Source organism: Cryptomeria japonica, chromosome 1, assembly GCF_030272615.1.
Source record: "Cryptomeria japonica chromosome 1, Sugi_1.0, whole genome shotgun sequence".
NCBI classification, from domain to species: domain Eukaryota; kingdom Viridiplantae; phylum Streptophyta; class Pinopsida; order Cupressales; family Cupressaceae; genus Cryptomeria; species Cryptomeria japonica.
In genome coordinates, this window is record NC_081405.1 from 152,483,526 (window position 1) to 152,555,614 (window position 72,089).

Here is a 72,089-nt window from a genome sequence, read left to right on the forward strand (position 1 = left end):
GTGAGTATCATATGCTTGACCATGTGTATATGGGACCTCTAGTTTTTGAAATAAAGATGATGGCGATTTAGGTAGAAGATGTGGTCCTCTATTGCCTCCACTATTAGGCCTCCTATGATCCATGTTGAGGTGAGTTTGTTGCAAAGGTCGATTTTCCATTATTTGAGACATGCCAAAATCATGAGGTATCTTGGTTCCACTTTGTGCCATCATTTGTAAGAAATAGTATCTATCCCTCCTCATTATTTCCTCAACCAATTGATTGAAATGGGGATCCATAATGGAGTCTTCCACTTCTGCTAAATGTACTAAAAAGTTGTCCATATTGTCATTGTGTGTATCATTGTTGTTTGTAGTGTCCATGTTCTCAACATTTGGAATGTTTCTATAGGCATCCATGTCAGGTAATGCAGCATGATCAGAATTGAAAAAGACATCATTGTCATACTCATAGGCACTCATGTTTGTGGACTCTTGAGCCTCTTTAGCTTCTCTCCTAGATTTTTGGGAACGAGTTTCAACCATGAACTAGCTATTGACCAAGATGTGTGAGACTAGATGAAGATGGAAAGATATGAAAGACCAAGAGTTGGATGGAATGTAAATGAATCTGAGGTGTACTTGCAATGTCCAAAGTGTAAGACCAAGTATGTATGTAGTAGAGTAGGTGTGACTTCCAAAGAGATGATAGTTTCTCTTGATGAGGTAAGTTGACCTTGACTCTAAGTAAGACCAAATGAGACCCAAAGGTGATAGACCTTGATGAGGGACCACTTAGCAAAATGTTGTTGTATGTAGTATGTTGACAAAGCAAGATGAGGACAAGCAAGTGACCTTTTGAGTCAAGTTTAGACAAATGTGAATGCAATGTAAGGTGTAAAGAAATGATGAACTTTGTGAGACCCAAAGGTAGGTTGAATTCTAGATGTAAACCTGAAGAGATAACCTAGGCAGCTCAAGAATTTTGAAACTGATTGCTCTTGTTTGTTGGACTGTAAATTTTTCCAATTTGTGAAGTTGTTTTTGTGACCAAATTTGAATGTTTGACAATTTTTCATGACAAGAGGACACAATGTTGATGAGGACTCAATGTTTGCAAGTGTTTAGACTCAAAATGACTCCAAGAAAAGTGTGTTGTTTGATGTAAAATTGTTTTGCATACACTTGAAGACACAAAAGACACAATGTTTTGATGTTTGGTCTTGAATGTTTGAATGTTTAAAATAAGTCAAGCACAATTCTTATGGTTGGCCAAGACAATAGTTGTTGATTCCCACATGAGGCTACGCTATTCAGAGCAGATACTTAGATGCTTGACCCCACTGGATCCGGCCTTGGCACTCACTTCTCAGGGCATCCAAGCATCAGTCCCCACGAAAACTCCCCATGGCGAACTTTGTATCTCTACTAAGAATCGTATGTGTGTGGGCCACTACCAGAGGTCCGACCTCCTGTCCCAACAACTAGAAGGATTTTGGTTTCTAAAACAAAAAGTTTCTAGTAAGGGCATTCGCTGGTGTGGCCATACATGCGGCACTTTTAGCTCTGTAAATACAGAAGGCTCCCAGCCGATAGGGGTTACACCCTACAAATGATCAAATAAATTTGATCAAACGGGTTTATGGGGAGACATAGTGTCGGTATGAACTAATCAGCACATGTTATTTATAGTTTTCACCATGAATATAGTTGTTTATAGTGGTTCGAAAGAGGTGGGTGTTCCTTGCTACCACTTGGGTCATTCTCTCCTCACTAGCAGTCCTAATGACCACACGGGGAGATAGGCCCTCTAAAGATTAAACAAAAAGAGCCTATCGTCCAAGACACAAAGGACACTGGTTCAATTTTAGTGCACCAATTGAAATGTTTGATAATCTATAAAAACAAGGCACACAATAAAGATCAAAAGAAAATCCTTGTCAAGGTCCTGCAACAAAGATTTGTTAGTAGTTTGGATTGTTTCAAATGATCACCCCTTCCTGCAAGCACACAAGTTAGGTAAATTTTAGATCCAAAAGACTTTGTGAAATAGGGGCCTTGAACAATGTGTTTTGTTGACCAATTCAAATATCTAATTCATCATAAAAAAAGACCACTTGTAAAATTTCAAGAGATTTCCAGAAATGTAAGAAAATCCAAAACATTTGCTAATTTGCTCCAAAAATTAATTTTTTATGAAACATCATAAAAAATTCATATAAAATGAAAACTCTATCCAAAAAATTTGAAATTTTTATTGGAGAGTCCTGATGGTCTTCCAAACCTACAACAAAAAATTTCTGCAACAAATCCAAGCAGTTTGTGAGATATGAGTAAAATAATGCAAAACCCTAATTTTCAAAGATCCAATTTTTGAGGAATGATTTTGCATTAAATTTAAAATCACAAAGAATAGATCCTATGTATAATTCTCAGAGATATCCAAAAATGTAAGAAAACCCGAAAAATTTGCTAATTTGCTCTCAAAATTAATTTTTTATGAAAAATCATAAAAAGTTCATATAAAATGAAACCTTTATCCAAAAAAATTGAAATTTTTACTGAACACTTCTGATAATTTTTCTGACTTGTAAAAGAATTTTTATGCCAAAATTTGAAGCCGTTTGTGAGATCTGATCAAAATAATGAAAAACCCTAATTTTTAAAGATCCAATTTTTAGGGAACTATTTTGCATCAAAATTAAAATCACAAAGAACAGATCATGTGAATAATTATGAGAGATTTCCAAAAGTGTAAGAAAATCCGAAAAATTTGCTCATTTACTCTCAACATTAATTTTTTATGAAAATTCATAAAAAATTAAAATATGCTCCAATAGATCTGAATTTTTCTTTGAGAGCTCTTGATATTGTCTTCAACCTATAAAAAACATTTGGTGCAAAATTTCCAAGCCGTTTGTGAGATATGATCAAATCTGTCCAAGATCTTGATTTTGTGTCCAAAACCCTAGCTGCACAAGGTTATTCTCCAAATTGTTTTGCAAAACAACAATATAGGGTTAGAAAAATCTGCAAAAAACACAGATCTAACAAAAATCCATTTCCCACGGGGCGTGCCAAAATGTATATGGTGAAAATGGATAACAACAATATTGAAAGACTAAATGGATTGAACCACAAAACACTAGCCTAACAACAACAAAGATCCACCATAACATATGAAGATTACCTAAGACAATGCAAATCAAATGAAATCACAAAGATTATACCATCACATGTCCAATAGGGTTTTTATCTTCATTCTTCCTATCTCCATTGATCTTGCTTTATATATTTGCTCTTAGATTTTATGTGTGCATAAGAGCTCAAAAAAGAACAGAAATGTGGTTGCAAGTAGGATCGCATATGAAAGTTCAAAGGCGTAGTGTCGTCAATTGATCAAGTAGTCAATCAGTTAGTTCGGGTTGATAATGAAGGAAACATCCTTTTATATAGAAGACACTATATGAAATGGAGGGATAAGATTGAGAGGTGTAAAAGATAAATGGTTGGCTATGATTAGAGGGTAGGTAAAGAAAATAATAAAATAATAAGAGGGTAGGTAGTGTATGAATTAAGAGATGAATGACATGTGTCATGGGTAGAAAAGGCTAATGAATTAATTAAATAAATAAATATTTATTTAATTAATAGAAGAAGTGAGATTAATTAAATAAATAAAATATTTATTTAATTTAGGAAAAGGGATAATTTAAATAAATAAATGTATTTATTTAAATGAGAAATAAGGCTAGAAGAGGATAAATGAATTAATTAAATAAATAAAAATTTATTTAATTAATAGAAGAATTAGGATAAAATAATTAAATAAATAAAATATTTATTTAATTAGACATGACAATTTTAAGTGTTTACAACAACAACCCTTATTGCATAGACCGATAATAAGGATCTCAGGACTTTACTTACCATAGTGGAATCTTCTATTTTACCACCTGCACTCTTGATATCTCCAACAACTATTTTGATTCTTATTCCATACTATTGAATGGTCTCACCTTCAACCATCTACATATCTTCAAACTTCCCTCTAAGGCTTTCTTCCTTAGCCTGTTTTACATGCTCATCACTGCCATAGATACTTTCAAGAGTATCCCATACCTCTTTGGGATTTACCTTATCCTGAACATCAACAAACTCAATGTCAGATAAACTACTAATTAGGGCTTCCATGACTTGCCCATTCTCCTGCATCTCTCTCTTTTGGTCATCGGTAAGGGTACCGATAGGAGCAACATAGGCAGTCTCAACATAGCTCCAGCGTTGAGCACCCATGCTTCTAATGTATATCTTCATTCTGTCTTTCCATATACTGGAATTTTCTCTGTTAAACTTTGGACCTTCCCTCTTCATCATTAGACTGGGATCTTTACATCAAGCGGTTAAGCTTATAGCATAGAGGACCTGGAGGATGCTTTGATACCAATTGATAACTCAATGATGAACATATAGTACTAACTCGGTACTAAGAGGGGGGCGTGAATCAGTACAGACAAAAATACAGTCCTAAACTGGTTTGACAATAGACACTTCAAATGACTAGCAAACAGTGACACCGGTTTGAAACAGAGTGCAACTGGTAAAGCTAAGAATGACTGAGACAAGCATTAAACGGTTACTCACTTAGCTTTTCACTCAACTCAAGACTACACTACTATTTCACCCTTATGCATAAATAGGTAATCTATCATCAGATCATAATAATAGCTAGTTCAACATGTTTTATTGACAGGCATAAAACACAGAACCATCATATGCTTGACAGACAATAGCAAAGTATCACAAGATAAAAGCATCACACATGACACATATTTTTCACGTGGAAACCCAACTAGGAAAAACCACGATGGGGATGAATACCCACAAGCTATTTTTGAACTCTTTAGAAGTCCGCTCTGTTAGGAGCCTTGTTCGGTTAGAGACATTATAATAGGTTCTGCTAGGAACTGACTGTGTTAGAGATCACCTAGTTAAGGGATGGCTAGAATACCCGGTTAAGGGTTAAACCCCATTAAAGGTTACCTTGTTAGAGGATTTTAAGAACTCAATAGCTAAAGGATTTCAAACTCAATAGCTTTGAATTACCCTCTTAAAGGATTTACAGCAAGCTGGTTAAGGCTACCTTGTTAAGGGATTTTCCAGCTGTTGAGGTGGTTAGAGATCAATAGGTATTACAATGATCTGGTAACAACACTCAATGCCAATGCAGATTCACTTGAGCTCCTCTTCACCTTCTGCACTTACACTCTGCAGGTATCACTTCTCTCCTTTGGGTCTGGCAAGAATCACGTATCCCTTCTCTTAGATACACACACACAACAACAACCTCAGAAAGAGACACAACATCGACCTTATAGGAAAATAGATAGGTCAGTAGCATAAACCCTAAACCCTAAACCTGTTAGGTTAAGGAATTCATACGGTTCAATCCTGACCATTGAGCACACTGCATTAAATGCAGCATTTCTTGATCCAATCTCAAGACATCCTCCATCGTCCATTTCAAACGATTTTATGGTGGCTAATAACCCATCACACATTATCACCATTTTACAGACTTCTCACATTCTCGAGGTAGATAGGAACAATCTCCTTCACTCAAGATCCTTCACATGCACAAGGCTTATATGGCAACACGATTTATTCCTTGTTACCATGTTAACTCATCACACAAAGTCACCGGTTGAGCCACCCTAGCTTGAAGCACTTAAACCGAAAACCCTGAAGTTGAGACTACTGACTGGTAGTCATACAATAATTCCATATGTCGGTTTGCATAACTATATGCTGGTTCATCATGAACAAACACAATGCTTCACTTTGACACAAATGTCAGTTCACAGTGTTCTACCAGTTCTCTCATATGTCGGTTCTCACTTCTTCAACATATTGACATCAATGACAACATACAATGTCATTATGTCCTCATACCGGTTCACATAATGCCAATAATCTCCCCCTTTAGCATTGATGGCAATATACAAAGATATCTCTCCCCTTCACATCTTCTCCCCCAGTTTCTGCAGATATCTTCTCCACTTCACATCTTCTCCCCCTTTGACAACAATGCCAAAGTGGAGGCACAAGCTTCCCTATTCCATTATGTTGCTCCCCTTGAGGAGTAGCATCCTTCAACACATCAATCCAAAATAAATTTGACTATGCAATACCTGACTGATGTGGAGCATATGCTTTTAGTTTACCTCCTGAAGGGGCAACACCCCTAATTCACCTCTTAAGTACATAAATGTAGCCTTCGAGAGAGGCTTGGTGAATATGTCTGCTAACTGCTCCTGACTGGAAACATGTTCCAGTGCAATCTCTTTGTTCTGAACCTTTTCCCTTAAGAAATGATACTTAAGTTCAAAGTGCTTGGTTCTAGAATGTAAAACATGATTCTTGGAGATATTAATTGTACTAGTATTGTCACAAAATATACTTACCGGTTTAGATACAGGAACTTTGAAGCCATTTAATACATGCTTCATCCAAATTGTTTGAGTGTAGTTCATGAAAGCTGCAACATACTTTGCTTCCATTGTAGATTGAGAGATACAACTCTGCTTCTTACTCATTCATGAGACTAGTCTGATAGTTCTGATACTTAATATAAGTACAGATCCAATAGCCAAAAAGATGAGAGGGGGGGGGGGGGGGGGGTGAATCATACAAACTTAATCATCCATAAAAACATCAGATTCAACCTCGTTATCATATATATCAGTAATATAACCAAAACTGTTAAACATGCAAACTCAAAAGCATATGAACAATATAAACCTCATAACACCAGATTTAACGTGGAAACCCAAATAGGGAAAAATCACTGTGGGATTTCGGACCCACTAAGAAATATACTCTTCTAGAGTATGCTCGGTTAAAAGCAAATCCTATTAAAGATTACAAACACATTGCTAAATGTGATCTGATTAAGGCATTTCCCTCAGATCTGTTAGGATCTTCACTTTGTTAGAAGTGACCTTGTTAAAGGATTTCAAACACTCAATCAGAATGTCACCTTGCTAGAGGATTTACATATAAGACTGTTAAGTCCACTCAGTTAAGAGATTTTCTGTCACTTTCACAAAATAACAATAATAAAATCTATCTGCAACTTCACATCTAAAATGCTAAAGCAGATTCCTATTTGTTCAATACAATCTAGACATAGAACTAATCTTGTCTATCTGCTGGGCTTCTATACTCTGTTATTCTAACAGGTCTTCAAGCTTCTGTGCTCGGTAATCACTATGTAGCATCCCTGTGCATACACTTGCCCGCATACATTGTTTATCAACATTTTCCTATTTATAAACAATTAGGTAACCACTTAATCTCCTTGATCACATTTCCCATGATCAATCATAGCCATCAGATCTTCAATCTTGTCTAGGTTCAATGCATCTTTCGATCTGAAAACATTTTACCCTGCCTTGGAACTTGCATAATAGTCTTGGAACTTGTGCTAGGGTATTGCAGTTCAACCTGAGTTGTAGATCTTCATGCCGACTTTCCATTGCCTTAGATTCGTTAACAAACTTCTTCCATGACTTACCAATCATTTAATCCGCTCCAGCTCATCACCTTCCTTCATTAAATACCGCATGTAAACATTTAATGCATTCCGTTAGATCTCGGTAACAACTCGGTAACAACTCGGTGAATACTAAACTCCACTCGGTAGACATTCTGCCTTCATTAACCGATAGCGATAACCTTAGGGTTTACCGACTAGGTTCTTTGCTTGATAACATAGTATAGTAGTAACCTTTACAATTTACAACATATGTATGATGTTAAAACAATCTAAAACATCATGATCTCATCATTGTCTGACTCGGTAGTAGTTTCCCATTGAATACCTTATTCATCATATTCTTTCCTGTGTCTTTTACCGACATCTTTATAATCTTCATATCATACTTCTCAAGATATGGCAACATCATACTCAATTAGAAAATCAATTTCTTGACATCAGTGACAAAATAATAATATCAAGACGGTAAAACATCTTTAGTTAGTTATATCCATAATCATCAACAACCTTGTCAATATCCTTAAGAAATGCCAACAATCTTTCATTGTCTATTATAATGCAATATTGCCAACAATCTCCCCCTTTGGCATTGATGGCAAAACCAATTGATTTGACCTTAATATATTCAAATTGCTGTGATTCTGAAATGCTGAAATGCTCTCCCCCATACATTAGACTTCTCCTCATTCCTTTAGTCTACTTCCCAATCTGTAGTCTGCTCAGTTTTCTCTTAGTCTTCTCCCCTGATAGATCTTCTCTTAGTCTTCTCTTCTTTATAGTAGTCTTCTCCCCCTTTGTAGGTCTTCTCCCCCTTTGACAACAATGCCAAAAAGAACTTAAAACATAATTTCTTTCTGTAAGAAGTGATTTCCTGTTGTTGTGTATCAACTAAGTCTCGATCAGAGCATTTGTCTTCACTTCCTGTTCCTTGTAATATTTTTAGTATTAATTCCAATACACTTTTAGAAAACATCCTAAAGTGTATAACTCAACATCAACTCCCAAAAGATATTCATTAGAGTCATCGAATTGATGCTTTCACCAAACTATGTCAGTGAGTACAAGATAGGGGTAGGACTCCTAACTTGCTTCTGAGATATTCAAAAGTGTCCTTTGGTAGTGGCTTGGTGAAGATATCTGCTATTTGCTTCTTTGTGCTAACATATTCCAACACCACTTTCTTCTCTTGAGCTTCTTCTCTAAGATAATGATATTTGATAGATATGTGCTTTGTCTTAGAGTGCATAACAGGATTCTTTGAAATAGTAATGGCACTAGTATTGTCTCAGAATATAGTTACGGGCTCGATAACTTTCTCATTTATACCTTCCAACAGTTGTTTGATCCATGCAATGTTGGTACAATTCAATGCTGCAGCAACATATTTAGCTTCTGCTGTTGACTGTGAAACACATCCTTGTTTCTTGCTAAACCAACTCACTAGTCTTTCTCTTAAAAAGAAATCTCCTCCACTTGTGCTTCATCTGTCATCAATGTTGCCTGCCCAATCAACATTAGTATAAACTTTTAAATCAAAATCATTTCCTTTCTGATATACTAAGCCATAATCCTCTGTGCCTTTCAAGTATTTAAAAATTCTTTTGATTGTTGTCATGTGTGTTTCCTTAGGATCTGGAGAGAATCTTGCAACTATACCTATTGCATGTGCTATGTCTGGTCTGCTGTGAACAACATATTGTAGTTTTTCAATCATGGATCGGTAGAGTGTCTAATCAACAGATGTACATTCATCATTCTTAGATAATTTATAATTGGTAGTCATAGGAGTACTTACTGGTTTTGAATCATCCATTCCAAATTTCTTCAAGATTTCCTTTATGTACTTGGATTGAGTAATGAAAATCTCATTTTTCATTTGCAGTATCGGTAAACCTATAAAATACTTTATCTCACCAATTAATGACATCTCGAATTCTTTGCTCATTTCATTTCCAAAGTTCTTGCATAAAGAGTCATTTCCACAAAATATAATATCATCAACAAATATGGCCGAGACCAGTATTCCATTTTCATCATTCTTCATGTACATGTTGTTGTTCTCACTTGTCCTTATAAAACCATACCATGCTCTTGGTGCTTGTTTCAAACCATATAAAGCTTTATTCAATTTAAATACCTGATCTTTATTATTGTCTTCAACAAATCCTTCAGGTTGTTCAATGAGAACTTCTTCTTCTAATATTCCATTCAAAAATGCAGATTTGACATCCATTTGATATACCTTCAAGTTCTTGAAAGCAGCATAGGCCAACAATGTTCTTACTCCTTCAAGTCTAGCAACAAGTGCAAAGGTTTCACCATAATCAATTCCTTCTTCTTGAGCATAACCTTTGCAAACTAATCTTGCTTTGTTTCGAATGACTTCTCCTTTTTCATTTAGCTTGTTTATGAAAATCCACTTTGTACTGATTACATTGTTGTCCTTCGGTCTTGGGATTAGTGTCCATGAGTCATTCTTCTTGATTTGATCAATCTCTTCTGTCATAGCATTTACCCAATTTTCATTGTTAAATGCCTCTTTCACTATTTTTGGTTCAAATTCAGATATCAAACATGTGTTCTATCTCAATTTGTTCCTTTTCATCACTGGATCATCCTTATCTCCTATAATCTGACTTGGTGCATGATGTCTTCTGACATACTTGGCTAATATAGGCTCGGTAGGCTCTGTATGATCTTCTTCATCACTCGGTAACTGGATATTCTCTTCATTTTCTTCAATAGTCTTCTGGGTAGGACTTCTCGGTTGAACATAGACAAATTCATCAATCTTTTGGTTCCTTGGAATTTCCTTCATCATTTCTTTCTGCAAATTCATCAATTCTTACATTTGCACTTTCTACTATTTTGTTAGATGATTTGATCAGACATTTAAATGCTTTGCGTCTGGAAGAATAACCTAGAAATGTTCCTTCTTCACTTTTCTGATCAAACTTACCATTTCTATCATCTTTATGAACATAGCATCTACTTCCAAAGATTTTAAAATAACTAACATTAGGTTTCTTATCATACCATATTTCATATGGTGTCTTCAAAGTACCTTTCTTCAATTGAACTTGGTTCAAGGTGTAAACAGCTGTGCTTATTGCTTCTCTCCAAAATGTTTGTGGCACCTTCTTTTCAATCATCAGTGTTCTAGCACAATCCACAATAGATCTGTTTCTACTTTCAGCTATTCCATTATGCTGTGGAGTTCTCAGTGCAGAGACTTGTCTTTTAATACCATGATCATTGCAGAAGAAGTTGAATTCATCAGATGTGAACTCTCCTCCTCTATCTGATCTAAGACGTTTCAATTGTCTTCCTGTTTCATTTTCAACTCTTGCCTTGTACCATTTAAACATTTGAAAAGCTTCTGATTTTTCCTTTAAAAACATTACTAACATCATCCTTGAATAGTCATCCACAAATAATATGAAATACTTATCACCATAATAAATTTGAACTTTCATAGGACCACAAAGATCAGTGTGCACTAGATCTAAAATTCCCTTAGAAGTGTAAGACTTACTTGTAAAGCTTGATCTTGTCATCTTACCCATCTGGCATCCTCGACACATAGCATTCTCAGGTTTTTCAAGACTCGATAGACCTCTTACTCTATGATTCTTACTTATTTTGATCAAATTATCAAAATTTAAATGACAAAACCTTTTATGCCATAACCAGGTATCATCAATCTTTGCATGCAAATACTTATTCCGAGTTGAGTCAAGGTGAAATGTGTTACCTTTTGTTTGTGTCCCGGTAGCAGCTAACTTTCCATTCTTGTCATGAACTTTGACAATTCCTTTTTGAAATTCTATTCGGTAACCTGTGTTGTTTAGCTGTGCTACACTCAACAAATTGTATTTCAAACCTTCAATCCAATAAACATCATTGCATCTTGCATTATCAAGAAGTGTTATAGATCCTTTACCTCTTACTGGACATGGTGCATCATTACCAAATCTAACATAGCCTCCATCATAATCTTCTAACATAACAAATTTGTGTTTATCTCCTATCATATGATGTGAGCATCCACTATCTATAATCCAAGAATCATTAGTGTTTATGTGAGATATTAGGGCTTTTTCTTCATACCTTTCTTCATCCAAGCCATCCTTGATAGCCACATAAATTACTTCCTCTGTATCACTCTCATCTGATTTATTATCATTAGATTCCTCATCAGCTATTAAGCATGTCTTTCTATCTCTTCTTCTGAAGTCTCGGTGTCCTCTGTAATGGTTATCTTTTTGTCTATTATCTCGGTAATCTCTCTTTTCAGTAAAATCTTTGTCAGGACAGTTAGAAGCCATATGTCCTATCTTATCACAATTGAAACATTTCAAAGGTAGTTTTCCTTTATACTTACCTTTGCCTCTCGGTAACCTTTTGGCTAATAGTGCTTCAAACTCTTCTTGCTTTCTGATTTCTTCATACAGTTTGTGTACTTCTTCCATGTTCTTCCAAAATCTTTCACTTGCTCCACTGTGATCTCCTTTAGAGTACTTATACTTTCTTTCATTGTAATCATTAGATTCATCAAGATGAAAATAACTAAATGAAGATTCAACTTTATTTACCGAAGATCCACTGTTATCAAAATCACTTAACTCAAATGCATGTAGCTTACCAATAGTAGCATCCAAAGAAACTGGCATATTAGGTACAAACTCAATTCATTGATTGCAGAGACTCGAATTGCATAAGTTAGAGAAGGGTTGTTAACAACTTACTTGTTATATCCTTTTCTTCAATAGTTCCACCTGCTCCTTTGATTTGATTGACAATCTCCTTTAGTCTTGTACTGTACTGAGTTATGTTCTCACCTTCATTCATCTTCATAGATTCAAGTTGTCCTCTCAGACTGTCTACTTTTTCTCTTTGAACATGTTCATCTCCTCCATATACTGATATGAGCTTATCCCACATTGCCTTTGCATCATTGCAACCTTCTAGATCATTAAACTCTGAATTGGTCAATGCAAATGTTATTTCAATCATTGCTTGAATATGTTCTTGCTTCGCCTTTATCTCTTCCATAGTCAATGGATAGGTGCTTGGTGTAACAAAATCATTCTCCAGAAAGTATACAACATATTCTCCAACTCCTGATAGATGGAGCTTCATCCTTTTCTGCCGTGTAGAGAAACTTGACTTGTTTAGCTTCGGTGCATCCCTCTTATACATCTTTGGATCTTTAACTCAAGTTCCTTTAAACTTTCCTTCCGGATTCCAAAGCTTGGATACCAATTGATAGTTTTGATACTTAATATAAGTACATATCCAATAGCCAACAAGATGAGAGGGGGGGGGGGTGAATCATACAAACTTAATCATCCATAAAAATATCAGATTCAACCTCGGTAACATATATATCAGTAATATAACCAAAACTGTTAAACATGCAAACTCAAAAGCATATGAACAATATAAACCTCATAACACCAGATTTAACGTGGAAACCCAAATAGGGAAAAACCACTATGAGATTTCGGACCCACTAAGAAATATACTCTTCTAGAGTATGCTCGGTTAAAAGCAAATCCTGTTAAAGATTACAAACACATTGCTAGATGTGACCCGGTTAAGGGATTTCCCTCAGATCTGTTAGGATCTTCACTTTGTTAGAAGTGACCTTGTTAAAGGATTTCAAACACTCAATCAAAATGTCACCTTGCTACAGGATTTACATATAAGACTGTTAAGTCCACTCGGTTAAGAGATTTTCTGTCACTTTCACAAAATAATAGTAATAAAAATCTATCTGCAACTTCACATCTAAAATGCTAAAGCAGATTCCTATTTGTTCAATACAATCTAGACATAGAACTAATCTTGTCTATCTGCTGGGCTTCTATACTCTGTTATTCTAACAAGTCTTCAAGCTTCTGTGCTTGGTAATCACTATGTAGCATCCATGTACATACACTTTCCCGCATACGTTGTTTATCAATAGTTTCCTATTTATAAACAATTAGGTAACCGCTTAATCTCCTTGATCACATTTCCCATGATCAATCATAGCCATCAGATTTTCAATCTTGTCCAGGTTCAATGCATCTTTCAATCTGAAAATGTTTTACCTTGCCTTGGAACTTGCATAATAGTCTTGGAACTTGTGCCAGGGTATTGCGGTTCAACCTGAGCTGTAGATCTTCATGCCGACTTTCCATTGCCTTAGATTCGTTAACAAACTTCTTCCACGGCTTACCAATCATTTAATCCGCTCCAGCTCATCACCTTCCTTCATTAAATACCGCATGTAAACATTTAATGCATTCTGTTATAGCTCGGTTACAACTCGGTGAATACTAAACTCCACTCGGTAGACATTCTGCCTTCATTAACCGATAGCGATAACCTTAGGGTTTACCGACTAGGTTCTTTGCTTGATAACATAGTATAGTATTAACCTTTACAATTTACAACATATGTATGATGTTAAAACAATCTAAAACATCATGATCTCATCATTGTCTGACTCGGTAGTAGTTTCCCATTGAATACCTTATTCATCATAGTCTTTCCTGTGTCTTTTACCGACATCTTTATAATCTTCATTTCATACTTCTCAAGATATGGCAACATCATACTCAATTAGAAAATCAATTTCTTAACATCAATGACAAAATAATAATATCAAGATGTTAAAACATCTTTAGTTAGTTATATCCATAATCATCAACAACCTTCCCAATATCCTTAAGAAATGCCAACAATCTTTCATTTTTTGTTATAATGCAATATTGCCAACACAGTCTACCACCAAGAAAGAAGGCACTCCCGGTTGTGCTTTTCTGGTCATCTATATTGCCTGCCCAATCAACATCTATGTATAATTTCAAGTTGAAATCCTTGCTATAAGGATACCACAATCCATAGTCAACAATTCCCTTTAGATACCTAAGAATCCGCTTGACTGCAACCAAGTGAGATTCTCTTGGGCTTTTCTGGAATCTTGCAGCAATGCCAATTGCATGTGCAATATCCAGTTTGCTATGCACTACATAATGCAACTTACCAATCATTGATCGGTATTCCTTCTCATCAACCAATTCTGAGTCATCTTCTTTAAATAGTTTACAACCGGTCACCATCGAAGTACCAACCGGTTTGCTATCTTCAATGCCAAAGGTCTTCAACACCTCTTTGACATACTTGGATTGAGTGATAAAGATTCCATCCTTCATCTGCTGGATTTTGAGTCCAATGAATAATGTAATCTCCCCTATGAGTGACATTTCAAACTCTTTCTTCATCTCATCTGCAAACTCATGACTCATCTTGTCATCTCCACCAAAGATAATGTCATCAACAAATACCTCACAGATCAAGATCTGATCTCCTTTAGACTTCAAGAAGATATTACTATCTTCACTTGTTCTCTCAAATCCAATCTTCACAAGATGGGAATGCAGACGTTCATACCATGCTCTAGGTGCCTGCTTTAGTCCATATAAGGCTTTATGTAGCCTACATACCATGTTACTGTCTTCAGATAGGGCAAACCCATCTGGTTGCTCAATATACACCTCCTCTTCAAATACACCATTTAGGAATGCAGATTTTACATCCATTTGATATACTTTGAAACCTTTAAAAGCTGCATATTCAAGAATCATATAGATTGCTTCCAATCTGGCTGCAGGAGCAAAGGTTTCACCATAGTCTTCTCTTTCTTCTTGAGCATATCCTTTGCACACTAATTTGGCTTTGTTCCTAGTCACTATGCCATCCTCATTCAACTTATTTCTGAAAACCCATTTAGTACCAATGACATTTTTATGCTCTGGTCTTGGTACCAAAGACCATGTATCATTTTTCTCTATCTGGTCAAGTTCCTCTTCCATTGCCTTGATCTAGTCTTCATCCTTATGTGCCTCTTTGAATGATTTAGGCTCAAATTCAAAGATCATACATGAGTTTTCTCTGACCTTTCTTCTTGTAAGGATTCCTGCATCCTTATCTCCTATGATCTGCTTAGGATCATGATTCAGCTTGACATACCGAGGAATGGTCTTGATAGATTCCTCTTGCTTTTTTTCTTCATCCTCATCTCCATCAGTATCAGCATCTACATTTGCCGGTGTAGGAACATTGTTACTGGTACTTGGTTGGCTTTCAACCGATTCTCAGAAGGTTGCAACCAGTTCATTTACCGCTTGCTCATTGCCGGTTTCCTTAGTTTTCTCAGAGGTTTCATCAACTCTTACATTGATGCTTTCCATAATTCTTTGAGTCCTATTGTTGAAACACTTGAGAGCTTTGCTCTTGGTGGAATATCCTAGGAATATTCCCTCATCACATTTTTCATCAAATTTGCTCTAGTGTTCACTCCTCTTAATGTAAAATTTGCTACCAAACACTCTAAAGTAGCTGACCACAGGTGTCTTACTGGTCCAATACTCATAAGGACTTTTATCCTTACCTTTCTTGATGAGTACCCAATTCATTGTGTAGACTGCAGTGCTCACCGCTTCTCTCCAAAAGGTGTGAGCTACCTTTCCTTGAGTCAATATGGTTCTAGCTGCTTCAACCATAGTCCAATTATTCCTCTTTGCTAGGCCATTCTGCTGTGGAGTTAGAGGGGCAGACAATTGCCTCTTGATGCCATGTTCTTCACAGTACTTGTTGAATTCATCGAAAGTGAATTCCCCTCCTTGATCAGTTCTCAGGCACTTGATCCTTTTACCAATTTCCTTCTCCACTAATGCTCTGAAAGCTTTGAACTTTACAAAGGCTTCAGACTTGTCTTTCAATAATGTCACCCACATCATTCTTGAGCAGTCATTAGTGAGAATCATGAAGTACCTATCACCTTGCACACTTCTAGTTTTCATAGGACCACACAAATCAGTATGCACAAGATCAAGCAAGTTGTCAGCAGTGAAAGATTTACCTTTAAAGGTTGAGGAAGACATTTTCCCCAATTGACACTCTCTGCACAAGGTATTATCCAGTTTGCTTAGCACCGACAACCCTCTAACTGCCTTGATCTTACTAGCCTTCACAATGTTATCAAAGTTTACATGGCATAGTCTCCTATGCCATATCTAGCTATCATTAAATTTAGCCATAAGACATGTACTTATATTTGCATTCAGATGAAATAGGTTACCTTTGGTTTGCATGCTGGTGGCCACCAATTCACCATTCTTTCCTTTGATTCTGCAAACTCCATTCTTGAATTCTAGAGTGAGGCCACTGTCATTCAGCTGGGAAACACTTAGAAGGTTGTGTCGGAGACCATCAGACCAATACACATTGTCAGCACTACTCTTTTCATTTAGAGAGATGGACCCTTTGCCTTTGACCATGCATGGTGCATCATTGCCAAAGCAAAACACACCACCATCATACTCCTCCAAGGATAGAAACTTGCTCCGGTCACCACTCATATGGTGAGAACAACCACTGTCAATGATCCACTCATTGGAATGATCAAACCGGGAGACAAGAGCCTTCTTGTCTAACACATCTTCCTTGACAACAACAAACACAATATCTTCATTTTATTCATCCTCTGATTCTTCATCTGTGACACCTTCATCAACTACCACAAAACAGTTTCTCCGGTTTCCTCCTTTGAATTTCTTGAACCTTTCTGGTTTGTCCTTGTTGTCGCCATTAGGACAGTTTACAGCAATATGTCCTATCCGGTTACAAGAAAAGCATTTCAAAGGTAGCTTACCTCTGTATTTGCCAGTTCCTTTAGGAAGTTTCCTGGAAAGGAGAGCTTCAAATGCCATCAAAATCTCCTCATCATCCATTTCTCTGCCTTGTCTTGGTTCACCACTAGTGCTAGCTTCTTTTCCTTTTCTGGATGGTACTGCAGAAGCTTTAAAAGCTGATTCAGTCTTTTGAACACTGCCATTGAAACTATTTAGCTCATAGGCTGTCAACTTTGCAATGATGGAGTCTAGGGATACCTTAGTCTTGTTTATTGATCTTAGCTCTTGAATAGCGGCAATGCTTATTGCATAGACCGACAATAGGGATCTCAAGACTTTTCTTACCATAGTGGAATCTTCTATTTTGCCACCTGCACTCTTGATATCTCTCACAATTGTTTTGATTCTTATTCCATACTGTTGAATGGTCTCACCTTCAACCATCTGCATATCTTCAAACTTCCCTCTAAGGCTTTCTTCCTTAGCCCGTTTTACATGATCATCACCGCCATGGATATTTTCAAGAGTATCCCATACCTCTTTGGGATTTTCCTTATCTTGAACATCAATAAACTCAATGTCAAATAGATTACTAATTAGGGCTTCCATGACTTGCCCATTCTCCTGCATCTCTCTCTTTTGGTCATCGGTAAGGGTACCGGTAGGAGCAACATAGGCAGTCTCAACATAGCTCTAGTGTTGAGCACCCATGCTTCTAATGTATATCTTCATTCTGTCTTTCCATTTACTGAAATTTTCTCTATTAAACTTTGGACCTTCGCTCTTCATCATTAGACTGGGATCTTTACCTCAAGTGGTTAAGCTTATAGCATAGAGGACTTGGAGGATGCTCTGATACCAATTGATAACTCAATGATGAATGGATAGTACTAACCTAGTACAAAGAGGGGGGGGGGGTGAATTAGTACAGACAAAAATACAGTCCTAAACTGGTTTGACAATAGACACTTCAAATGACTGGCAAACAGTGACACCGGTTTGAAACAGAGTGCAACTGGTAAAGCTAAGAGTGACTGAGACAAGCATTAACTAGTTACTCACTTAGCTTTTCACTCAACTCAAGACTACACAACCATTTCACCCTTATGCATAAATAGGTAATCTATCATCAGGTCATAATAATAGCTAGTTCAACATGTTTTATTGACAGGCATAAAACACAGAACCATCATATGCTTGACAGACAATAGGAAAGTATCACAAGATAAAAGCATCACACATGACACACATATTTTTCACATGGAAATAGAACTGGGAAAAACCATGGTGGGATGAATACCCACAAGCTATTTTTGAACTCTTTAGAAGTCCGCTCTGTTAGGAGCCTTGTTCGGTTAGAGACATTACAATAGGTTCTGCTAGGAACCGATCCTGTTAGAGATCACCTAGTTAAGGGATGGCTAGAATACCCGGTTAAGGTTTAAACCCTATTAAAGGTTACCTTGTTAGAGGATTTTAAGAACTCAATAGCTAAAGGATTTCGAACTCAATAGCTTTGAATTACCCTGTTAAAGGATTTATAGCAAGCCAGTTAAGGCTACCCTGTTAAGGGATTTTCTAACTATTGAGGTGGTTAGAGATCAACAAGTATTACAATGATCTGGTAACAACACTCAAAGCCAATGCAGATCCGCTCAAGCTCCTCTTCACCTTCCACACTTACACTCTGCAGGTATCACTTCTCTCCTTTGGGTCTGGCAAGAATCACGTATCCCTTCTCTTGGATACACACACATGACTTTTGCCAACAACCTCAGAAAGAGACACAACATCGACCTTATAGGAAAACATATAGGTCGGTAGCATAAACCCTAATCCCTAAACCTGTTAGGTTAAGTAATTGAAATAGTTCAATCCTGACCATTGAGCACACTGCATTAAATGCAACAGTTCTTGATCCAATCTCAAGACATCCTCCATCGTCCATTTCCACCGATTTTATGGCGACTGATAACCCATCACATGTTATCACCATTTTACAGACTTCTCACATTCCCAAGGTAGATAGGAACAATCTCCTTCATGCAAGATCCTTCACGTGCATAAGGCTTACGTGGCAACATGATCTGTTCCTTTTTACCATGCTAACTCTTCACACAAAGTCACCAGTTGAGCCACATTCGCTTGAAGCACTTAAACCAGAAACTCTGAAGTTGAGACTACGAACTGGTAGTCATACAATACTTCCATATGCTGGTTCCCATAACTATATGCCAGTTCATCATGAACAAACACACCACTTCACTTTGGCACAAATGCCGGTTCATAGTTTTCTACCGGTTCTCTCATATGCTGGTTCTCACTTCTTCAACATATTGACATCAATGATAACATACAATGTCATTATGTCCTCATACCGGTTCACATAATGCCAACAAAAAGAACAAGACAAACAAAACAAGACAAAGCACAAAAGGCACACGACAAAAACAAAACACAAGACCACACATCAACTAGCCGAAGAGACCTCGATACAAATGTCTCAAACAACTAACTGAAACACAAAGACAAATGCCATCACATAAACACCAATAATCACATAAAAGAGAAAAGATGACATCATCCATGAACCATCAATAGTAAAACTATGATCTCATGAGAGGAAGGAGAGAGAGGACATGAATACACACTTTGGTGATCCATGAGAAGAAAGACAAACGAAGGGAAGCAAGGAAATATAGCCCCTAGAAATAGGTGATCCATGGAGAAAAGAGGACATGGAAAACTAGCCCCCAGATTTTGTTTGGGTGATCCATGTAAGAGAGGAGTGTAAGAACATTGTTAGTTCCACTCAACCTCGTGCATGTGTTTGCAAGTGAGGTTCGAAGCACCTCATAGGAGTCTATGCCTGAGTATGCTACAACCTATATAAGATGTATAGTACAAATCTCAAGAAAGTGGCGACATCTCTCTCTAAGAGGTTGCCCTCTGGTTTCAAGAATATCCCACTGTATAAAAGAAAAGTGGTGACATCTTTCTCTAAGAGTCTGTCCTCTGGTTCCAACAATATCCCACTGTATAAAAGAAAAGTGGTGACATCTTTCTCTAAGAGACTATCCTCTTGTTCCAAGAATATCCCATTGTAAAAGAGGAAAAAGTGGCGACATCTTGCTCTAAGAGGCTGCCCTCTGGTTTTAAGAATTACCCATTGTATAAAATAAAAGCAACGACATCTCTCTCTAAGAAGCTATGCTATGGTTCCGAGAATGACCCACTATATAAGAGATACAATGTGTGATAGAAATATAGTACAAAAGGAGCAGTGTGGGTGGGCCCCCCCCTTAAGATGTCAACATAGTTTACTATTGATATCTTAAGGAAAGTAGAACAAGGACGCCTACCTTCAACACAGAGAAGATATCCAATATGCAACAATGTCATAGATCCAAGCAAGAGAGTGAATACTCTTCAATCAAGGATATGATTGTTGAAAAAGAGATATCTTGCTATAAGTGTAAAGGAGATCCTTGGAAGAGAAGAGATCTTTGTTCAAAAGACATCTACCCCCCAAGAGGAGTGTCTTAGACAAATATAACATCTTCTAGAATGAAGCACGAAAGAGAACAAGAATTCAATCCTTCCTCCTATTGCTAGGTGAAAGGGATTCTTGATGAAGGATGACTCACTATTATCCCAATGGGGATGGGTGAATTTATTATAGATGTACATTACCAAGTGTGAAAGAGGTTGTAGTCAAGGAGTTACATGAACACATGCAAGAAAAGACATTAGTAGATGTATAATACACATCTTAAGAAGTGGTATTCTTCTAAGAGAAAAGAGAAAAAGCATCACATACTCCCCAAGAGGGGTTAGTCATAAGAACATACCATTGTCAGAAATGATAGTTACATATGAAAAATGCAAGCCCTAAAGGAAATAATGATAAATGAGATAGAAGAAAGAGAAAGGAGCGAAATTATTGCCCCCCAAGTGAGAAGAATAAGGAGAAGCATTACACATCTTCTAAGGGTGATTATTTTCAAGTGATATGCCTTCTTAATGGAACAAATCCTCTCAAGGATGGGAGACGTACTTCACAGGAGATCATTCTATACTAGGGGGCATATCATACTTGTAAATAATCGAAAGCATAGAAGAGGTAAGTTTTCCAATAGAATTAAGAGAAGAAGAAGAAGTGTATTACTCATTAAAGATGCTCCCCTTCAAGCAAAGAGAAAAACAAAAACAAAGAACAATTATAAGCTCATATGAGAATAACTATATGCAAGAAAAGAGATTTAATAATGAATAATGCATGAAGATAGAGATAGATCCAAAAAAAAGAAGAGAAGTGAGCTTCATGTTGCCACCCCAAAGTATTAAAAATTGAAACAATGCCACCACAAATAATAGATATCCCCTACTTAAATTAGCTAGTTATGTCATAAGGTGAAGAGCAACATGAAGAAAAAAGAAGTGCTAAGGCACTATGTTTAGTTCGAGGAAGACGACTAGATCTATTGTAATAGAAAGTTGTGCACGGTCATATTGCTTTTGAAAAAATTTCTTAAATGCATGACATTTTCGAAGAGAATGTGAATATGAATCATGAAAAATGCAATATTCCTCTTCTTTCACTTGCTGAAGATTTTTGTTTTGGTTTTTAGGAGGAAAGGAAATGTTCTTATCATATTTCAATCTCCAATAGATTCTTGTAGCTAGTCTATCAGGATGATAAATGTGTTTTAGCTCATTGTCTTGACATGAAGGAGAAGAATTATTATTAGAAGGATTATTATCCACGATCTTAATTTTCCACTATCTATCCCATCTTGAATAGATTTTTGAAAATCAGGGCAATCATCAACATTATGATCATGGGTTTGATGAAATGAGCAAAAAGGACGTTTTGAAGAAGGAGCATTCTTGCGGGCTCTTTTGATTTGTTTCCTTTGGAGATAGTTTTTGAAGTTTTGAAGCTTAAGGAGTTCATCCATAGAGATAGGAGTCTAATTTCCTAGGCCTTTGTAGTAGCTTGCGTAGGAGGGACACAAATTCCTTTCTCAAATTCCCCAAGTCCTTGTCCTTGCAAACCTTGTTTTGTTATTATATGAAAGCCGTGACTATAAGAATGTTGCAAATGAGTAGTTTGGGGAATAGGATCATGAATTTATTTGAAATCTGATGTGTAAGGGGGAATAGATGGATTTTTAGATGAATAAGGAATGTCACTTGAAGGGACATTCTCCTTTCTCTCATCATGCTTATCCTTTTTGGGAGATTGGGAAAGAACATTTTCATCATCTAAAGGTTCATCTTTCCTTAGTTCTATGTGAGGGGAAAGATCATGAATAAAATGCATAAGATCATCCTCTCTACATATATTTTGATGTTGAAGATAATTCTTAGGAGAATAAGGAGGGTCTAAAGATGTAAGAATGTTGATACTTTGATTTTTCCCCCTTGCTCAAGGGTATGTGTATAAGAAGAAGATGGGCCCATATTGTTTTCCAATGCTTTCTCCTTTTCAAAAAGATCATTGGCTAATATATTAGCTCTCATCTTATTCACACAAGATACCCTAGGAGAGGTACAAGGTTTAGGATCTCTAAGATTGGGATCTACAAAAGCCTTAAGGTGATTAACATATGGAATATATTTTATTAATAACATCACCACAATGCAACAAAACTAATACATGAAAGCTTTGAGATCAATTTGAAAAGATAATGACTTTGAAATCTTAGCAACATAATATGACCAAGTGCTATTAATGAAAAGAAACAACAGGAAATGAAATAAGCCATTGTCAAACACATGATTGTAATAAATATATGTTAACAATAATGTAATCATGTGTGGAATGACAAATAAATCTAATCCATTAATTGCCATTGAAACCTAATTTACTTGGAAAAAAGATCTAAAATTAGGACCTTTTTATGAAAATTAATTTAAAAGTTAAGAGTGTGGAAATTTGAATTTGTATCTGACCTTAAGGGGTGGAAAAATTGATAAAGTACGCCAATTTTTTGGATTTAAGCAGAAAAATACAGTTAATTCTATGTCCCAAAATTTTGAGAAAAACTTAGGGACCGAATGCAAAGTGTACCTGGTTCGACCAGCTTTTTCTGAAATTTCTAGTGATTATAGAAATTATGATTTTATTGCAGAATCCATAAAAACAATTGATTTGGAGATGTCTAGATCGGTCAAATTGGCAAGCAAAGGTCAAAATAAGAGATTCTTAAAAATTAGGGTTTTGCTTTTTAACCACTTAATTTGTAGAACGAAAAGATAGATTTGAATTGCAATTTTGAAATAGAAACCAGATCTCAAACAAGTAGCTAAATTGCTACACTTCATAGGCTCAATTTTCTCAAAAGGCAAAATTAGGGTTTTTATGCAATTAACCTCTAAAATTCGCAAAAAGATCAAAATTGGAAATGAAAATTTGAAATTCAAATTGCAATTATTCATATCTAATAATAAGAAATTAGAATTAAGATGTAAGACGTCGGGTTGACCAAAATATAAAGTGGAAAATTGGATCTTAGTGGTTCCCCACCTAGGAGAGAGAAAGGAAACCACTACGAGAATTTTTACTTGGGAGCCACTTTACATTCAAAAGAAGGGCTGAATCCGCTAGATCCAAATTCAAGGTAAATAAGGATGTGAATACCAAGTGGATTGCAATTTGTTGGAATGTGATTTACCCTCTTTTGTAAATAGATATGTTGACTTGTTGACTATGTAGAAAAGGAGACAAAAATGGATGAAATAGGGGCCCTACAAATTTGGAGAAAAGTCATCGGGACCAAGTTAAAAGTGTACTTGGTCCTCTAAAAAATCTGTGCACCAAAAATGGTTTATCCATCTCTGCAAATGAAGTCCAAACCTGTAGTTACAACTGCACACCTACAACCTACACATAGAAAATAAGGGAAGAAGCTTTGTGAATAGGGGTTTTCCTCAGTCAAACCCCGGTTGAGGAATCAACCTTGAAAGAAATTAATTGCAAATGCTTAAATGTAAATAATGGAAATGTATACCTTGTAGATCTGCAATTGATTGATGATTGTTGCTTTGCTTCTTGAATGTAATCATAAATATATGAAATGGCATGTAATATGAAAAAACCCTAGCACACACACATGATTGCAAATGAATGTTATGATGTTGCTCCCATGGATGAATGAAGAAGACACATGAAGAAGAGAACTTGATGGATGTTTGAAGACTTGAATTCTTGATGATGATAATGGAGACCTTTTGCTTGAATTTCACTTATTCTCTTTATGCTTGTATATTTTCACTTATGCCTTGTTATGCAAATGAGAGAGCTGGATCCCCTTTTATACTAGCCTAGGATATTTATTTTCATCTCACTGAAGGCCGACATCGGGGGATTTAAGCCCCCGAAGAACAAATTGGGTTCAAGGGTCGGATGGACCCATCTCAGGGCCATCCTAAGAGGGAGGACAGGGGTGCCACACCCCTATCCTGCCCTATCTTGGGGCCTGGATAGGGGTCTAAGGTGCCATCAAGGTTGAGATGGGAGAAGACTTGGGATGAAGGTGCAGAGGGGTCCCAGTTGAGTAGAGAAATCCAGTCGCATAAGTGAAGGCCTAAGATGTGGTTGAAATTGTGAGGGGCGTAATTTTATGATGCTACAGAACCAACATAATTAAATTAATTAATTATATGGAAAGGCTTTAATTAATTAAATATTAATTTAATTAATTTTTGATGTCTATAGACACTAATAAAGGTCAACAAGGTTTCATCCTTGTCTGGAACAAGAAGAGTGTTAGAAGGACTCCTTCTCAAACCAAGTATTCATCAAACTTCAATGTTAACCATTTTCCATGTGATAAATTTTGACATAGAGCTAGTGAATGTAGAGGTCATATTGGATCTCAATCATTTAGTGGTCAATGTTACGACCAAAATAAATTTGGACATGAGGCAAATGAGTGCAAAAGTAAGATGGTTTGGAATGGATATGAGAATACAAACTTTGATAGAAATGTTCAATCATTTAATGGATATTGTTATACTTGCAACAAGTTTGGGCACAAGGCTACGAAGTGCATGTCAAATATTAGAAGGAATGGAGATAGTTTGCAACAAGATTCGACATGCTACATTTGTAATAAATGAAGACATATTGCCAGGTTCTATAGAGGAAGGAATGAGAAGACTACTAGTCTGATAAAGAAGATTAATAGATCAACGAAGAAAAGGAGATGATAAAGATGACATGGGTGAAGAAATCAGATGAGGAGGTTGAAGGAAAGACCGAGGATGGGTTTATACCTATTGGTGGTGCATATTCCTATTTTGAAAACTAAGTAGATAACACTATTTGAGGGGGAGAACTGGTGGCAAATAGAGTTCGTGAGAATATTTTTGTAGCTTACTAGATGTTTGTGATGGTCTGCAGTATTGTTTGTGAGTTTTGATGAAATAGAGTCAACATTATGAGTTATAACAGTAAAATGGATTTATGTCAAATTAACCCTAAGTAATTGTGGATGCAATGGATAAAATGGTTTTTTGAGTTCATTTTGATCACTTGTGATCTTGTAAATTTGAAGAGCTCTTAAGTGCAAACAATTTTTATGTGCAACAAGTGCATTTGAAGGTTTTCACAAAAAGTTTTTTGTGCGGTTTGTGAAAGAGTGAAATGGTCACTCCTATTTTTGTTCATCTTGAATTGAACCCATGACCTATTTGCAAGTTGTATCCTTATGTGGCAATGGTGCATGACAAAGAAGGTCCATTTTCAATGGTTTTGGTTGATTGTGTTTATAGTAAAGATGTTAGGACATACATTTATGCAAAGCTAAAAAATGTAATTCATGTGAAGTTTCATCATATTTGGAATAAGCTTACTGAAGAAGATCTAATCACATTCAATGAGCGATACAAGAACATTTCTGCAATGGGTTTGAATATCTGGAAAGAGTTTCAATATTTTAGCTATGAAGAAGAGTGGATTAAGATTTTTTTGAGTCATTTTCATGAATATGTGATGTACCTAGACTAACTGTATAATATTACAAAGGATGCCATTAGGGCATTGATTGGTTTTTGCTCCACCGATTTTGTTATGGTGAAGAAGACTGTGAAGATTGATATTGTTGCTTGATTGACCAATGCAAAATTAAATGGAAGGGAGATAACTGTAAAGGATATTGTTGATCCAAGTGTCCAGTATGTGACAAGGTGTCTAGCTTACAAAATCTATTACCAAAATCAAGAGTGTTTTGCCACTGCTATTGAAATTTACACAACTCATCAGATGGTGGTTTTTGGAGAAAAAATTAAAATCTATGAACTGTTAAGGCAACAACTGTTAGATAATATATACAAAAAGAATTAGAGCAAGTATCTTTGCAGGTATGAATCTTTGATCATCTGTTTAGCCTTCATGTTTATGAATGAGATTTTAGGAGCTAGAGATAAGTTTTGGGACAAGTTTTTACCTATTGTCATTCAAATAAAACATGTTAGGATTTTTGGTACTGATAATAGAATATACAATTATATGTATTCTGGTTGGTTTAAGAAATTCCAAGATAAAATTCAAAATAGAGAAAGGTTTCCTTGTGGAATGGTCTGAATGTATAAAGATGTGTTTACTTTTCTGGTGAGTACAAATAATTGCTACATTGAGGCTATTGAGCTGAGAACTACTTGAATATCTATGTTTACCTATGAAGTGTCTATAAAATAAGTAGGGAAACATATTGCTTCAATGATAAAATGTCAGTAAATCCTAATGAACCTAGGTCCAGTACTATGTAGGAAATATTTGATGATTTAAAGAAGAAGAAAGTGGAGAAAGCTAATGAGAAAAAGGATGGAAAAACTACATTAGGCAATCAATCTGCACTCGATGTCTAAGGAATTTGACATGAATCTTATTGAGGGTTCTTCTAGACAAGCACATAGGAGGACCAAGTCTATCTTTGCTTGTCCTCCAATGGAAAGTCCTTTCAAAACCCATACACGAGAGGCAACTAACGAGAAGAAAGGACCAATGCATAAACAAAGGTTCTAGAAGTGCCTATGAGACATGGGAAGATGGATTTGAATAAGGTATCACCCCTTCATATGTTGCATCTTGGTGATGTTCTCCACCACTCTGCTAGAAATAAATATATTATGTCTAAGGTGCAATGTACTAAATTGATCAATGAGATGGTTTCTCCATGATAAACTTCCAAAGGTAAATATTGATGAAACTCTTAGTGATGCAGAACAATTGCAGGCACTATTGAATGGATTGAAGGACTATGCTTCTAATGTTGAAGTAACAAATTTGGCAGATACTTATAAAAGGATAGAGGAAAAGAGACTTAGTGAATTGGTGAATAAGTATATAGATGCACACACCTAGCTACAAGATAGTATGTGTTTTTGAGATGAGTGTAGATAGTGTAGTCAATGTATACAAATTTTGTCACTAGTAGTCAGAGTCAACCAAAGAAATTCAAAACTAAATAAATATTTTTGAAGGATGAATTGTACAGTTGTCCAATTTAATGGATTTGAAGAAGGATGGAAAAATAAATGGGAGAATCCAAATATAGAATTTGTACACAAAGCTTAATCTACTGGTTAATCAGGAGTAGATCAAGAAAGACTTTTATCGGTTGAGAGACATTGTAGATATGCACCTCACTACTATGATGAATAATCTTGAAGACTCTCAAAATTTGAGAAAATCAATAAAGTTTTCAGCTAATTGTGAAGAGGCAAATACTTTTCTTTTGAAGACAGAGAGTCGATATAATATTTTGTTCTCTATGTGAGTTGATTGGAATAATGCCTGGGCTTGGCTAAAGTTCATTCATAAGGATATAATACCCCCAACCCAACAAGATGAGCAACTTGCCCAACAAGGTACTTAGATGGATTCCGATAAGACAAATTTGATTATGTATATACGTGGATGAATTGGTGATACAATTTTGATATTTAGTTAAATTCGGTTTTTGAGATGTTGTAGATAGGGGGAGTTGTTTGTAGAGAATTGAATTTCTATCAAGGAGGCACCCTTTGTCCTTGATGTTAAAGGGGGAGAAGAATGCATTAGAGGAATAAGTGTTTGAGTTGGCACAAGTTTTTCCATCAATAAAAAAGGGGGAGATTGTTGCAAATATGATTTTATGTTGTCATTGTTGTCAAACTTGTTGGTCTATATGTATAACTTAGTAATATTCCTGGTCAAGATGTAGTCTAGTATATTACAGTAACAGTGAATTGGTACAAAAGATGTATGGATGTGTGGATCTTGTATGTAGATACTTGTGATGGCATATCATGATGTTTTGTGGATTTTTTGAAACTCTGGTGATGATTTTTGTGGTTTGCAGTGGTTGTCAACTAAGTGTGCCTATTTCGACGAACAATTTGTCAATTAGGTTTTGATTCCGATTATGGTAGATATGAATTATCTATTAATGAAATTGTAGTATGATGTTTGTGGATGCAAAGTCTCATTCCATTTTAATTTTTAGATGATCAAAGTGTTTTATAGTTGGAGATAATTATGTCTAAGTTTTGGTTGGTGTAGTAATAGTGTGGTGGTGTGGAAGAATGCATTGCATTCCTTTGCCTTCAGTTGGTTAGAGTGATACAATTCTTTGATTGGGATTTATTGATGTCAATCAGTGTTATGCTGGTCATCCACAAATGTGTTTGGTGGTCCTCATTAAAGTTTGAGTAAGATATGTTGGTGTATGGTAACAAAGTTATCATTTAGGGTTGATCTATGGTGTTTTGGTTCATGCGGTTGCATGAGATTGTATAAGAGTTAATTTGGAAGTGTTTGGAAGGTGTGTTGATATGGTGTGGTGCCTCACATATTTCATTTACCTTCTGCATTGTATTAGAGACTATTTTGGGGTTGACTATTGTGTATTTGCACATTATATCTAATTACGTTGACCTAATTGATGTTATCGGGGTTGTAAATGGTATATAAAGGATGAAACCATTGTGTAGACGCCATGGGATGATTTGTATGTTTTGTGAAGTGAATGAGAAATATTTAAAATGTTTGGAACCATAGTTGAGCAATAATTAAGGTAGTTTCTGATGTGTTTTAAACAATGAACTGTGATCATCATTACAATGGATGTCATTCTTTGTAGTTCAATGCTATTGATGTTTCATAAAAAGTTTTGTATCTTGCCTTGATGAAGTGATATTTAGTGTTTGCAAGTCCTTATTGTATATGTCCTTAAATTTATGCTCCTTAGTCTTTCAACTCATCTTAGGAGTAGTGAGCTCAGCTCCTTGGCCTTTGGCCTAAACATTGTAACTTGTTTATGATGTAGTGAGATAGTTCTTACTGTTGTTCTTCCTAGTTCAAGTTTTCCATGTAAAAATCTTGGTGTTCATGTGTAGTTATTTTTGTGGTTTCAATTATTTAATTTCATGGATATGGTAGATGGAATGAATGTTAAGAAAAAGGTTAAATATGATTAATTTATAGTATATGCTAATCCCCCACATCTTAGCATTTGGTAGTGTTCAACAAATCCTTCCCATATATAATACGTAAAAAAGCACTCAAACAAAAAATGACATTACCTACAACTATTTTTTTGTTATAGTGCATAAAAATTTAATTATTCATACAATGACATGAGCAACAATTACCAAATGTGCATTGGGCCACCTTGGAAAATTTGCAATTGTCACTAAGATCTTCTAAAGGTTAGATAAATGGTCTTCCCAAGGAAAATTATTGTAGTCATCACTGTCACTGATTATTTTCCTCCATCTCCAAATCAGAGGTCTATGTAATTACTATGGGACTAGTGTGTCTCCTCAAGGGTGATAAGGGTTGTTTAACAACTTGGGACTTATAGATTGGCATGATTTGCATGAAACATGTTCAACCTACTATGACACCACCTCCTATAGTTGTGTCCACCTTAATGATTATCATGAACCCTCAAAGAAATTGTGAATTAAAATGTTTTAACCTATGCATACATTGGTGTAATATATTCAACTCTAGCATAAATTTTGAGTAAATTCACTACAAAGACCAATGCATTTGGGATTTTGTCCTTACATTGATGTAACTATTGGTTGAGGTTTTTATCTTAATAAACAACCTACAATGTAAATTGCAAAATATTCATAACATATCCCTTCTAATTGAAATTTAACCTCCCTTTTATACCTAATCACCTAGTTCAAAAAACCAAAGTCAGGCTCCCAAAATTTCATATCTAGTTGGCATCCAAAAAATGAGTTTACTTGGACCATAAAAAAATATTATTATTAAAATTATATTGTAGCGTCCTAAAATTGTGACACTTGCAATTTCGACTGCATTTCGGTCTTCACGATGGCGACGTAACATGCAACCTGAATGGAGACCCCGAAACCTGTTTTCGACACCAAAAACTGCATTTTCTAGCACCCTGGCCTGAACCTCCTTTGCACCCTGCTGTCCTGGGAGGTGGGACCAGAGCGCCCAGTGCCCTGGTCCCTGGGCCTATTTTGGGCCCGGTCTCCTATGGGGTCTCGGGTCTTTTTGTTTGCAAATTGGAAAATTAACTTTCCTGGTCGGCCTAAGGTCGGGAAAATCAGTCTATTAACCCTAATTGGCAAGTATATAAACTACATTTTCCTCTCCCATTTGAGGTAGATGAAAAGAAGGAGATACATACATGACAGAAAAAGCGTGGAAACTATACTCAAACATTCAAGCATTCAAGCATTCAAGCATTCAAGCATTCAAGCATTCCCTCTAAGTCTCCATTCAAGGCTAAGTGTTGCATTCAAGACAAGGATTCAACCATTGAAGAGGAGATCACTTACTACATACAACATACAACAAACAACAACATCTATACCTTCGTACATAAGGATACAAACATCCTTACAACAAGGTATTAGTACTTGTTTTACATTACATACATTTACATTTCCAACATTTCTCATTTCTTGGTTAATTCCAAAACCGGGGTTTGACCTAAAGGCAAACCCCTAATCCCTAACCCCCCAATCGTCTTCACTTTTCTGTGTGTAGGTTGTAGGTACGCGGCTGAAATTGAAGATCTGGAATCCTTGTGCAGAGACGAACAGATCCCCCTTCGTTTCACGGATTTTTCGGAGGATCGTGGCGCCGGGCGCCATCGTCCCGACAACTTTTGCTCAAATTTGCAGGACAGCGCCGTATCAACATTTTACTGCTAATTCCAGGTCCGCAGCTTCATCCTATATCCCTATCTCAGTTTATAAGTGAATCTTTCCCACTTTCTATGCATTCCTAGCTTAATTCTTCTATCAACATTCGTTACAAAAGAGGGTAGCCTTGCTTTCTTAACCCTTGAAACACATTTAGCATCCAATCTTGCATTGTGTGGGATTGGATCTTGTGGGTTTCAACCCCTCTTTTGAATGTAAAGTCTCTCCCTTAAGTGAAAACCATCAACCCTAGCAACCTCCCTTCTCTCTCCTTGGAGTTGGAAGAGGGGAGAGCAACTAGGGTTCGATCGCGATTTTCCGCTTTACAAATATCAAGTTAATTAATAATATTTTCATTGTTAAATTTGTTAATGTTTAAAAACAGTTAGATGGGATGTTGACAAGAGGGTAAGAGGTAGGAAATGTGAGGAAGCTAAATGGTCAACTTCCATTTCTTCATCTTAGAGCTTTTGCTGCCACTTACATAGCTCAAATTAGTATCCTTCATTCTCTTGTATTTTTTGTTATCTTCATTCTCTTCTTCCAATTATTTATGTTTTAAATATTTTTTTTAATGTTTTTTTGGTTGAAGGGTTTGTGGTTTGGGTATATGCAAGTATTTGTTTTAATTTAAATTCAAAAAAAATTCCCTCATGTGCCCTTCCCTTAACATGAAAGCCAAGATCTAGTTATGTTATGTATTGGCGGTATCCTAGTGGAATATTATGTCAACAAGTTTTATTACCCTTTGTTTAGCCTAAATCTTGCAGCTGTCCCTAATTCTATGGTTATGGAGAGCTCAAGTGATGACTCTAAAGTAGAAATGTAAATTGACACTCGAGAAACTTTTGGTATCCCTAGAGAATAGACCTTAGATACCCTAGTTGAGCAATTTTTTGGTGTCTCTCAACTTCTCCTAGTTCTCAAAAGTCATCATGTAAAGAGGCTCTTCATTCTAAGGTCAAGGGTATTAATACTTTGATTTTTGCAACGTTTAATATTTTTTAGATTGGATAAGAATTGAGGTCCCAAGTGGCTCATGTCAAAAATGGAAGCATTGTCCAAGGAGGAGAATCTAGAGATGGAGAAAGTAGCGAGGATCCATTTAATACTACTAAGATTCTCTCCATTTCTTCAAATATTGATATGCTTCAATTTGCTAGAAGTGAAGAATATTGTCTTAAGAATATGGCAATCTTCTTTGTTTGTCTAGATTCTAACTTCATACTATCTTGTAAATTATTTGATGATTGAATTTTAAACATTTTGAGCAAGAAAAAAATAGGTATACATGTCTCCTTCTTGATGGGTGAGGTCGTTTGGTGTCACAACTCACATCATTTAATTCTTTCAATATTGAACCGAGCGTGTCTCAAAGCTGTATGCGATAAGGATGAGTTTAAGTTGGGGGTTTTTACACATAGAACAGTGACATTTACTTCGGTCATGCTCCGTCAGAAGCTCTGAAGATCTCTTTTGAATCAAATCTTATACTAATGATATTTGCCTAAAATCGAACTAAAGATACTAAATCTACTCTAAGGAGGACTTTGGTGCTTCTGATACAATCTAATCAAAAAATTAATTAGAGTTGATTCATGGAATTATCTAACTAGGACAAAACCACATCTAAACTACAACACAAATTCAAATCCTCTTTTACTTGCTAGAAAGTGAAATCTATTTTATGATTTGTAGAAAAGTGAAATCTATTTTAGCTTGTAGGAAAATGAAATTCATTCTACAGAACATTTAAAGCAAACTAAATCCTATGAACAATTTTAACAAAACCTCTATCTTAATCACAATTTAAATCACCATTGCCATCTATTTTAACAAGATTAATATTAAATTGGAATGCAACATTTGATCAATCTAAACTAAACTAAGAAAGCCCAAGTTTGAACCTATGTGAATGAATTATTCTATCTCAAAAGCTACTAAATCAACTTGTGAATGCAAACTACAAATTGTAATTAATTTTTGATTCTTAAAATTATCATGAACATACAGAAAAGAATGTAACTAAATTGGACATGAAATATTTGGATAAAACAAATAATTAACTTAGGATCACCTCCCTTCAGTTGAGCGGACCTTGCTCTTCCTCTAGTGGGATCTTTGAACATAAATATATCAGATCAACTTCAATTTTTCATAGCAATTGGCTCCCAGAAAGGAGTAAAAGTTTTGGAATTATAGAAAATGAGACTCTCAACTAACGACTAACTTACAATCTAGCTGACTCCCTTTCTAACGAAAGCCAAAGGATATATATACATATCCTTGTTTAAATTCAAAATGTAATGTTACCCACCTAGAGGAGTAGCATCAACTAGCCTAAACTACATAAGCCATTACAATCCATATATTACTCAAAATGAAAGTTGAAGTTTCATAAAACAACCGATAGAAACAGACCGAGAGAAGACAAAAGTTCCATCCAGGCGGAGCGATTAGGAGTGACCAAGCATTCCATGTTGCTTGAACAAGAAGTTCATGATTCCATGTCTTACAATAACTTCCAAGTATATCTGAAACATATCCAAGAAAGATAGTACGAGATATAACAACAAAAATTCAAAAGATCAGTTGTTTCTTCATTTATCAGTTATAAAGTATTCCATTTACACAAATTACCATTTCTAATATATATCATTTAATTAGCAAAATATAAAAGAAAAACAATAAACATGCATGTATAAAATCTGCAACCAGGCACATTAATTATCAAAATATTAGGAGTTTTTAAGCATAAATTATCATTAAAAATTTCATATTTAGGAACTCATCTTCCTCTCCCTCCTTCTATAAACCCTGCCCTCATGGTGGTGGATTTGGCAGATCCTTATCTCATAGGTTTAACACCTTCAGTGTAAATATGATGTGTGCAAATAAAAGGGTGTATTCCTCTCATGACCTTATATTCCCAAGCAAATGCTTCTATATGCTTCTCTAAAGTGAGCTTCAACTCCTCTTCTTGCTTTGGAAGCAAAGATGAATTGATGAAGAGAGATTTGTCTGAAGACACTATAATTTACTTTGTATCACTCTTTCCTTTAGATGGATCTCCTATAAGTGTATTAAGAGGACAAGGATATATTATCATGATGTAGAGTCTTCTTACAACTTCCCTTTTTAACCTCTTTATGAGAGGAACATTATTTATTATCTTGATTTAATTTGTTAGTATTATTATTAAGTTCCTCTCCCTCTTCCACATTCTCTTCATATTCCTCAACATGTTCTGTCAAGGTAACCATGGCTAACTTGACCACTCCATCTCCTTTTGACTCCATTTCATCATCAACCTAGTATTGAGTGTTAGAATGAAATGTTGGCTTAGCTAGAGGGTAAAGTATCAACTCCTTTTTTTTTTTACCATTAGAAATAGTCATATTACCATATCTACAATCTATTAATGTTTTTGCACTTGCTAGCCAAGGTCTTCCTAGTATGATTGGATATCCTAATTCTTTCTTCTTAGATTTAAGTACCAAAAAGTCATCTAGATAATCCCATGTATCAGTTGTGACTGTTACATCTTCTAGAACACCTTTAGGTTTGGCAATAGATTGATTTACCAACTAAAGCACATTTGTTGTGAGTTGAACCCTTGTTATTCCTAGAATTTTTGCAGTATCAACAGTGATAACATTTATAGCTTCTCCCAAATCAATCAATACATTAGGTATCTCAACTCCTCCCATGCTCAAAGTAATTACAAGACTCCCAGGGTCACTATATTTCAGAGGAAGCAATCTCCCTGACAATACATCAGTGACCTTGGTCCCTGCTTGTATTGTGGAAGGAAACTTCCTTTTTCTTCCTAGCTTTTTTATACAAAGTCACACAACAAGTTGGTTAATTTATACTATGTCCTTAATGGCTTGTAATAGAGGTATCTCTATATTGGTCTTTTTCAACTCATGAAGAAGTGAAGAATCTGTCATGTCAAGATGATTTGGTAGAGAAGAATCAGGAGCTACTTATGTTATTTTAAAACATTATGGATAAGGTGTTCTACCAGCTACTTCCTTCGTTTTATCAGAAATTTGATCCTTTTCTTGAATCTCCTCATTCTTCTCCTCCTCTTTGTGTAAAACATCTAATTTTGAAGGAACATTACAATTCCTTAGTTGAATATCATCAACTTCTATTACATTTAGATGAGGAGGATTAGAATTAGTGTTAAATGTTTGTTGAGGATGGTTATTCTTTGGGTTTGGAACTAGTTTGTGCTGGTATCTAGGGTTGATTCACTTGCTCATTAGGAGAATTTGGTTTAGTAATGAGGGGTGGAGGTTGTCCCCAAGGTTGTTTTGGACCTTGATTCAACCAAGATTGAAATTGAGGTTGATTTTGTTGCCACAGTGATGGGTTTGGTTGCCACTGTGGTTGATTTGGTTGTCATTATGGTTGGTTTCATTGAGGACTAACCCATTATGGAGCTCCCTAAGATGTAGGAGGTGGTTGCATTACATAAGTAGGGGTCCACTGATTAACATTTTATCATTGGTTTGAATTCCAATTATTTCTAGGGCCATATTGTCTTGAATAAACATTAAAGCTTGGATTTTGAGATCTTTGTCCTGTTAGGAATTACATGCAGAAAATATCCATTATATGTATATAAATATTAAAAACAGGAATGAAAAACATAGAAAATAATAACATCGAAGAGACAATATTTAACATGGTTCACCCAATCTTGAGCTACATCCACCAAACAAAGAGTCCAATATTATTATCCAGTAAATCAAAATCAATTACAACTAACAATCCCCTTGCAACTCAATACCACTGCAAAATGCTACAAAATTATCTACAAAAAATCCTAAGCCTTAGCCTTTTTAACAATACTTATGTCAGTTACAAATCTAGGGTTACAATATGTCAGCCATTAGAAAAATAAGACCTGATGCCTTTATAAAATAATAAAAGTCTTTTTGGCCTCACGCCCCTTGACCCCATCTTGGGGGCGTTGCCCCCAAATGCCTGTCAAATAATATAGGGGGAAACTGCGCTGATAGAAGTAGGGAAAATTTAACCCCAAGTTTGATTAGGCACCATATAACATGTCCAACATAGTTAAGCTCTTCTTCAATAATAGGAGGTTTCTTCAAATGGTTTTTTATATCTTGTAAGATATTACAAGAGCTTGTTGCATGTGGCTTTTCATAGATTTCACAAAGATCAAATTGATTTAATGGACATTCTCTCAAAATATGTTTTCCCCTACATTTTGAACAGTAAATGGATAAGGGCTCAGTGTTTTTCCTATCTGATTGAGTATTGAGATGAAGGAGTATGTCAATTTTCAAGTTTTCTATTTACTCTATCATTTGAGATACATTAGAGCTTAAAGCTTTGTTCTTTCTAGAATCCCTAGTTCCAACTCTAGTCCTAGAGTAATTTCTACATATACCAATAATATCTTCCAAAGGGAGTTTATTGATATCTCCTTTTCCCATCAAATTCATTGCTTCTCTAGACTCATCATCAATTCCTCTTAAGAAAATTTTGCTACTAATCTCATCATTAAGTCCCTTGGCACATATTTTATATACAAATAAAAAACTATCGACATAATCTTCCAAACTTTCATCTTCCATTTGCTTCATTTGAAACACCTCATCCTTCCTATCTCTCACTCGACAATAATCTTGGTACTTATCCAAAAATACAATTTCCATCTCCTACCATGTTGAAATAGAAACTCATAAACACATAAACTATCATAATGCTGATTCTTTGAAAGTAGAAGGAAATAACTTCAATTTTTTATTATCAGATGTATAATCATATGTTTCACAAAGGACTTTGAACTCAAAAAGAAATTGATTAGGATCTTTAGAAGTTTTTCCTCTAAAATTTGGTAACACTGAGGGTGAAATTATTTTCATAGGTGGCTCATGATCTCCCACATTCAAGTTAATAAGATATGAAAATGTCCTATTAGGTGGAGGATCCTTAGTTGCTACTCGATCACCCATCTCGTCTGCTTGTTGATGTTCAAATTGTTCTTCCTACTCTTCAAAATCATCTTGTTGTTCTTCTTGCAATTGATCAAGATTATAATGCCTTGGAATAAATCTTCCAAAAGGATCTCTAGCTCTTTTCATCAATTGCTTAACTCTTTCCTTACCAACACCAAGACTTCAAACTTGGTAGCTAGATCTTTTAATTCCCCAAAAATGACGCCTAAAATAATGGGTGAGGTCATTGGTGTCACAACTCACATCATTTAATTTTTTCAATATCAAACCGGGTGTGTCTTAGAGATATATGTGATGAGGATGAGTTTATGTTGGGGGTTTTTGCATTGAGAATAGTGACTTTTGCTTTGGTCATGCTCTGTTAGGAGCTCTCAGGATCTCTTCCGAATTAAATCTTATACTAATGATATTTGTCTAGAACCAAACTAAAGATACTAAATCTTCTCTAAGGAGGAGTCTAGTGCTTCTAATGCAATCTAAACCAAAATTTAATTAGAACTGATTCATGGAATCATCTAACTAGGACTAAACCACGTCTAAACTACAACACAAATTCAAATCCTATTTTACTTTCTGGAAAGTGAAATCTATTTTATGTTTTGCAGAAAAGTGAAATCTATTTTATGCTTGCAAGAAAATGAAATTTATTCTATGAAACATTTAAAGAAAACTAAATCCCATGAACAATTTTAACAAAACCTCTGTCTTAATCACAATTTCAATCACCATTACCATCTATTTTAACAAGATTAATATTAAACTGGATTGCAACATTTGATCAATCTGAAGTAAACTAAGAAAGCACAAATTTGAACCTATGTGAATGAATTATTCTATCTCAAAAGCTACTAAATCAACTTGTGAATGAAAACTACAAATTGTAATTGATTTTCAATTCTTAAAATTATCATGAACATACAAAAAAGAATGTAACTATATTGGACATGAAATATTTGAATAAAACAAAGAATTTACTTAGGATCACCTCCATTTAGTTGAGCATGCCCTGCTCTTCCTCTGGTGGGATCCGCAAACATAGATATATTAGATCAAATTCAAAATTTCATTGCAATTGGCTCCCAAGAGGGAGTAAAACATGTTTTGGAATTATAGAAAATGAGACTCTAAACTGACGACTAACTTACAATCTATTTAACTCCCTTTCTAATGAAAGCCAGAGGATATATATACATATCCTTATTTAAATTCAAAATACAATGTTACCCACCTACAGGAGTAACAATAACTAGCCTAAACTACATAATACTTTACAATCCATTTGTTACTGAAAATAAAACTTGAAGTTTCATAGAATAGTTGATAGAAACGGACTTGGAGAAGATGAAAGTTTTGTCTAGGTGGAGCGATCAGGAGTGACCAAGCATTCCATGCTACTTGAACATGAAATTCATGATTCCATGTCTTACAATAACTTCCAAGTATATCTAAAACATATCCAAGAAAGATAACACAAGATATAACAATAAAAAATCAAAAAATCAGTTGTTTCTTCATTTAATTAGTCATTTACACAAAATACTACTTTTAATATATATCATCTAATTAGCTGAATATAAAAGTAAAAGCAATAAACATGCATGTATAAAGCCTACCATCAGGCACATTAATTAATAAAATATTAAAAGTTTTAAAGCATAAATTATCATTAAAAATGTCATATTTAGGCACTCATCACTTTTATCGAATGTTGCAAAGAGGGTTGTTTGTTGTGTTTTTCAAAAGACATTTTATGCAAGATAAAGTATTGAAAAAAGAATTTTGGAACTTAGGGAAGTTACTTTTTAGGGCCATCTCACAGTCACCAGAAGATAAGGGGAAGATATATTGGCCAAATCCCAATGGAAATAAAAATTGTGCCTCCATAATTGTAGAGATTCATATCTAATTTGCTCAAACCAATTGGGAATGTTGTACAAGTGGAAGACTCTAGGGTTACTCTACCACATTTACATGCTAGAGCCTTAATTTATTTGATGCCTTCTATTGACATTCTGGATGTGACTATTGTACAAATTGAATCTAAGGTTTTAATTGTGAAATTTAATTATCGGGTACCCTCAATGCTTATTTTTTATGCAAGAAAAATAATCACTAGAAAAAAAAAAAGAATGTCCAAAAATCTCAATGAACAATTTGTATTTTTTTAGTAATGCGAATAACAATGTTGGAGAAAAATGGGAAAATCCTTTAGCTAATGATAAATCCTTTTTCAATAAAATGGTTAAAGAAAATTCTCCAAATTCTAATAATAATCTTAATAATGCTAGGATCATGAGCAAACATGTTGATACAAATGTAGAGTATACTACTACAAGAGCCAATTTTGACATCTCCCCTCCAAACACGAGGTCTTTTGTGGAGGACATCCTTGAGGTTTCTCTTGTAGACCTCCTATTTGAAGGAGAGATTGAAGTTGTTAATGTAGTGGAAAAGATAGACCCCAAATTAGGTGTCTCCATTGCAATGGTTAATAATAGACATGAAGGTAGAGATTATTCACTGTGAAAGGATAAACCCTCCCACAAGGATGCTCAACAATTGGCCTTGGATAGTATTAAATCTCATGCTAAAGAAGCCAAATTATAAAAATAAAGTTAGGGCCAAGATGAAATGCTACTAAATGCTGATAACCCAAGGGCTTTAAGGCTTCTTCTTGGTCATGGTTCTAAGATATTAATTCTTAATTGTTTCAATCACATGTACTCAACTTATAAGAATGATTTTTCCCAAATTACTTGGGGAGAAAATAGAGGAGGTGAATTTTATAAAGGGAGGAAACAACTTGAGAGGTCCAAAAGCTCCAAATCACTAAAACGGGGTGGTAAAAAGGGAAAGGAAGATAACAATTCAAAGGAGGATAACTTCTCTAAAAAGGAAAAAGTTCCATAGTACTTTGAAAGAGTGTATAAAAACCAAAAGTCCCTTCACCAAACCCCTCCCTCTTAATGAGACTAAATATTAGTAGTTGGAATGTTAGGGGACTATAGTCCCTTGATAGAAAATATATTCTTAGGGATTTTTTGTAATGACATACTAAATTGGATAATACTTGCTTACAAAAGATCAAAGTAGTTGGGTTTCAAAAAGATCGTGCCATTGATTTTGTATGGAAATCCGCTAAGGCCTTGGCTACCATGCATGAGAAAGAAAAATGAGGCTATGATATCCTTGTCAAAAGTAACTAGTCTAGGTTTGTAATCAGATTATTTGGGTCAAGTTTGACATCGAATTTGAAATATTTGGTCTCTTCTCCATATAGGATTTCAGTTTTGGCTTGGACGACTTCCAATCTTCTTATAATCCCATGGATTATTGTTTCTGATTTTAATATGCTTGAATATAAAGAGGATAATATTGGGGGTAGACATTGCCTTTAGAAGAGAAATGAACTATATTTATGGTCTAGGATGAAGAGATATTCATATTTATTAGAACCTTTGGAGAAAATGAAAGCTTAGTTCAAAGATATTTGGTTCACATAGTGTAAAAACCAATCCTAGAATAGAATGATTTACTCTAGGTTGGATAAGTTCTATGCACATAAGAGTTTTTTCACCTTCAAACCTAGTGGTAAAGGAGGACTATCTTTGTCTTCCTTACTACAAAATATAATCATTCTCCTATTGAGACCTATGTTGAATTTAGTGATAGCATCTTAATTTCTAAGATATGTTCATATTATTGTTGTAAACTAAATAGTTATCTCATTAATGACAATGTTAGCTTGACGTGGATTAGAGTTTCTACAATAATCTCTAAAATTTTAATAAGTGGTCTGTTTTGCAAAATTGGGATTTCCTTGTCTTTCTCTAAAGGGACTTGTTTAGTATTGTAGGGAAAAAGAAGGCTATAGACAAGAAGAATATTGAGTTTATGCTATAAAGTAAAGTAATTTGACTTGAGGGAGAGTTTAAAAGGAACAATGAGGATTTGTATATGAAAAAAAACTTGTCAAAACCAAAACATTGCTCTGGAATGTCCAAAACAATCAACATCAGGGTACTAGTATTAGAAATAGAATGACTTGGCTTAATGAAGGGGATAAAGGATCCAAATATTTTTTAATATTATAAAGAAAAAATAGGATAGAGAAAGGATATGCCCCATTTATGTCAATGGGTTCATCTTTGGTGACAGTGAATTCATGAAAGACGTTTTTTATTCTTTCTTGAAAAAAATGTTTTTATGTAAAGACAACTCTAACTCTACTAAAGCTAGGGAATTATACATGAAAAGTATCCCCCTCAAGGTTTACAAAGAGGATGTTGGTTCTCTAGATAAATATATCTCAATGGATTATATTTTAAACACAATAAAATCCTTTAGTAATGGCAAAGCTCTTGGAGCTTGTTAGGAGTGGCAAAATTTTGCTTTTCTCCCTGTGTCTGTTGTCCTCTACAGTCTTGAGAGCTGGGGTTTATCAAGGGTTTACCTAGGGATTTACTTTTGTTTATCTTGTCACTTAAAACCCTCCTCTTTTATATTTTTTCATTGACCGCCTGTAATGGGTTACTGTTTTCTTCATAAGGGTTTTACATCATAGGATTATCGACCTCGTGTCTTAGGACCCAACGTATTTAACCGGGTGCTATGGGTGGTGATTTATTTTTTTGTAAAATCCTTTTTCATGGTCAAAATTACTAAGTTCTAAGTTCCCTTATGATCTTAAGGCCACGACCCCATTACCCTTCATTAGTAATCATGTGCTTAAAAGAATCATTGAAGTGTCGCCTCCATATGTTTAGTCATCATGGGATAGTGGGGTCATTGCTTTGGGGCTCTTAATTCCTATCCCATAGGCTTCTTTTGGCACTTGTTCGAACGATGCAGGATGGCAAGATGCTTATAGAATTGAAGGAAAGTTACCCCACAAATACTTTGCAGTGGAAGTTTCTAGCTTGCGGGTTGGCGAGATGTGTGTCAGCATTGAGAGATTCATACCCCACAATGGCTGTATATAATGATTCAATGGTTGTGGGATAGCGGGATGAGTGCCCAAGACAAGAATAGTCTTACACCATAGGAAACATAAGGAATATATATTTCACCTATGGGCTGGCAGAATATTAACAACACCAAAGGGATTAAGAGACCCCGCAACCCATTAAAAGAGAAAGAAGAATAAAGAGCTAGGGTGCTCTGCAGTATGGTGGGATACCTCAAAGTATAATAGGAAAACTTACCCCACAAGAGTGGTGATGCATCACATATTTGGTCGTGGGGTAGCGAGATATGGAAAATGATTAAGTTATCCTTATCCCACAAGGATCAAATAGCCAAGCAAAGTAAGGTGTAGGATAATAGGAGTAAAAAAAATAGTGGCCCCCGCTATCTCGCAATGATTAAAGTAGGGGTAGGATGAATGGAGAGTGATTCATTTCCAATGTGTAAATGTAACTTAAGATGGGTACCATGTGGGTTAGCAAGATGTTTTGAGAGACAAAGGAAGGCTTACCCCGCAGGGATAAAGATGGCTTGGGCAAGGTGATGCGAGGTAGCGGGAATAGTATATATTGGCTTCCCTGCTATCCTGCAAGCAAAATATGAGGCATAGAATCATCTTGCAAGATAACAAAAGTGTGAAGGGATAGTGAAGGCCCACTATCCCACAACATAGGAAGTGATAGAAAATTAACCTCATGGGGTAGGTAAAGGTGAAGAAGATAGGGATCCTGCTATCCCGCAAGGGGGAAAATCTCAAGAAAGATGTCAAAATTTTATAAAAGATAGAACTTTAGAAATCTAAGCAAAAATCAAAGATGGCATGGATTAAAATTATGTAACATGTCTTCATTGAGGGACAGTCAAAGCAACATCTTAGTTGTCTATTTGTAGATCAACGATCAAGTTCAAATCTTGGAACCACCAACTAGTCGAACCATGCATGTATGAATTAATGGTGATTCATCTGTGAGTAATAAAAGCAAAAAAATGAGCCATTATCATCCACCCTGCATTCAAGAAGAGATCACAAAGTGAGTTTTGAGCATCCAAAGGTGAACTAGAGCATTCTTCAAGCTACCATTGCGACCAAAATCTTGCAGAAAACCAGTAAGTCAATTTTTAACCTCTTTGTGCTTTCTAAAAGAAATTAGCAAGTATTTACGAGGGGTTTCATGAGAAAGGTTTTAGTCTTTTTTCCCTAGGAGTGTGGTTTGGGTCTGTTTGTTTGAATTTCAAAGCTTCAACTAGTTTTAGAGAGAGAAATGGCCTCCCTAGTTAAAGACTCCACCTCCCTGTTGCTGAAAAGACTCTCGAAGTGGGAGAAAGCTCCACCATGCTAGAAATCACTCATGCCATCTAGCTCACTATTGTCCACCCAATCTTAGAGCTTTTTCCAAGCCCTGCAACTGCAACACATGCTTCCCCTGGTGTTGAGTCAAGTGAGCCCCTTTAAAAGGAACCTGCAAAACCCAAAAGAAAAAGGGCACGCAAGAGTGTTGTTGTAGTTATCTTAGATGATGACCCATTTGAAGAACCAAGCCCCTCCTTAAAAGCTAGGAATCCTACACCCAAAAGAAGGAGGGTTTCATCCAAGACATTGGTTGCAACATCATCTATCGAAGCTCCTCCTGCCATAGAAATCCCTCAAGTCGTAGAAGCAAATGCGTAGGAGGAGGCTACCAAACCAAAGAAAAGAAGGGCTCCCACTAAAAAGGCCACACCTTCAGTTGCCTAATCAGTTGAACATGCCCCTATTGTAGAAGAGAATTCCCTTGCACAAACCTCAATTCCATCAGTCCTTGCCAAAACTGTAGAAGAAGTTGCCAAGGAGGTGGATGAAAAATTGGAAGAGATGGAACAAAGAAAGAAAAGGGATACAAGAGGACTGCATCAAGATCTCTTAGAATTGTTCAAGGGCTCTAATATGCATGGGACCTTCAAGAATGTGTTCTCTGACCAAAAATCCCAATGAAGAAATGGAATTGCCAATGATAGATGTTGGGATATATTCTACAACTTTTATGGAAACATAAATAAGACAATCCCAGTGTCAAATCCATGGAATCTCAATTTGTGGAAACTAGTGATTCCAAATGTCTTTGTTGAGCCTATGTTGATTCGGGAGCTCAGAAAATGCTATCACACTTAGAGCATGACTATAAGAATGGCCAGTGGCCATGTTTTGCTTGATATATTAGGGGGGAATCATTGAATGTTTTGACCTAGACAAGAGTTCCCTTAAGGGCATTGACAAGAAGAGGTTGGTTGCAGAGTATGCCACCAAAAGGAACTTTAATAGGGAAAGGGTGTTGCCCCACTTCATGAAAAGGCTTCATAGGGGAGGCAAAAGTTACATTTTGGATTTCAAAAAGGATCCTTTCAATTTTTTGTCATTTGAGGAATACTTTGCAAAGACCTACTATGCTCTTTGCTAGGTCTTGGGTGAGGATTGTGGGCTAACTCTAATGCCCATTGAATAAATAATGATGGAAATCAAAATCCAACACTTTGATACAAATGAATTGTATGATTTTTCCATATACATCTAAAAAAAGTTGCATGAGGGGCTTGTGAATGCAAAAGATCCCAAAACTAACTTGAATTTGAAGCATTATTCTTTGTTGTGTCATATGATCCTTTTTCAAAATAGGATAGATTGGGATGAATCCTTATAGGTGAAGGTAGTTGAACCTCAAATAGGTGCAATATGGCCAGTTCAGAGGTGGACTCAAACATGGGATAAGGGGTCAAGATATTCATTTTATAAAGCATTCTTTGATCATTTCATTGTTAGAGTTTTAAGGATGTGGAGTGTCAGTTTGCCAAGACTTCCAATGGACATAGTAAAAAATTTGAGAATAAGAAGTGCAAAGGCAAGAGACATTGAGTATTCAGAGGGAGCATTCTCCCATAACTTTCGTGATTTCTTCTTTTATTCAAATTGTACAATAACAATCTCCTCAAGGTTTGCTTTCATAGAACTAATGTGGTAGCTAATGTGGATGGAAAGGGATCAGATAAGGACTGAGAAAAAGGGACAACACCTTCCTTGGATGATTGTATATGATAAATTCAATGTAGGGTGTGACACACTTGAGAAGGTGCAAAACTTTATAGTGAATACATATCGGCTCAAGGTGAGTCGAGCAATAAATTTTGACCCCGAGGGATACATCAATTATGCGAGGACCCAAAAGTTAAAGGTGAGAGACTTTTATCATCATTTTGATGAACGTGAGGATATAATCAGGAATGCCAATCCTCTTGAGTCTATACAAAGAAGACAAAAATGGGAATACTTGAATAAGTTGGAAAGGGAGAGAAAAGAGGAGGACCCTAGCTTTCAGGGATTTTTGTCTAACATTCAGAATGATTTTACCAAAATGATGTGTAAGATAAGAAATTTTGAAGAAGTAATTGCAGGTGAACTGGCTCGAAGGCAAGCTCAGCAACTAGATAGGGTACTTGAGGAAAGGCCTGCTGATATTCCCCTTGTTGTTCCCAAGGCAAAGGGAAAAGCAATTTTGGTTGACGAATCTTCTCAAGATGTCCCTGTTACCTATTTTCACTACAAGCTCAATTAGGTAGAGCTTTTATGTGTTCATAAACAAGGGTGCATTTTAGTTCTGCTGAATTGCATTCATGAGCATTTAAAAAGAAATAAAATAAAAGATTACACCATCATATTTCAGTATGTAGATGCATAGGAAATAGAGAGTACACACTTTTATTGAAAAGAGTAATATTTTTTAAATGAATGTACAATGTCTCACACAAGCCGTGAGCCTAACTGGTGGTGCAAATAAGAAATAAACTATAAATTTGTAGATGCAAAACATTAAAGTAAATGCAAATAAAGAATGGTGACTCATCACCGCCTAAATGACGAGCTCTCTTTGAAGTTGCCTTGTAGCATCTGTAGTCTGTTGCCCAACTTGCATCCAGTTTGTTACCACCTTGCTGCCCCGGAATACCTACATTTGAGAAAATAATGTATTAGAGCAATGAGAGCCATAATTCCATATCTGCATAGCACCTACAAACATACAATTTACCCCTCATATGCATCATAACAACTAGAATCTGATTAGGTCAAGGAGACAAATCCCAGATCAAATCATTAGGAAGAAATCATATATGCTCATTTTTATCTAACTTGTTTGCTTCATGAGCAAATATAGGAAAATTAATGTTTTGATTTATCAAATTGCAACATGTGGGGTTAAAATGTGGCTCCCACAAGGGTTGAGCCCAACAAGTTGCTAGGGGTAGTACATAGTTCACTGTCAAAATGCAATCAAGTAGATGGATAGAGCAGCTATTAGTCCATAATAAATACATGACAGTGCTATCAAGAATAAGTTACAGTCATAAAGGCAAAAGACAGTTGCTCTGAGATATACTATACATAAATCATCACAAGAACTGTTCGTTCAAAATCATGAAGGGGTTTGAGACACTATTTTGTAGTCCACCATGAAAATCCAAAACCTAAGGCAACACACCATTCATTGCAAAAGAGAAGATGATTGTCCCGGAGAGAGTGAAATGGTGGTGTCAAAGGCATAATTTGACCAAGTGATAAGAGCAACATATAGAGGTTAATGTGAAAAAGTGAAGAAATGTGCCTATGGAAACAATCATAGCTCAAAGGACAACAATAGTGGTTCATATCACCAAATACCACAAAGGTACAAAGGCATCTTAATTGTTAGGACAATTCATAGTCCCTATAATAGTGAATAAAGGTAAGACGGGTGATGAATGAATCTACAAGGACAAATCTTTTAAGATAATGAGGTCACAATTTGAGATAGTGATGGCAGACCTAGATGAGTAGGTTTCTACATGCCAAAAGATCATTTTGCAGCCTAAGATATCCCACAATTAGAGAGAGAGCTAACACTGCCAAATATATTGAACACAAAGGGTTCTAAGGGAGTCATATATTATGGTAGCTTCAAAACAGTGTGCTTAATGATAAAACAACAGTCATACAAGTTTGACAGTATATACAAGGAACCACCATTGATCTAACATCTGATACTTAAAAGCCAAGTTGTAGAAGTTGATAAAGAACACTCATATTGATATCATGATCTTTCATCAGTCCAAAAGATGATGCATTGATAGTAATTGTCCATATAGAACAGTAATAAAAGACAACAACTGACAAAATCAGTTTTCTTAGTCCAAAAAACCAGTGACAAGACTAAAGGACAGTCCCATTGAGAAATCCATTTCACAGTGTGTTAATGCCAACACAAGAGGTACGTTTGAAGACTATCTTGATAGTCACTAAGAAACATTTTGAAAAAAGATATTGTTAAGCCCAATCATAGAGAAACTATCTTTCATCCCCTTGAGGTGTATAGGTGTAGGTGGAAAACAATGATCATAGCTTTTGTCAAGGACTATTATTTTGTGAAGGACTACTATTTTGTCAAGTATTAATGCCAAGAAATGAGTGAGCATATCAAGAATCAATAAAAATAATGAGCATATCATAGGCAAAATCACATCATCAACTCCATGTGAAGACTTACAGTTCATAAGACAGTGAAAAGGAAATGCTTGTGCTTCAATTCAGAGTTCTTTTGAGGTCTCACCCCGATTCAAATGCAATCAAAACAGTCATATCATTTTGTGACAAGAAAAAGAGATTGAAAGTAGCTAGGACTTTTTGAGTCCAAAATAGAGATTTTCAAGTGCCAAAGATTACTCATCAAAGCGGTCTTAGTTTTCTCTATCAATATATGTAAGGGGTGTCATGGTGTGTATAATGCATTCATCATTGAAACAACAAAGGCATGGAGAGAACTCATAATAGCAGTGAAAAGATAGTTACCCAAAATACAGTGATCAGATATTGGTAGATGACACAAGAAGCCTCCTAGGGGCATAGAAGATGCATGAAGAATGCACAGTACAACCAAGGTCTTGAGTTGTCACAATGAACTTTTTGAAAAGCAATCATAGTAGATTTAAGGGATGATCTTGATAATGTACACATTCACCAATCCAAAATGAAATGACAACATAAAAGACTAGTGTTAGTAGAGTGCTAAAACCTCCATAGAGCAACCCATATAATCCATGAAGAGCAATGGTTACAAAGAAATAGTCATCTTTCAAAGATAGCTTTACAGTGATAGGAGATCAATTCAGCCACAGTCCAATCTCAAGGAAAAAAGCAGTGAATTTTATCCCATAATGGAGGTACATCATAATACATAAGGTGCACAAAAGAGTCATACAAAGAATAGACATAGTCTTGAAACTAATTCACAGAGTAGGCATTGATAACTCTATACAAGTCCCAAACATGAATAATTTCAGTGTATATAAGAGCTTCACAATCACAAGGATACATGACCTAATGAAATCTTTAGCCCAACATGCATTATCTAGCAGTGTTTAGAATCAAAGCAACATGGATGAATACTAAAGATTGCAACATGATCATTGAACAAATGAGTAGTATTAGCAACAAAAGATCAAATGTTATAGTCTTCTTGAGAGAAACAAATATATAAGGAGTTTAGAGACAATCATCATGTATTTCAAGGATAATCTCATAGTCATTAAGACTCACCAAAGGAGATGTTTATGAACACTTGGACAGATTTTATCAACCTCATCACAGTCATCAAGCATCATGGATAGTGAGACATTTGGTAAAGATCACAAGGTAAAGAATGCAATCCTCTTCAAGAGCCATCATGAAAGTGTCAAACAAACAAGATAATGAGAAACTTCATCAAAGGTGACTGGGAGCAATACTTAAGTATATAGATGGTTTTGAAAATTACATTCACAAGATACACAAACAACTTCAAGGATAATAAATAACCAGCGTGCAAGTTTCAAGTTATCAAAAAGACATATTATTGCAACATCATTAAGAAGGAATGATAAATAGATCTAGATGAAGGTCAGACACATCCAAGGTTTTGAAAAGGAGACACCAATAATAGAAGGGCAAGGAACTTTTGAGAATGGATTCCTAATGAAAGTAAGATCAACCCATAGATGACGAGGTTACAGTCATCCTGAAGAATGGTGAAAATCATTTTTATGCTCATCTATATACCTTGGTTATGAGACAAAGATATAGATACTAATGAGTCTTCACAGACACAAATAATGCATTGTTAATGAATGGAGTCAGAGTTTTATAGACATTATACCAGTCATAGAGACCAAGAGTTTTTGGGGGTATGAACTTTTCCAAAGTATGATAATCATGATCAAAACGCAGTCCTTGGTATCTAGTGATCTTCATAGCAGTATTAAGAAAGTCTGATGATCACAACTCTAGAGTAGGGTTTTGAAGGTAAAAATAAGTAGTCGTCGTAACCATGTGACTGCCCAAAAGTCCAAAATAGAGACTCAGCCTTGAATATCCAACAGATAATGACATTTATAGCCAACCATAGTCACAAGGCAAAAGACATTCAAGGTTGTAAAAAATGTATGCATACTATAGATTGAGTTAGCAAATACAGTAGTAGTTACGACTTCAGAGAGAGGATATGAAAGAACAATATAGAGCAAAGAGAAGACAAAGTATCTATGAAGCCTCATCCCTAGCCAATTCGTCAATGAACAATGATATCACTTGCAAAGATACAAAATCATTGAAAGTATAGAACAATACCATAGCGCCATCAATGGAGTAGACAATGATCACAAAAAGTGCAATCAACAGAGCACCTATGAAGAGCCATGCTAGAAAAGAAAGCTTTCACAGTCATAGAGAAGGAAAACTCACCAGATACTACCAACTATTCCAGAAATCCTTGCTTTCAGCAAACCCTCATGGTGGCCTCTCCACAACACAAAATGAAAATGCCAAGTGAAAAGTGAAAATGAAATGATTTAGGGTTTCTTAGACCTAAATATGCCCAATGAGTAAAATCAAATTCTTATTTCATTAATACCCGTGGGTATTGCTTCAATAGCCATTTTGCAAATATTTGCAAATATCTATAATGTTCATTAAGTGACTTATCATATGTCATTAGGTGGTTATATTAGCAATGTAAAAGAGTATTTGTTTAAGTGTTGTTTTATAAGACACTTAATGAATACTTATGCTAAATGTAATAAGATGCTAAGTCAAATGGGAATTCTGAAGGAGTTAGACCAAGTGTATAGGTCTAGAGGGATTTTTGCAAATATTTGGAGTTAAAATGGGTGATTTGTCAATTAATTAGGAGTTCCATTTCAGTTTAATAGTCCAAGTGGTTGAGGTCATGGTCAAAGAGGACTTTGAGAAGTACAACTCCTTGTCACTTTTAGTTTCATCCCTAATTTTGAGGGATTTTTAGTTGAATCCACTCAAGGAGGTTGTTGTCATTTTGACAACTCTTTTTTGTAGTTTGAAGAGAGTTCTCTTTGAGTTAAGTAACTGATTTTGTGGAGGGACTTGAAGGTTGTTGACAACTCATCAGTTTGGAGCCAAAATTCAAATTTGAATTTTGGAAAGCATGTTTGTAAAAGTGATTATTTTTTCACTCTATCTTGGCTAGTTCTGGAGTTTGTAATTGCGTAGTAGCAGATATTCATGCTCTTGTAACTCATTTCTTATGAGTTTTTTCTAGATTTGTAATCCATAAAACTCCTTGTTTTCAATATTGAAGTTGAATTCCTTTCTGATACCTTTTGTCTAAGTGTTATGTTTGTAAGCATTTTGATTAAAATTTTACGATTCTTCCATAGAATCCTTCATTTTAACTTAGTTTCTTCAGATGCTTAGTGTTAAAAGTACATATTATAGTGCAGTTTTCTGATTATGTAAGTGTTTCTTTTGTATTAGAACTGTGAGAACATCATTGTTCTCCTTTTGTGAACATTAGGAAACTGAGCTATCATAAAAATTGTTTATGCAAGCATGTGTATTCAAGTTGTGTGTCAGAAATAGCTTCATTATCTGAGTATTTTGTGAGGTTTGTAAGCATTTGCAGGTCATTTTCAATCATTGGTGGATCACCTAGCAGTAGTTAATTTTTAGTTTTATGCATATCTTTCTATCCCTTTTTTAGTCATTTTTCAGTTAATTTTAGGTGATCAAATAGGAAGCCAACCTATAATCCGGAGGTCTACTCTCCCTATAGGATACCCATAGCCTGAGAGTAGTCCCATGTTTCATGGGATTGCAGGAATTTCATACTTGCATCAAGTGCAAATCCCTGTGACAACAATCCCCTCATAGGTTCCTTTAGAAGAAGAACAACCTATTGCAAGTGTAATTAGAAAAAATGAGAAAGGGAAAGCTAAAATTTCCAATTTTGTAGATGTTATTGATAGGGAAATGGATACAAGTGTGCCACCACCTTCCCCTCCTCATGAAGCTTACAAAGAAGATGAAGTAGGAGAGGTGTTGATGGAATTGGACTAGGCAATTATCCCGAGTGTTATCTCAGAGGAGGAGGCTAATGATGCAAGAATAATTACCTCCATGCAATTTATGTCTGATGACAATTCAATCAACACACCTGAATTCAAGTCCTTCTAGCTAAGGGGAAAGTTGAAGACCTTGTTAGAAGAAGAAATTCAAAATTTTGACAAGAACAATATAAGATGCACCCCCCAAGAAGCAAGGGAGATGGTTAAAAAGAGTGGCATGTTACTCTTCCTAGGGTGGGATCTTGAAAAGATCTTTGTACTTGACTAGGTGATGAGACAACAAGATCCAGTGTATGCACAAGAATTTGGAGAGTATGGATCGGGGGTTAGCCCAAGTATCAAGGTATTTGCACTCTAGACCCATGGGTCCCAAACACAACTAAACCCATTATCTTACATGGGGTCAAGAAAAGGGTAGGGGATGTAGTCATTAGGACCCTAGCTAACACAACATCAGTGGAGGCAACCACTACAACATTCCATGTTGCTTATTTTACAAAGATGGCCCATGCAGAAGAAGAAAAGAAACATGAAAATCTCAAGGCATTGCATGTTGCCCTTACTACCGACCATGATAGGCTATATATTGAGAATGTAAGAATAAAAGGGGAATTGGAAAAGAGGGATTCAATGTCTATAGTGAAGCCCAAGCCTGAGGAATTGGAAAAATTAAAGGGATATTTACAAAAAGTTGAAGAATAGGCATAGAAAAAATATTTAGAAATAAGAAAAGCAACAATTTTGCAAATTTCCAGCAGGGTGCTATATAAATTGGATGAGGTCCACACCTCCTATTCTTTGGTGTCACAACTATGTGGCCAATTGGATGATATTATTTCATTTTTTCAATCTCTTAGGGTCACATGGTTCCTAAGGGCTACAAAACTAAGGGAGATTCTTTTGGCAATAAAAAATGATCCGAATGAATCCCAAAATGTAGGGGTAATATGGACAAATTACAATCTATTAATAAAAGAGCTCCCCCAAGTGGAAGAAGAAAGAAAGACATTGGGTGAAAAAATTGAACCATTCAAGGGCTTGCAGGAATGGGACATTCCCACTATTTTGATAGAGGATGGGTAGGTGAAAGAGCTCAATAGGTGGGAGTAGGATTTCAGGGATGCAATTAATGCAATTTTGGATTTATTGAATAAGGAGCCCAATTAGGAGAACGTATTTCATTTAATCATTGACAAAATCATTGATGTGGATTCTCTGTATCATAAGTTTACCTTGGAGGCTACCAGTGTACTTACCTATAAAACAAAAGATGCAATGAACAATTTACAAAATTTGAAATATTTTGTTTGGCCTACCGATAAAATTGACATCTAGCACAAGAAAGTATTGTTCGTTGGAAGAAGACCAACCCAAGGAAGAAGAGTAGTTAATGCTGTGTTCCATTTTTGTATTTCCTATTATCCCATTTTCTATGTAGGTTTCTAATTTTGGATGAGTTGATTGTGATAGTATGATGAAAGAACAAGGATCTAGTCAACTACTGAGAGGGGGGGGGGTGAATCAATAGATAGAAAAACTGATAAAACTTCACCAATCTCAAAATCAAACTCTCAAAGTAAACTTAGTACTATCAATGCAATATCACTGTCAAGATAAAACTGTCAAGCTAAACCGGTTGACTGTTACAACAGATAACAGTAATCAACTTTTAACATACAAACATCCAAATAATTTTACTAATATAAGTAAAACTTCATATTGCTGTCGGTTATCATGACTTATCAAAGTGGATTAAGTAATTAAGAAAATCAACCATAATAAAACATAACCACAAAAACATTCACTACTTGACATAATATGTTTGACGTGGAAACTCGAATGGGGAAAAACCACGGTGAGATGAGGCTCACAAGAATTCTGAACTCTTCTAAAGTTCACCCTGTTAGGAGCCAAGCATGTTAAAGCTTTACAAAAATTCTTGTTAAGAACTGATCCTATTAGGGACCACCCGATTAAGGGATTGACTATAATGCCTTGTTAGAAGCAATACCCTATGAGGAGTAACCTTGGTAAAGGATTTAGAATCCAAGTTAATGGATCACCTTGTTAGAGGATTTGAATAACAACAAGCTTGTTAGAGCTTATTCAGTTAGGGGATTTCAATCTGCTATAATTGTTAGAAAACAACGAAAGTTTGTTGATCTGTTAGAATAGCACTACACTTGCTTTTTCAAATCCTTTTCATGCTCTTATCTGCCTTTTACTCAAACTACAGATACATCATTCGGTTCGGCAACCACACACTCAATTCAACTTTTCCAACATTAAAACTAAACAACTCATTGACCTTATAAACAAATCAACTAGGTCGGTAACACAACAAAAACCTAATTCTCACAGAGATTACAAACAAGTCAGTTCAAGTATGACCGTTGGATTACATAACAATCTCTACACATCATTCAAGAAAGCCTCGACCGCTCCTGGATCACCGCTTCATCAAACTTAGTAACTCATCACACGCTTTGCATTACATGTAGTATACTTGCTCATTCCCAAGACAAAAAACCATTACCTCAATGCGCTAAAATCACTTTGAAACTCTCTTCATAAAATATGCATACGTGTCATAATCATTGCTGCTCATCATCAGATCATAAACCAATATAACCAATTTGCCAAACTTAATCGGTTAGGGTTTATCAAAACAACAGGTAGGGTTTACTGGTTCAACTCTCCAACACTTAGCAATACCGGTTCACTCCACAAACTTACCTACCGGTTACAGTTTCCTTTCACCAGATCTTCCTACTGGTTACAAAATAACATTACAACAACACCATTACCTGTTAATTGACATCAATGACAATATAACAAATCATTAATGCAATCTTCATGCAAATGCCAACAATCTTCCCCTTTGGCATTGATGGCAATACAAATATCGATACCATTGATTGTTGTGATTATGAATAGGAATCCTAATTTACATTTTACCATGTACTCTCCTTGTCTTCAACTTGTCTTTAGTTTGCCTTCAGTTACTAGCTGGTTGTACATCTTGCCTTTGTCAGTCATACAATTCTGCTCACAATAATCACATAGTTATTCTCCCCCTTTGACAATAATGCCAAAGTGAAAATAAAACATATATTGTAAAACTTCAGTGTTTGGCATAAACAACCTGTAACTTGATGCCCCCCCTATGGAATAACTCCACTTCTACAACAATCCTGCTATAAAATTCTGCAAGTAGCTCCAGGACTGATGTAATCTACATCATGCTCAATTTAACTCATGAAAGGGTACAGCCGCTAGATGACTTCTAAGATACTCAAAGGTAGTCTTAGGTAGAGGTTTAGTAAAGATATTTGCAAGCTACTCCTTGGTAGAAACATGCTTTAAGATCACATCTTTACTCTGCACTTTTTCCCTCAAGACATGATACTTCAATTCAATGTGCTTGGTTCGTGCATGCAAGACATGGTTCTTTGAAATATTTATGGCATTGATATTGTCACATAAGATCTTTACAGGTTCTGTAAACTTCATCTTAAAACCTTCCAAAATGTGCCTCATCCAGATAGCTTGGGTACAATTCATAGAAGCTGCAACATACTCAGCTTCAACAGTAGACTGTGAAATACAACTCTGCTTTTTGCTACTCCATGAAACAAGTCTTCCTGCAAGAAAGAATGCTCCATTAGTTGTGCTTTTCTGGTCATCAACATTACCTGCCCAATCTGCATCTGTGTATACCTTCAAATCAAATTTTCCTTCATACGGATACCATAATCCATAGTCAACAGTACCTTTCAAATATCTGAAAATCCTCTTGGTTTCTATCAAATGTGTTTCCTTTGGATTCTTTTGAAATCTTGCAACTAGACCAACTGCATGAGCTATATCCGGTCTGTTGTGAACAACATAGTGCAATTTTCCAATCATTTACCTGTATTCTTTCTCATCAATAGATGTGGCCTCATCTTCCTTAGAGAACTTACAACCTGTAACTATTGGTATCCCAACTGGTTTACAGTCACTTATACGAAATGTCTTTAATATCTCTTTCACATACCTAGACTATGTGATGAAAATACCACTCTTCATTTGTTGTATTTGCAAACCTATGAATTTTTTTATCTCTCCTACTATAGACATTTCAATCTCACTTTTCATTTCATTTGCAAAGTCATTATTCATGTCATCATTTCCTCCAAATATGATATCATCTACAAACACTTCACTGACCAATATTTTATCTCCTTCAGATTTGAGATATATGTTGTTGTCTTCATTGGTTCTTTGAAATCCTATCTTCATTAAGTGTGAATGAAGCCTTTCATACCATGGTCTCGATGCTTTCTTTAATCCATATAATGCCTTATGAAACTTACATACCATGTATTTCTCATCAGTTAAAGCATAACCATCTGACTGCTCGATGTATAATTCCTATTCCAGTATTCCATTCAAAAATGCAAATTTCACATCCATCTGATATACTTTGAATCCTTTATGAGCTGCAAAAGCCAGTAAAGTCCCGACACCTTCCAATTTGGCCACTGGTGCAAAAGTATCACCATAATCTTCTCCTTCTTCTTGTGCATGACCTTTGCAAACCAATCTATCTTTGTTGCGAACTATAAGACCATCCTCATTCAACTTGTTCCTAAAAACCCACTTAGTACCTATCACATTTTTATTTACCAGTTAGGGTACTAGAGTCCATGTGTTGTTCTTATCAATTTGTTCAAGCTCCTCCTCCATATCTTTAACCCAATGATCATCATCAAAAGCTTCCTTAGCAGTTCTAGGCTCAATAGTGGAGATCATGCAAGAATTCTCTCTGATTCTTCTTCTGGTCACCACTCTAGCATCCTTATCTCCAATAATCTACTCAGGATTGTGATTGAGTCTGACATACCTCAGAATAACATGATCATTATCTTTAGGTTCATCTTCATTATCATCATCTTCTTCTGAATCTACCTATTCCGGTTGAATTGGTACATCAATATTTGCTTTACCAGTTTCAGGTTTCACAGGTTCTAGTTCCAAAAATAAAATGTAAGGATCTTCATCCCTTTTCTCTACACTGGTTTCCCCTGAGACTTTAGGATACTCATCCACTCGAACATCGATACTCTCTTTGATTCTCTATGTCTGGTTGTTAAAACACTTGTAGGCCTTACTCTTGGTGGAATAACCAAGAAATATACCTTCATCACTTTTAGCCTCAAACTTGCTAATATAGTCACCTCTCTTAATAAAACATTTGCTACCAAATATCTTTAAATAACCAACATTAGGTGATCTACCATACCAGTATTCATAAGGAGTCTCGTCCTTACCTCTTCTTACCAAAATCCTGTTAATTGTGTAGACAGTTGTGCTGACAAGTTCTCTCCAAAAGGTTTTCGCTATAACTCCTTGTATCAACATTGTCCTAGCACCTTCAACAACTGACTAGTTGTTTCTCTCTACAATACCATTCTGTTGTGGTGTCCTTCATGCAAAAAGCTATCATTTGATACCATTCTCTTCACAATATCTAGTGAATTCCTCAGAAGTGAATTCTTCGCCTTGATCTGTCCTCAGACACTTTATCTTCTTTCCACTCTCCTTTTTAGCTAAGGCCCTGAATGCCTTGAACTTACTGAATGCCTAAATTTTATCATTCAAGAATTTGACCCACATCATCCTTGAGCAATCATTAGTGAAGATCATGAAATATCTATCACCTTGAATAATTTTAGTCCTTATTGGTCCACAGAGGTCTGTATGAACCAAATCTATCAGATGATTTGCTGAAAAAGACTTGCTCTTGAAAGTTGAGGATGTCATCTTTCCCAACTGACATTCCTTACATAGAGCATTAACTAGTTTGTCCAATTGAGGCAAACCCCTCACCGTCTTTGACTTACTCACTTTAACAATGTTATCAAAATTCAAATGACAAAATCTCCTATGCCAAAGCCAACTTTCATCTACTTTAGCAATTAAATAGTTGCTAACTTTAGGATTCAGGTGAAACAAGTTACCTTTAGTTTGCTTGCCAGTTGCAATCAATTCACCTTTTGCTCCCATAGATTTTGCACATGCCATTTTAAAACTCCAATGGATATCCTATGTCATTGAGTTGAACAACACTCAACAAATTATGCTTTAGACCTTCAACCCAGTAGACATCATTTGCACTGCTCTTTCCATTGAGAGAAATAGTTCCCTTACCTTTAACCATGCAGAGTGAGTCATTACCAAATCTTAAAAATCCACCATCAAATTCCTTCAAAGAAAGAAATTTTCTCCGATCACTGGTCATGTGATGTGAACAACCACTATCAATAATCCAATCATCAGAATTATCCATTCGTGAAACTAAAGCTTTCTGATCAGATGTTTCTTCTTTAAGGGCTATAAACACAATGTCTTCATTAGCATCACCATCAGACTCCTCATCAGTGATACCACCATCAATTGCAATAAGACAATCTCTTTGCCTTTTCCCTTGTACTTCTTGAACTTGTCTCACTTGTGCTCATTATCACCATTAGGACAGTTAGCAACTATGTGTCCAATCTTGTTGCATGCAAAGCATTTCAAAGGTAATTTACCTCTATATTGTCGGTACATCTGGGAAACTACTTGGCCAACAATGATTCAAGATCAACCAAACTGTCTTCATCATCAACTTCTCTATTGGATCTAGATTCATAACTGTGACTGACATCTCTACTTTTTCTCATAGATGGGGTTAGAAACAAAAGCTCTAAATGCTGATTCAAATTTTTGAATATTACCATCATAACCATTTAATTCAAAAGTAGTAAGCCTGCCAATGATGGAGTCAAGGATTACCTTGGTTTTGTCAATAGATTTCAACTCCTGAATGGCTGCAACTCGGATAGCATAGACCAGTAGCAAGGTTCTCAATACCTCTAACCACTGTGGCATCATCCATTTTACTACCAACACTCTTGATCTCACCAACTATCTCTTTTATCCCCTGACCATACTGTTGGATATTCTCACCTTTAGCCATCCACATGTCATCAAACTTCCCTCTTAGACTCTCTTCCTTGGCAATCTTCACATGTTCATCACCGCTATAAATCTCTTCAAGTTTCTTCCACACCTCATGTGTAGTCTCGAGACCATGAACATCAACATATTCAACATCAGATAAAGAACTGATAATAGCCTCCAGTGCATGATTGTTTTCTTGTTTCTCTTTCTTCTGATCATCAATCATAATCCTAGTAGGTGCAACATATTGAGTATTGACATGTTCCTAGTATTGATTTCCAAGACTTGATATAAATTTTCATTCTGTCACTCCATATCCTATATTTCTCTCTATTAAACTTCAGACCTTCCTTCTTCATCATGATCTACAAGATCTTTACCTCAAGCTATTAGGCTTAGACCTTAGAGGACCCGAGATGCTCTGATACCAATTGATGGTATGATGAAAGAACAAGGATCCAGTCAACTACTGAGAGGGGGAGGGGGGTGGGGGTGAATCAATAGATAGAAAAACTGATAAAACTTCACCAATCTCAAAATCAAACTCTCAAAGTAAACTTAGAACTATTAATGCAATATCACTGTCAAGCTAAACCGGTTGACTATTACAATAGATAACAGTAATCAAATTGTAACATACAAACATCCAAATACTTTTACTGATATAAGTAAAACTTCATATTGCTGTCGGTTATCACAACTTATCAAAGTGGATTAAGTAGTTAAGCAAATCAACCATAATAAAACATAACCATAAAAACATTCACCACTTGACATAATATGTTTGACGTGGAAACCTGAATGGGGAAAAAACATGGTGAGATGAGACTCACAAGAATTTTGAACTCTTCTGAAGTTCACCCTGTTGGAGCCAAGCCTGTTAAAGCTTTACAAAAAGTCTTGTTAAGAACTGATCCTATTAGGGACCACCCAGTTAAGGGATTGACTATAATGCCTTGTTAGAAGCAATACCCTGTGGGGAGTGACCTTGGTAAAGGATTTAGAATCCAAGCTAATGGATCACCTTGTTAGAGGATTTGAATAACACCAAGCTTGTTAGAGATTGTCTGGTTAGGGGATTTCAATCTATTGTAATTGTTAGAAAACAACGTGAGTTTGCTGATCTGTTAGAATAGCACTACACTTGCTTGTTCAGATCCTTTTCATGCTCCTATCTTCCTTTTACTCAAACTACAGATACATCATTCGGTTCAGAAACCACACACTCAATTCAACTTTGCCAACACTAAAACTAAACAACTCATAGACCTTATAAACAAATCAACAAGGTTGGTAACACAACACAAATCTAATTCTCATAGAGATTACAAACAAGTCGGTTCAAGTATGACCGTTGGATTACATAACAATCTCTACACATCATTCAAGAAAGCCTCGACTGCTCCTTGATCACCGCTTCATCGAAATTAGTAACTCATCACGCGTTTTGCATTATATGCAGTATACTTGCTCGTTCCCAAGACAAAAAACCGTTACCTCAACGTGCCAAAATCACTTTGAAAATCTCTTCATAAAATATGCATACATGTCATAATAATTACCGCTCATCATCAGATCATAAACCAATATAACCAATTCACCAAACTTAATCGGTTAGGGTTTATGAAAACAATAGGTAGGGTTTACCGGTTCAACTCTCCAATACTTAGCATTACTGGTTCACTCCACAAACTTACCTACCAGTTACAGTTTCCTTTCACTAGCTCTTCCTACCACTTACAAAACAACATTACAACAACATCATTACCGGTTAATTGACATCAATGACAATATAACAAATCATTAATGCAATCTTCATGCAAATGCCAATAGATTGGAGCACTCAACTCCCATATACCAGCTCTAATGCACTTGCCCCAGTGATAGGATCCAAATTTTGATCATAGATAGTACTGTTGTAGGACACCTGAACTACTTCCATCAAGCCTGTAGCTCCAATCTCTAGAAGATACTTTTGTAGCCACCCTCTTTATTGCCTCCATGAAGGATTTTTTATTGTACATGTACAAGATGCCTTTGGGCATATTCTAGATATTAGGCAATGAAATTTTGACATGTGTCACACTTAGCCTGAAGCTTGTTTTGCTACCTTGTCATTATAAAAGGGAATTCAGGGCCAATGGGACTAAATTCTAAATTTTTTTGAGGAAGATTGTAATAGAAGACAGTTGAAAGAATAGAAGGTGAACATTTCCTTTCTACAAATGTCCACTATTATAATGTATGAAATTTCAAAAGATAAATGAAAAGATCATTTTTAGAGTGTCATGTTTTTATGTGCATGTGTTGTATGAATTTTTATGTTAATGGCATATGAGTTTGTCTTCCTCAAGTGGGAATGTGTGAGCTTGAATGTGGGTCTCTTTTAATGAAAGAGTTAAATTCTACCTCCAAGATTACTGCAATGTGTGTATGTTGTAATGTTTGTCAGTTTGTAATGATCTTGAATGACAAATTATGCAAGTCAAGATGTTTAAATGCAACTCATTAAATATATGTTATAGTAAGAGTTGATTTTATACAAATTGGACTATGTTTACCCAAAGATAGACATTGGTCATTCTTCTCAAGTTTTGAGAATCAATCATTCTTAAAATATTATTTTCATTTTTCGTTAGTAGGAGTAGGGATAGAGTTAGTTGTAGCTCAAAATCAGTCTCAATAGCTGAGTGAAAGTTTTTAACCAAGGTTATAGCCAAAATCTAGAGTGATAAAACTTTCCTTGGTATATCTTCTTTGAGATATCTGCTCAATATGACAATGTCATTGATAGTTTCTGAAGACATTGTTAAGGTCCACCTGCCTTGGTCTTGCAGAGCCAAAAGTGCAGGAGATTTCAGTCTTATGACTGCATATCATTGATTGGCCAAATCCAATCTTAAAATTGTTGATAAGAAGTTAGCTACATCTTTAGGACTTGGGAATCTATTGATTTGGGAACCAACAAAACTAATTGTTTTTCAATAGAGTTCTGCGAGGCTTACTCAGATTGAATTGGGGGAGAGCTGCTAGAGGTGTGTAATGAAGCTTTCAAATATGGTAGTGTAAGAGTGAATATTAATAGAGAGGTCATCAAACTCATCCCTAAAGGGAGAGATAAAAGCTTAACAAAAAATTGGAGTAGAATTACTATTTTGAATGTGTCTTACAAGATTTTGGCTAAAACTCTTTCTATAAAGTTCAACATTGTGTTAAAAAAGTGGTCTTTGTGACTTGAATCGGCTTCATTAAGGGTAGGTATGTATTAAAGAACCTAATAAATAGATGGGATGGAATGCATTGGGCCAAACACACTAGTCAAAATATGGCTATGATTCTTTTAGACTTTGAAAAAGCCTATTATAGAACTAAATGGCCTTTTGTCTTGGACATGATGAGAGCACTAGGTTCTCCCCAAAAGTTTTGCATATAGATTTTCTATTTGAAGATTCCTCTACTCAAGTTTATATCAATGGGGACCTCATTGCCCCAATTCTACTTCAAATATCTATAAGACAAGGGTGTCCTATTGCCTCAGCCTTGTATATAATTGTTGTAGATACTTTACACTATGTTTTGAGAACATACTTGATTAGTCCACATGTGTTTGGTATTAGCCTCCCTAATTACAATGACAAAGTTGTAAATTCCCTATTTGTTGACGATACTACTATATTTGTCCGAATGACAAGATAACTTTGACAATGTACTGCATAGGCTAGAAATATTTTGTATGGCCTTAGGTGCTAAAATCTCTAGTGCAAAATCCTCTATTCTTAGTTGGATTTTCTCTCACTTGAGTGGCTAAGACATCAAAAATTGTAATGGTTGGGACCAAATAATATTGTTTGGTACCTTGGTATCACCTTTTGTCTCTTCCATAACTTGAAAGATATGTGGGAATGGTTGTATCTAAAAAATGAGAATAAACACCATAAGTGGTAGACTCATCTACTATGCTTGGTAGGTAGAATTCAAATTGTTCATACACTTTTGGGTTCACATGCTATTTATTTCTCCTCCACCTAGCTATTTGCTAAATATCACTTTGATAAGTTTCAGAGAATTTTTGTGGTCATATGGGACTAGAAAATGCAAGAGATATGCAATAAACTAGAAATCGTGTTGTTTGTTTAAATGTTTGGGTGGTCTTGGCCTTAAAGACCTTAAAGTCCAAGGCATTGCATTTGTAGTCAAAGGGACAATAAAATCTAGTGAGGGCAATGAGCCCTAGAAAAATATTGTTTGAAATAATCTTATGTTATCCAAGCCAAGGGAGGCAAAAATTAGGGGGCCTACATTGACATGATATTCTTTTTTGTAAGTTTGATGTAAAGGTGTTTTAGTCACCAATGTTTAGAAACATTTGGAAAGCATGGATTTTTTTCAAACCTTTGCTTCATAATAATGAGGCATTTTCTTGCAGAGAAAGAATAAAAGGCCTTTTGCGCTTTAAGGAAGAGGATGTGGTTAATGCTGCCTTAGGGGTTCTGGGGCTCTTGTTTATGGAGAACAAAATGCGGTGGAGAGTCAATTTGGATGTAATATCTATGATCATTTCCTGGGGTTTGGAGTTAGGAGAAGACACATAAGTTGTTAAGTGGGCTGTCACTTCAATCTTAGAAGAAGAGATGTTGGATGGATTGGGCTCCATATTGGAGTGGGTTGTTCTAGGAGTAGGGATGGATTACTTAGAAGGGTTTGAGGATGTTCGGGATGCTGGTGAATTTGGCATTGTCTCCTTTGTCATGTGGGTAGGAAAGGTAGACAAAGACACTTATGAGCTAGAAAGAGCATAGGCTTGGGAGAGACTCAAGGAAATTATTTGGTGTCATGAGAGAGATGAGAATGCTTTGACCCGAGCTTGGCCGAGGGAGATTCACAGAAGAGGTCGATCCAAGAACAGGGGTAGGCAAAGGGTTGGTGTTAGAAACACTGGAGGTGCTGGTGCTGGGAAGAAAGGTAGGCAACACCCTCATGAAGGGTAATTGGTAAAGTCGAGTAACGGTCCCCTTTTTTGTCTATGCAATGGATGTTGTTTCTATTATGCCTTTTTGAAAGGAGACGATGTAAGTCTTTGTTCATTTGGGATGGTTCATAGTTTAAATTTTGTGATGGTTTAAGTGCAGGTGGCTAGTTTTTTTTGTAGAATATCCCTCTCAGAGTGGTTATCTTAAGGATGTTTATGGTGTAATAGGACTATTAAGGTTAGGTGGCTTCCTTTTTGAAGGTGATTGTATGTTTAGCTTCTAACATTGGGCTATTTTGAAAGCTTGGAAGCCCAAATTTCTATTATATGTAAACTTTTACCTTATTTTGATGCAATAAAATACACAAATATTACTCACCAAAAAAATATATAATGAGGGATTTTCTTATTCATTGCAATCACGGTGTAAACATAGATATATTTAGTGTAATTTAGTTTGGAGTGAGAAACCTTTACCTGTCACTCAAGGGTGTTTTGCCAAGATTTGGGTTGCTAAAGGTATAATGGTTTTTCAAGATATTTTGCGGATTAGCTGGAAATAGCTAAATGGACAATTTGGTCTAGTAGACTCTTAGAAGAGAACTTGCTCTATTCTCAACAATTCACTCAATAGCATAGGTTCCTCTTCTAATTTGACTTGTCATACAAATTTTTGAATAAATTTCATTGTATTGATGGTTCTCAATTTCAACAAATTTTGGTCAAAAAGATATGTCATTTACTAACTGAAATGAGGTATGTTATTGTGTGGATCAATAAGGCCTAAAATTTGGATTATAATGGTTTTATCTATTTTGCTAGGCTAAGTCATATATGGTCTAAATCTATTGAAACTAAAAAATCCTATTTTAGATGGATGTTGTAGCTTGAAAAACTTGTTCTGTTAAAGATTGCGTATGTTCATGTTAGAACTGTTGATATTCAAATAGTAAGAAAGATTGTTGATATTCAATAAGGATATTGAGAAGGTTATTGAAGATTATTGATATAACCGAAGAAGGATGATAACTATCTTTATAACATTATTTTGTCATTGATGTCAAGAAATTGATTATTTGATTTAGTATGATGTTGCCATATCTTGAGAAGATTGATTAGAAGAGAATTAATATGTCGATAAAAGACACAGAAAGAATGTGATGAATAAAGGGAGGAATAAGTTATTCAATGGGCAACTATTACCGAGTTAGACAATGATGAGATCATGATGTTTAGATTGTTTTGATATCCTACATATGTTGTTGATTGTAAGGTTAATACTATACTATGCAACCGAGCAAAGAACCTAGTTGGTAAACCCTAAAGAACCTAGTCGGTAAACCCTAAGGTTATTGATATCGATTAATGAAGGCGAAATGTCTACCAAGTAAAGTTTAGTATTTACTAAGTTGCAATCGAGTTATGACAGTGCACATTGGATGGATAAAAGCATTATTTAATAAAGGACAATGACTAACTGGAAATGTATAAATGATTGGTATGCTGTGCATGAAGTTTTTTAAGGATCTATGGAAAAGGAAAATCCATAGGAAGATCTACAACGCAGATTGAACCGCAATAACCTTGTGAAAGTTCCAAGATAGGAATGCAAGTCTTGAGGTAAGGTAAAATGTTTTCAGATCAGAAGGATACATTGAACCTGGTCAAGTTTGAAGATCTGATGTCTAAGATTGATCATGGGAAATGTGGTCAAGGAGATTCAGCGGTTAGCAATTGTTTATAAATAAGGAATTGTTGATAAACAATGTATGCGGGCAAGTGTATGCACATGGATGCTACATAGTGATTACTGAGCACAGAAGCTTGAAGACCTATTTGAATAATAGAGTAGAGAGCCTAGTAGAGGGACAAGATAAGTCCTATAACTAGATTGTTTTGAGCAAATAAGAATCTGCTTTAGCCTTTTAGATGTGAAGTTGCAGATAGATTTTTATTACTGTTATTTTGTAATTGACAGAAAATCTCTTAATCGAGTGGACTTAACAGTCTTATATGTAAACCCTCTAGCAAGGTAACATTCTAAATGAGTGTTTGAAATCCTTTAACAAGGTCACTTATAACAAAGTGAAGATCCTAACAGATCTGAGGGAAATCCCTTAACTGGGTCACATCTAGCAATGTGTTTTTAATCTTTAACATGATTTTCTTTTAACCGAGCATACTCTAGAAGAGTATATTTCTTAGTGGGTCTAAAATACCAAAATGGTTTTTCCCTATTTGGGTTTCCACATTAAATCTGGTCTTATGAGTGTTATTATGATTATGTGTTCATAAGTTTGCATGTTTAGTAGTTTTTGGTTAAGTTGATGAAGTATAAGTTACCAAGGTTGAATCTGTTGATTTTATGGAACTTTAAGTTTGTATGATTCACCCCCTCCTCTCATCTTGTTAGCTATTGGCATCTATACTTTAAATTTAGTATCAGAACTAACAATTGGTATCAGAGCTTTGGACTCTAGAAGAAAAAGTTTAAAGGTCCTTGAGGCAAAGATCCGAAGATGTATAAAAGGGATGCAGAAGCTGAACAAGTGAAGTTTCTCCACATGGCAGAAAAGGATGAAACTACATTTATCAGGAATTGAAGAATATGAAACATATTATCTAGAGAATGATTACATTTCACTAAGAACCAACCCTATGACCTTGGAAGAGATTAAGGAAAAGCAATAACATATTCAAGATATGATTGAAATAACATCAACATTGACCGACTCAAAGTTTAATGATCTAGAAGGCTGTAATGATGCAAAAGCAATATGGACTAAGCTCATATTTGGGTATGGGGGTGATGAACATGTTCAAAGAGCAAAAGTAGATAGTCTAAGAGGACAACTTGAATCCATGAGGATGAATGAAGGTGAGAACATAACCCAATATAGTACAAGACTAAAGGAGATTGTCAATCAAATTAAAGGAGCAGGTGGAACTATTGAAGAAAAGGATATAACAAGTAAGTTGTTGAGAACCCTTCTACCAGCTTATGCTATTTGAGTCTCTGCAATCAATGAATTGAGTTATGTACCTAACATGCCTGTTTCTTTGGATGCTACTATTGGTAAGCTACATGCATTTGAGTTAAGTAATTTTGATAATAGTGGGTCTTCGGTAAATAAAGTAGAATATGCATTCAATTCTTTTCATATTGGCGAATCTGATGATTACAATGATAGAATGAGTAAGTACTCTGAAGGGGATCACAGTGGAGCAAGTGAAAGATTTCACAAGAACATGGAAAAAGTGCATAAACTATATGAGGAAATCAAGAAGCAAGAAGAATTTGAAGCATTATTAGCCAGAAGATTACCGAGAGGAAAATGTAAGTATAAAGGAAATCTACCTTTAAAATGTTTCAATTGTGATAAAATAGGACATATGGCTTCTAACTGCCTTGACAAAGAATCTAGTGAAAAGAGAGAATATCGAGATAACAGGCAAAAAGATAACCAATACAGAGGACACCAAGACTTCAGAAGGAGAGATAGAAAGACATGTCTAGTAGCAGATGAGGAATCCAACAATGACAAATTTGATGAAACTGATACTGAGGAAGTTGTTTATGTGGCTATTAAAGATGGATCTAATGAAGAAAGGTATGAAGAAAAAGCCCTAATATCTCACATAAATAATAATGATTCTTGGATCATAGATAGTGGATGCTCACATGATATGACAAGTGATAAACACAAGTTTGTTAAATTAGAAGACTATGATGGAGGCTATGTAAGATTTGGTAATGATGCACCATGTCCGGTAAAAGGTAAAGGATCTATAACACTTCTTGACAATGCTAAATGTGATGATGTATACTAGGTTGAAGGTTTGAAATACAATTTGTTGAGTGTAGCACAACTAAACAATATAGGATACCAAATAGAATTTCAGAAAGGAATTGTCAAAGTTCATGACAAGCATGGAAAGTTAGCTACTACTAGGACGCAAACAAAAGGTAATACATTTCATCTTGACTCAACTCGGAAAAAGTGTCTTTATGCAAAGATAGATGATACCTGGTTATGGCATAAAAGGTTTTGTCATGTAAATTTTGATAATCTGATCAAAATAACTAAGAAGCACCGAGTAAGAGGTCTACCAAGTCTTGAAAAACCTGAGAATGCTATGTGCCGAGGATTCCAGATGGGTAAGATGACAAGATCAAGCTTTACAAGTAAGTCCTACACTTCTAAAGGAATTTTAGATCTAGTACACACTGATCTTTGTGGTCCTATGAAAGTTCAAAGTTATTATGGTGATAAATATTTCATATTATTTGTGGATGATTACTGAAGGATGATGTCAGTCATGTTTTTAAAAGAAAAATTAGAAGCTTTTCAAATGTTCAAATGGTAGAAGGCAAGAGTTGAAAATGAAACAAGAAGACAACTGAAATGTCTTAGATCTGATAGAGGAGGAGAATTCACTTCTGATGAATTTAACTTATACTGCAATGATCATGGTATAAAGAGGCAAGTATCTGCATCGAGAACAACTCAGCAAAATGGGATATCCGAGAGAAGAAACAGATCAATTGTGGATTGTGCAAGAACCCTGATGATAGAAAAGAGGGTACCTCAAACATTTTGGAGAGAAGCAATCAGCACTGTAGTTTACACCCTGAACCGAGTTCAATTGAAGAAAGGAACTATGAAGACACCATATGAGATCTGGTATGACAAGAAACCTAATGTAAGTTACTTTAAAATCTTTGGATGTAGATGCTATGTTCACATAGATGACAAAAATGGAAAGTTTGATCAGAAAAGTGAAGAAGGAACATTTCTTGGTTATTCTTCTAGAAGTAAAGCATTTAAATGTCTGATCAAATCATCTAACAAAATAGTGGAAAGTGCAAATGTGAAAATTGATGAATTTGCAAAAAGAAATGATGAAGGAAATTCCAAAGAACCAGAAGATTATGAAGAATTTGTTTATGTTCAACCGAGAAGTCCTATCGAGAAAGCTGCTGAAGAAAATGAAGATAATGTCCAGTTATCGAGTGATGAAGAAGATCATACAGAACATACCGAGCCTATGTTAGCCAAATATGTCAGAAGACATCATGCATCAAGTTAGATTATAGGAGATAAAGATGATCCAGTGATGACAAGAAACAAACTGAGACAAAACACATGTCTGATTTCTGAATTTGAACCAAGAATAGTGAAAGAGGCATTTAATAGTGAAGATTGGGTAAATGCTATGACATAAGAAATTGAAAAAATCAAGAAGAATGACACATGGACACTAATCCCAAGACCAAAGGACAAAAATGTAATCGGTACTAAGTGGATTTTTAGAAACAAGCTAAATGAAAAAGGTGAGGTCATTCACAACAAAGCAAGACTAGTTTGCAAAGGTTATGCTCAAGAAGAAGGAATAGATTATGGTGAGACTTTTGCACCTATGGCTAGACTTGAGGGAGTAAGAACATTGTTGGCATATGCTGCTTTCAAAAATTTCAAGGTATATCAAATGGATGTTAAATCTGCATTTTTGAATGGTATACCAAAAGAAGAAGTTTTCATTGAACAACTTGAAGGATTTGCTGAAGACAGGAGTAAAGATCAGGTATGCAAACTGAACAAAGCCTTATATGGTTTGAAACAAGCACCTAGAGCATGGTATGAAAGATTTCACTCTTATTTAATCAAGATTGGTTTTATAAGGACAAGTGAAAACAACAATATGTACATGAAGAAAGATGAGGACAATGGAATATTGATCTCAACCATATTTGTTGATGACATTATATTTTGTGGTAATGACTCCTTATGCAAGAACTTTGGAAATGAAATGTGCAAAGAATTTGAGATGTCACTAATCGGTGAGATAAAGTATTTTATAGGTTTATAGATATTGCAAATGAAAGATGAGATTTTCATTACTCAATCCAAGTACATAAAGGAAATCTTGAAGAAATTTGGAATGGAGGATTCTAAACCAGTAAGTACTTCTATGACTACTAACTGTAAATTATCAAAGAATGATGAATTTGCATTTGTTGATGAGACAATTTACCGATCTATGATTGGAAAATTGCAATATGTTGTGCATAGTAGACCAGATATAGCACATGTAGTAGGTATTGTAGCAACATTCTCTGCAGATCCCAAGGAAACCCATATGACAACAATCAAGAGAATTTTCAGATAGCTGAGAGGCATTGAAGATTATGGCTTAGTATATGAAAAGAGGAGAAATTTTGATTTAAAAGTTTATATTGACGCTGATTGGGCAGGCAACATAGATGATAGGAAAAGCACAAGTGGTGGAGCTTTCTTTTTGGGAGAAAGACTAGTAAGTTGGCTTAGCAAGAAACAAGGATGTATTTCTCAGTCTACAACAGAAGCTGAATATGTTGCTGCAACATTGAATTGTACCAATATAGCATGGATCAAACTACTGTTGGAAGGTATAAATGAGAAAGTTATCGAGCCAGTAACTATATTCTATGATAATACTAGTGCCATTAACATTTCAAAGAATCCAGTAATGTACTCTAAGACAAAGCATATATCTATAAAGTATCACTATCTCAGAGAAGAAGTTCAAGAGAAGAAAGTTGTGCTGGAATATATCAGTTCAAAGGAGCAATTAGCAGACATCTTCACAAAGCCACTGCCAAGGGACACTTTTGAGTATCTCATAAGCAAGTTAGGGGTCCTACTCCTATCTTCTACTCACTGACTGAGTTTGGTGAAAGCATCAATTTGATGATTCTATAGAATATTATGTGTGGATTGATGTTGATTTACGCACTTTAGGAGGTCACCTAAAGTTGTGCAAGAAAAAGTGAATAGAGACAAGTTGATCTGACCGAGACTGAGATGTTACACAACAAGGAAATTCACTTCACAAAGGAAGAAATCATGATTTAGTTCTTTTACTTTTTGGCATTGTTGTCAAAGAGGGAGAAGACTAAATGGTTGACTGAAAGACTAAATGATTGACTGCATGGTAAAGCCCCGAATGATGGGAAATAACAGAAGACTAATGACAGGGGGAGTAGATTGCAAAAATGGAGAAGACTTCATAAGACAATAGATCAAGGATAATAGGAGAAGTCTAACAACAATCTGAATCAAATCAATTTGAATATCTTGTTGGTATTACCATTTAATTGTTGGTTTTGCCATCAATCTCAAAGGGGGAGATTGTTGATATTCAAACAGTAAGAAAGATTATTGACATTCAATAAGGATATTGAGAAGGTTGTTGAAGATTATTGATATAATTGAAGAAGGGTGATAACTATATTTATAACATTATTTTGTCATTAATGTCAAGAAATTGATTATATGATTTAGTATGATGTTGCCATATCTTGAGAAGATTGATTAGAAGAGAATTAAGATGTCGATAAAAGACACAGAAAGAATGTGATGAATAAAGGGAGGAATAAGTTATTTAATGGGCAACTATTACCAAGTTAGACAATGATGAGATCATGATGTTTAGATTGTTTTGATATCCTACATATGTTGTTGATTGTAAGGTTAATACTATACTATGCAACTGAGCAAAGAACCTAGTCGGTAAACCCTAAAGAACCTAGTCGGTAAACCCTAAGGTTATCGATATCGGTTAATGAAGGTGAAATGTCTATCAAGTAAATTTTAGTATTTATCGAGTTGCAACCAAGTTATGACAGTGCACATTGGATGGATAAAAGTATTATTTAATAAAGGACAATGATTAGCTAGAAATGTATAAATGATTGGTATGCCGTGCATGAAGTTTGTTAAGGATCTATGGAAAAGGAAAATCGACAGGAAGATCTACAACGCAAATTGAACCCAATAACCTTGTGAAAGTTCCAAGATAGGAATGCAAGTCCCGAGGTAAGGTAAAACATTTTCAGATTAGAAGGATACATTGAACCTGGTCAAGTTTGAAGATCTGATGGCTAAGATTGATCATGGGAAATGTGATCAAGGAGATTCAGCGATTAGCAATTGTTTATAAATAAGGAATTGTTGATAAACAATGTATGCAGGCAAGTGTATGCACATGGATGCTACATAGTGATTAGCGAGCATAGAAGCTTGAAGACCTATTTGAATAATAGAGTAGAGAGCCCAGTAGAGGGACAAGATAAGCCCTATGACTAGATTGTTTTGAGCAAATAAGATTCTTCTTTAGCATTTTAGATGTGAAGTTGCAGATAGATTTTTATTACTGTTATTTTGTAATTGACAAAAAATCTCTTAACCGAGTGGACTTAACAGTCTTATATGTAAACCCTATAGCAAGGTAACATTCTAAATGAGTGCTTGAAATCCTTTAACAAGGTCACTTCTAACAAAGTGAAGATCCTAACAAATTTA